This window comes from Symphalangus syndactylus, chromosome 12 (genome assembly GCF_028878055.3).
Source record: "Symphalangus syndactylus isolate Jambi chromosome 12, NHGRI_mSymSyn1-v2.1_pri, whole genome shotgun sequence".
Taxonomy (NCBI): Eukaryota; Metazoa; Chordata; class Mammalia; order Primates; family Hylobatidae; genus Symphalangus; species Symphalangus syndactylus.
In genome coordinates, this window is record NC_072441.2 from 96,571,676 (window position 1) to 96,643,764 (window position 72,089).

Genomic DNA, 72,089 nt, shown 5'->3' on the forward strand with positions numbered 1-72,089 from the left:
GAGATAGATATTCCACACACAAACAAAATCACATTAAATTAAAAGAGTTTACATTGAGTGTTCTGGGATCTGAAACTGCGTATCTGGTTCTACAACATTCATAGAGTTCCTGATTTTAACTGCTTGGGTAAATGGCTGCACATCATGGCCTCTCCTGCAAGCCATTAGCTTCCATGTAACACCTAGTGTGAGAAGTTACTAGAGGAGATTAGTCTGTTGGCTAGATCATTCTTCTCTGTAGTTTTCTCCCATTCATCCTAGACTGATCTGGTAGATCGTATAAATGACAAGTAATCACTTTCCAGTAGTTGAAGAGCAGTCTGCCTTCCTGGGGTGCTCTTTGCCTTGGTCCAAACACTTTCAGCTTTTTCAACCATTGCTTTGAGCTATGAGGAATAATCCAATCATGTTTGAGTTCTGTGATTGTGCATAGACACTATCTCCTTGGGCATAAGCCTGTCTGTAGAAATTTTCTTATCATAAAACTTTAGTCTATGTTCAAATAAAAAATATAGCCTTTTGCGGGATACCGAAAAAAATCCTTCTTCGTGGGCCTTTGGAAAGGAAATTCTGTCCTTGTAATTTCCCACGGTGATTCTAAGAGCATGGTCTTTTCCATAGCAATTATTGGCAATGAATAGTAAAAATGGTAAAAATATTTTCTTTTATATTTTAAGCCTGCTACAGTTTTAAAGAGTTTAAGTATAGGGCTTTATAGTGAAAGCAAATCATTAAATCCCCATGTTTATCTTCTGCATGCCGAATGAGGGTGTATCCCTAAATTCTTTCCCTGTTTGTCTTTCCCAATTTCCCCTTTGAAGGGCAAACCTTTAAGCTGAACAGACATTTTGAACTTCTACTTGCATAGCCTGGCATCAGAACTTATGGAAACATGTGAGGGAGCATATAAACTAAGACAAGGAACCTGGCTTACCTGATCACTGATGTTACCGAGGACAAGCAGTGGCTGGAGAAAGTTTGGTACATGTGACTAAGATTAGCCTCTGACGAATGTCTGATGGTGGTTGGAGTGTAAGGACTAATGGTTTTGAAAGTATTCATCACCATTGGTGATGAAATTTCACTGCAGTTTTGGTTACTTTCAATAAACCACGTAGACTCACTGTGGCTTCCCTTAATGTGATGTAGCTAACATTCAGCACAGTACATATCAGCAAGACCATGCATTAAGGGTAGTGTGTGTGTGTGTGTGTGTGTGTGTGTCTATGTGTGCATACATGACAGAGAGAAAAAGAGAGAAAGAGAGAGAGAGAGAGATGGAGAGAGAGAGAAAGGAAACTGGGAAAAAAACAGCAGTGGTATAATTTGTCTTCCACATACTCTGTCTACAGCAACCCTGCTGTTCTCTTAGGATAAGCCAGGCTTCAGCAATAGTACCAGTGCTGTTAATAGGGTCATTTCTACCATGATTTTGTGCTACTTTATACAAAGCAACCCCAGACTTGTTTTTAGTCCCTTTTATTGAGATGTATTCTGTTTATATAATGATACTCATTCATGAAAACCAATAGATACCATTTATTTAACCCAGAAGTTGTACTTCTTGGAATTTGTCTAAATAAATGATTGGAGAAGTGCAAAAAGATATATGGGAAAGGATATTCTTCGTAGTCTTTTTCATACCTTCTTTCCGCTGTGGAAATTACCTGTTTATCAATAGGTGTGTAGTTAAATAAATTTTGTTACATGCTTTTAACAGAATTCTTTGTGGCCATTAAAAATGATATAGCTCAATTTGCAGGCCTGGAATATGCTCATGTTTTCATGTAAAAAGAAAATAGGCTAAGTAACAGTGTATATAGTTCATTCTTATTTTTGACATCTATCCGTCTGTAACTAAATGGGTAGGAAGTATTCTGGAAAGGTAAATACCAAAATGCTGGCAATAATGATCTCTGTACAGTAGAATTATAGATGATTTCAACTTCATTTTTGATTATCTGGTTTTCAAATATTTTTATGTAATTAATAATCATTAAATTGCTTATATCATGAGGAAAAAGTAAAATTATTTTTCACAGAAATAAATAGACCAATAATTGTCTTTATTTCTAGTAATACCACTTCCTCAGTGAAACTATCTCCAAGTAACTGAAACAGATAAAAGAAATTCAACAATATGTAGTTCAAACATATAGCTTCTATGGATCCACTTTGGCTACAAGATACACTGATTTCTTCTTTTGTTTGGATATGATAGTATTATACAATTTTTTTTAAGTCGTAGAGCTGCTACTATTCAAAAATTTGGCTCACTCATGCTTAAAACCCTTGTGTTGCCTGAAAATATTTAATTATTTTCCCTATTGTTAACCATTGTTCCTAAGCTGGTACATCCTATTAGATAGAGAGCCTTACCTTGTCTTTTAGGCACTTTGGAATAAAAAGATCAACCTATGTTTAGCAGATAGCAAATGTAAAAAGCATTAATTGAGAACCCACTATAATCTGTTAAATTCTTTTGATTAATATCACTTACTTTTACAAAATAACCCAATGAGACAGAAATTATCCCCATTTTCAGAAGAATAAATATAGATTTGGGAAAGCTGGTTGACTGCTAGCATTATAGAGTTAGCCATTGGCAAAGCCAAGACTTAGACCTAGCTCTTTTGACTTTAGTTATCATTTATTTTCTCATTTCCATAATGCTTCAAGAGGAGTAATAAAGAACTTAATATATTTGGCAACTTCCTATCAGAAGCATATCCATGCTGTCTATAGAGATCATTCTTTCAGTCTGAGTTCTTAGTTGCAAACAATGAAACAGGCTTTAATCAGGAATAATTCTCAAATCATATTTTGTCTACAGGTGTATCCTCACAGCACTCATCAGAGGCACAAGCTTGAATTTTAGATACTGCATGGGTCATACTCACTAGGACCCCTGCTATGGTGACTTCTGAAAACTCAGTGACTACAGCAATCAAGACAGTGCAGTATTGGCGAAACAACAGACGAATAGATTGGAGGAACACAATGGAGGGCTCAGAAATTGACCCACAAAAATATGGTCAACTGATCTTTGACAAAGAAGTAAAGGCAATTCAATAGTCTTTTCAACAAATGGTTCTGAAACAACTAGACATCAACATAAAATAAATTTAGAAACAGATCTTTTACCTCTTACAAAAATTAACTCAAAATGCATCATATGCCTAAATGTAAAATACAAAACTATTAAACACCTAGAAGATAACATAGGAAAAAATCTAGGTGTGTTTTGGTTTGGAGATGGTTCTTTAGATATGACACCAAATGCACTGTATCCATGCAAAAAAAGTTGATACATTGGACTTCATTAAAATTAAATATTTTTGTTCTGTGAAAGACACTGTCTGGAGAATGAGAAATAAGCTACAGAGTGGGAGAAATATTTTCAGAAGATATATCTGAAAAAGGACTTGTTACCCCAAATATAGAAGGAACTCTTAAAGCTCAGAAATAAGAAAACAAACAACCTGATTAAACAACCAGGGCAAAAAATCTGAATAGACACCTAACCAAAGAAGATATACACATGACAAATAAGCATATGAAAAGATAGTCTACATTATACCTCATTAGGGAATTGCAAATTAAAATCACCACCACTCCACACCTATTAGAATGGATAACATCTAAAACACTGACAACACTAAATGCTGATGAGGACGTAGAGCAACATGAACTTTTATTCATTGTTGCTGGGGATGTAAAATGGCACAGCCACTTTGGAAGACAGTCTGGCAGTTTCTCATAAAGCTAAACATGGTCTTGTCATATGATTCATAAATTGTGTTCCTTGGTATTTACCCAAAAGAGTTATGTCCACAGAAAAACTTGTCTCCACACAAAAACCTACATACATACATTTATAGCAGCTTTGTTCATAATTGCCAAACTTTGGAAGCAACCAAGATGTTCTTCAATAGGTAAATACATAAACTGTGTTATATTCACACAACTGAATATTATTCAATGCCAAAAAGAAACAAGCCATGAAAAAACATGGAAGAACCTTAAAGGTATATTACTAAGTGAAAGAAGCAATCAGAATAGGCAAAACTATGGAGGCAGTAAAAAGATCAGTGGTTACTGGAGGCTTGGCGGGAGAGAGGGAGAAGGAGTAGGTGAGGTGCAGGTGATTTTTAGGGTAGTGAAACCATTCTGTATCAACACTAAGAGGGTAATACATGTCATTATACATTTGTCAAAACCCATAGAATCTACAGCCCAAAGAGTGAGCCCTAATGTAAACTAGGGGCTTTGAGTTACAATAATGAGTCACTGTCATTTAATCAGTTGTAACAAATGCACCACTCTGGTAAGGGATGCTGATAGTGAGTAAGGCTATGAGTGTATATGAGCTGAATGGGTATATGGGAAATCTCTATACTTTTGCTCAATTTTGCTGTGGACCTAAACTGCTCTTAAAGATAAAGTCTATTAGTTAAAAACCAAACAAGCAAACAAACTCCATGACTCTTGTCAACAACCATATAGCTTTCCCCAAAAATGAATTCCATGTGGAGTCTTCTTTCTCTTTGATCTCTTCCAATTCCAAGCTTGTAGAGGTAGTTTAATTGGTTCAGTCTACGTCATATGCCAAGGGTAAGTTGAAAATGGAGTTCTGGATTCTACGTTGACGAAAAGGGCTATCATATGAGAACTTCCATATACATCGGAAGCCAGACTGTCACTATTGTGGCAAATGTCCACTACAGACACTAATGTAGAAAGAGAAAAAAAAACTCTATATTAATATTTTTCAGTAACTAATTCCATTATAGGCACAAAAGCCTAATGATTAATTAACTTTTTTTTTCCATTGGAAGGGAATTAAGGTCTTCTCTATTTTGCTATTTGCTTTCTTTGATTTCTGTATGTTCACTTTTTCTGGGGGTAGGAGTGGGGATTCTTGCAGAAATGCCTTATGTCCACCTATAAATTTTTCCAACTGCTTTTTATACATTTACTTCTAGGAACTGTTTACTAAAAGAGTTAGCATTTTCCCCCATTAACACTCTAAGCAAAAAATAAGTAAAGTTTACCTATTTATTAAAATTCTTTCATGTCTGTTATACAAAGGCAATTGCCTTTAACAAGATTATTTTGGCTGGCTGTTTCTGAAAAAAACACAGATGCTGGAGAAATATTCAAAGACTTTGTTAAAAGTTAGGATTATTAACTAATTACATCAGTTGAAGGATGATTTCACCTTTGGCGTTTACAATAAACTCAGACATTAATGGACTTGGCAATTCTAATAGGAAATAAGGATAGAAAGATTAAGGAAATTTCTACAGCAGGAACAATATAAAAGACAAAAAGAAAGGAGAAGAAACAAGAACATAAAAAAGGGCAGGCTCTGAGAGAGTAGAGGTCAATGCAGTTGTGGCAACTGTCATCATCACTATAGACTCTGGTTGAGACCCAAAGTAAAAATAATCATGATCATAAAGAGAAGAGGAAGTCCTATAAATAGCAAAATTAAAAGAAATTCGAAAAGCCAAAAATCCCAAGTCATGCTATTAAAGGTGGGCAAAGGACTTGAATAGACATTTCTCAAAGGAAGATATACAAATTACCAATAGATATATAAGAAGGCAATCAATATTATTAACATTGGGGAAATTCAAATAAAAACCACAATGAGGTATCCTGTCACACCTGTTAGGATGTCTATGATCAAGAAAAAATAGATAACGAGTGCTGATGAGGATGTGAAGAAATTGGAACCCTTGTACACTGTTGGTTGAAATGTAAAATTGTGTAGCTGTTATGGAAAAAAATATAAGATTCCTCAAAAAATTAAAAATTTAAAGATTTAAATTAAAAATAGAAATACCACATGATTCAACAATCCCACATTTGGGTATGTATCCAAAAGAATTGAAATCAGGATTTTGAGGAGATACTTGGATTCTCATGTTCATTGAAGCATTATTTACAATAGGCAAGATAGAGAACAACCTAAATGTCCATTGATAGATGAATGAATAAAGAAAATGTAGCATTTACATACAATAGAATATCATCCAGACTTAAAAAAGAATGAAATCTTGACATAAGCAGCAATATAGATGATCTTAAAGAACACTGTGCTAAGTAAAATAAACCGGACACAAAAGGATGAATGTTGCATGACTCCACCAACAGGAAGTATCTAAAATGGCCAAACTCATGGAAACAGAGAGTAGAATGGTGGTTGCCAGGGTCTTAGCAGGAGAGGAAAAAAGAGTCATTGTTCAACAGGTATAAAGTTTCAGTTATGTTTTTGTTTGCTTAATTGAAGATCAGTTGGTTGTAAGTATTCAGGTTTATTTCTGGCTTCTCTATTCTGTTCCATTGGACTATGTGCCTATTTTTATACCAGTACCGTGCTGTTTTGGTGGCTATGGACTAGTCTGAAGTCGGGTAATGTGATGCCTCCAGATTTGTTCTTTTTGTTTAGTCTTGTTTTGGCTCTGTGGGCTCTTTTTTGGTTCCATATGAATTTTAGGATTGTTTTTTCTAGTTCTGTGAAAAATTATGGTGGTATTTTGATGGAAATTGCGTTGAATTTGTAGATTGCTTTTGGCAGTATGGTCATTTTCACAATATTGATTCTATACATTCATGAGCATGGGATGTGTTTCCATTTGTTTGTGTCATCTATGATTTCTTTCAGCAGTGTTTTGTAGTTTTCCTTGTAGAGGTCTTTCACCTCGGTTAGGTATGTTCTTAAGTATTTTATTCTATTTTTGCAGGTATTGTAAAAGGGGTTGAGTTTTTGATTTGATTCTTAGCTTGGTTGCTGTTGGTGTGTGGCAGAGCTACTGATTTGTGTACATTAATTTTGTATCCTGAAACTTGGCTGAATTCATTTATCAGTTCTAGGAGCTTTTTGGAGGAGTCTTTAGGGTTTTCTAAGTATACAATCATATCATCAGGACACTCTATTTAACAAATGGTGCTGGGATAATTGGCAAGCCACATGTAGGAGAAGGAAAGTGGATCCTCATCTCTCACCTTATACAAAATCAGCTCAAGATGGATCAAGGACTTAAATCTAAGACCTGAAACTATAAAAATTCTAGCAGATAACATCAGAAAAATCCTTTTAGACATTGGCTTAAGCAAAGACTTCATGGCACAGAACCCAAAAGCAAATGCAACAAAACAATGATAAATAGGTGGGACTTAATTAAACTAAAGAGCTTCTGCACAGCAAAAGAAACAGCAGAGTAAACAGACAACCCATGGAGTGGGAGAAAATCTCCACAATCTGTATATCTAACAAAAGACCAACATCTAGAATCTACAAAGAACTCAAACGAATTAGCAAGAAAAAAAAAATCCCATCAAAGAGTGGGCAAAGGACATGAATAGGCAGTTCTCAAAAGAAGATATACAAATGGCCAAGAAACATATGAAAAATGCTCAACATCACTAATAATCAGGGGACTGCAAATCAAAACAATGAGATACCACCTTACTCCTGCAAGAAAGGCCATAACCAAAAATCAAATAAGAATAGATGTTGGCATGGATGTAGTAAAAGGAGAACACTTCTACACTGCTGGTGGGAATGTAAACTAGTACATCCACTATGGAAAACAGTGTGGGGATTCCTTAAAGTACTAAAAGTAGAACTACCATTTGATCCAGCAATTCCATTACTGGGTGCCTACCCAGAGGAAAAGAAATCATTATACGAATATGGAACCAGCCCAAATGCTCATCAATCAACAAGTAGATATAGAAATTGTGATATGTATGTACAACGGAATACTACTCAGCCATAAAAAGGAATGAATTAATGGCATTTGCAGCAACCTGGATGGAACTGGAGACTATTATTCCAAGTGAACTAACCCAGGAATGGAAAACCAAACATCATATGTTCTCACCAAAAATGGGAGCTAAGCTATGAAGATGCAAAGGCATAAGAATGATACAATGGTCTTTGGGGGCTCAGGGGAAGGGTGGGAGCTGGGTGAGGAGTAAAAGATGGCAAATTGGGTGCAGTGTATACTGCTTGGGTGATGGGCTCACCAAAATCTCACAAATAACCACCAAAGAACTTACTAATGTAACCAAATACCTCCTGTTCCTCCAAAACTTACGGAAATAAAAAAGTTTTTAAAAAAGTATCAGGTATGTAACATGAGTAAGTTCTAGAGATCTGCCATAAAACATTGTGCCTAGATATAGTTAACAATACTGTATTTTGCACTTCAAAATTTAAGAGGGTAAGTCTCATGTTAAGTGTTCTTACCACAATAAAACAGACAAAAACAATTAAGGATCACACACACACACACAAATAATAAAGAGAAGGGAAAGGTGAGTTGTAAAAGCCTAAGCAGCTAAGGAGAATATAAAATTTTTCCAGGTATTAGAGAGAAGTTGGTATGAATAGAGCTTTACATCTATGGCTTATTATTAAAGATATTAAAATACCATATGATGAAATCTGGGTATTCAACACAATTCTTTAAAGGAAAATGCTGATTAACATTTCAAATTTTTAAAGTGTTTCTCAAGTAATGCCATTTACAGAATAGCAGGAAGCGGATTTCTCAGGTGGCACTGAGGGTTATAATTCATCTCACTTTAAGGTCTGTCCTGGCCAAATGCACTGAGGTGCAGAGAGGATCAGCAGAAAAGGAGCCACTGAGGAGGATGGAGTGAGGTCTCAGGTGCAAGCCTGAATTCACCACATGAATCCTTCACTTCACCCTTTTCCAGAATGAGCTCTGTCTTGCATAGATTGAAAAGCAAGCAAAGAAATGTATTAATCTTTCTCCCTGATATACAGCATATTTTATTTTTTTTTTGTAGTGGTCTTCTGACTTTCACTGAGCCTTGCTAAGGGATGTGCCAGAACAGAAGTTTGTCCTGTGACATTGCCCGTCACTCTAATTTGTTTTCCCTTCATAAAAAGACTACATGATTTCTAAGGTCTATTCTAGCCACTGTATCCTTTGATCTTTTTTCCTTGTGTTATTTGTCGTACTAGGGTAATATCAGTATAAAGTAGCTAGCTCCAAGTTAAACTGAGCAGAGCTTCTGCTTTTAGTTCTTGGAGGAAAGAAGACAATGACAAGACAATTAGTTTACATTTATTTATTCAATCAATAAATATTTCTTGAATTCCTACATTATAAGTGCTGAGGGTTCAGTAATACAACAGAGTCTCAATTCTCATGGACATTATATTCTGTAGGGGGAAAACCACAATACACAGTATATAAAAATGTCAAGTGGTGATGATAAGAGCTATAAATTACAATGAAGCAGGTTGCAAGAAACTATGGGAATGGGGAGGAGCTGCTATTTTATACAAAGCAATGAGAGCAGACTTCTGATAAGGCAATACTTGATTAATTTTCTTCCAGAATCAACTCTGAGGCTCTATTCAGATTCAATTCAATATTATATACCCTTTAAGGTAATGCTTGTACTTTAAGAATTCTTCTAGGTTCTGTGCAATAGATTACTGGCTGAGGCACTAAAACTAAGTAAGCCTCTGACATCAAGAATTTATTTTTCTATTCTGCTTTGTGCAATAGATTACTGGCTGAGGCACTAAAACTAAGTAAGCCTCTGACATCAAGAATTTATTTTTCTATTCTGCTTTACCAGAAAAAAAATTGGAACACTTTCAATAAAGGTTAAAACAAAAAATAATTTTAGTTAATCTGAAAATTAGGTAATGCATAGCACTCCATGCCCTCTTATTCTACCATAAAAAGGTTTTGTATGTGTGACTGATCTTTTCATTGGGAAGATGAAAATGTTTTCCAGCTTGATATCAATCATGTGCAGTGATGTGCATGCTTCTTCCTCCTGATATTTCAGATATAGGGAGGAGGCCAAGTATGAGAGAGCAGAGAATCATAGACCTGGCTGATTCCATAAAAATCAATCATTGTTATTCATAATAATAAAATGGGCCAGATGTGGTGGCTCATGCCTGTAATACCAGCACTTTGGGAGGCTGAGGTGGGTGGACCCCTTGAGCCCACAAAGATCCTGGTTAATCTGGTTTTACAGTACATGGTCCCCACTACCGTAGGTGACTTCTCCAGGAAAGACTCCTTAGGATGGCTTTTGGCTACTGACGTTGGACTTCAGTTTCTGGCTGGTGCATCTGTCTTTGGTAGACAGACTTAGTCTGGCCAATGTGCAGCTTAGGAAATCCATAAATGCTTTGAATTCTGTACCACAGAGGGTTTTGTTTCTGGTACACCTTATGGCACAAATGGCAGTCGTCTGAAAAAATACTCTTCTGCTTACTAGTTTTAGCTTCGTGAAAGAGTGGTTGGTTTGCTGTCACAGAGACTGGTGTCTTTTTTCTTCCCAACCTAACCTTCCTTGGAGAGTTGGTTACTTTGACTCAATTGCCTGTCCTGTTTAGATTCACCATTGATCTCTTATCAATGAGCAATGTAACCAAAACTATTTATAAGCAATTTCTGAGTAGTGGTCAACTTGCAACACTTCCTCTGTTGGGCTTGTGGGTTCCTGGCCCTGAGTAAGACATGCTATATAGTGCAGGGCAGTGGTTTTTAACCTTTTGATAATCACAGATATTTTTAGAAATTTTTTTGAGATTTTTGGTGACTGTGTATCTTTTATTAAAAAATAAAGGAGACTATAAATCCACCTGATGAGAAAGTACTGCATGCTAATACCACATACTTTCACTAAAAACAAATAAGTAAAGAAAGTAGCTAATAAATGATACAAGGGCATGAAATGTGAGAAGCTATTCTCACTTTCCCAGCTTGGCCACGAACTTGGTAACTTCCTGGGGGAATTTTTCATTGTTAATGTTTTGGTGTACTTCTTTAGGCTTTTTTCATCTCTATTTACTTTACATGGTTGATATCCATTGAACACAACATTTTAATAAATATGAATCAGGGTCTGACCCAGAGGTCAGCAAACATTTTCTGTAAAGGGCCAGATGGCAAATATTTTAAGCTTTGATGACCATGAAACAAATCCACTTTGCTGTTGCAGTGTACAAAGAACCATAGCCAATATGTAAGCAAATAGGCATTGCCGTGTTCTAATAAAACTTTATTTACAAAAACAGAAGGCAGATATAGTGTGTTGATTCTTGTGCTGTGCTATTAATATGAAGTTATTATACATAATATTTGTCAGGTATAGATATAGGTTGGTGCAAAAGTAATTGCAGTTTTTGCCGTTAGAATTAATTACCAGTGGCAAAAACTGCAATTACTTTTGCAACAACCTAGTAATACCTATCTAGCATATTTCATTTGAATTCACTAATTTAAACAAATGCAGTTACTCAAGTTATTAAATATAATTTTACAGATTTGACCATCATTACTTGAAGTCCATGGCAATAAAATACCTATTTGTTTTTCTATACAATTCTTGATTTTTTTGGGAGAAAACTGTTAATTCTCTTTGCATAGTGTCTCATGTAAAAATAAAAAGAAATTATGTAAAAGTTAGGTCATTCATTATTAGCAATTTCTGGAGTAAACAGCATCAGTTATTGTTTTAAGTGGTTATCGAGTAAGACCAGGGCTAGATGAGTTTTTTAAACCATGAGAAAAAGAAGAGGTACAATTACACATTCCCTGGTATTGGAAAATAAGCAGAAGCAGAATAGTAATCATGAATCAAAGTACCACAGAACCGAAATTTTTCCCCAGGCTTTGGAATTCCACTAAAAACCATATAATCCAACTGGATTTCTGTTTAGTATCAAGTTCTCTGTCTCCGCCTGTATTGAATTCAACATCAAAATATCTCCAACCTCTCTTGCTTAAGACTTAAACACTAGGGGAAGACCCTAGTGTTTAAACCTCACCTCCAAGACAAGACCCTTTTAGTACCACCCTCCCTAGGGTGAAATATGTGTCTAGTTGGTTAAAGTCTTCCATGAAAAATGGTTCTATAGTCAAAAATATTTGGGAAATGTTGGGTTAACCAAATTTTACTGTAGGACTTCTCAGAGGCTTTAACATAGTGATATGCTCTATGAATTAGTAATGCCCCATATTTCTCAAGTTTATTAGAAATGGACCTCTCTCCCCAGATGGCAGAACAAATGTTTGGTATGAAACACTTTGGGAAATGCTGGTAGATTCATCCCTCCCACTGTTCTTCCTTCAGAACTTAGCTTCACTGTGCATTTCCTTAGGTGCCTTCTCTGTTGTGCAGAGTGACAGTCTATCATCAATGTATTAACCAAAGTCCAATATTAATGCCTGAGAATGAGATGAGTCTATGCCTTATTCGCTCCAGAATCATCTGTGGCTCTTACAGAGTCAAATTTCATTTCAAATAATTGATCAAGCTACTATAACACTTATGTTGCAGTGGACTATATATATATATACATTCCATTGCATGAATGAATGAATGACGATATATAGTCCACTTCATGAGTGAATTAATGACTATATATGTATATAGTCCACTGCATGAATGAATGAATGACTTTGAGTGAATGACTTTAATGGAAGGATTTCAGATATTACATCATACTGCTAGTAGTGCTGCTTTAGGCCAGGATGGATCTTGGTGGCAACTTGAAAATCAAAGTATGAAATTCCACTTGTCTTCACAGCATCCACTGGCAGTGCCTACTAAACTCTGCTTAGAAACCTCTGGGAGTGTGCTCAGGCCACTGGCTCAATTTATGTTAGTTACTATTCTCTCTGTCTCTCTCTCTCCTCTCTTTCCCTTTTAATTAACCCATAGTTGAAGATAAAAATGTATCCACAAACTACCTAATTTCCTTAATTGCATTCTTGTCTGACAGACTCTTTGGTACCAGGTACATGGCAAAAGAGAAAGAGCGTGGTTCATATTAGACTTAAATCTGTATATTATCTTGCTACTGAGTATTTTGCAGATGTAGTATTACCAGTTTCCAACATTTTTCCATGAGGTTGATGAATGTTATCTCAATGTAAAGATGGGAGGACTGAATCACCAAAAGGCCCAAATAATTGGCTGACTCCTCAAAGCTAGTTTGTACTAGAACCTGTCCTGGTAGCCACGCCGTAGAGTTTCTTTTCCTCCCTTTTCAGTGGTATTTCTTTGTGATAGATCATCTACTTAATAAGGAAAGGAGACATAATAGAAGAGCTCTGAGGAAATAAGTAGCGTTCTACTCATTAGTGATTTGATGAGAGTCCCTTCCTAAATGTCAGAGGTACAGGATACTTTTCTCTTACAGAAACTCTTGTTCTAGATCTCAGGCAAGAAATAAGAAAACTGAAATATTTTATCTATCTTTCTAAAACTGAAGTTTTCTGTTAGAACACTCTTTTGCAATAAGTATGTATAGTTCCTGTTAAAAGCCAAAATTGTGTAAACATATATGTACCTAAGATCTTTACTTTTTATGCATTACTAGCATTGTTATAGTTGGGAAAACAGTTGTGATAAAAGCACTCTCCCAAAGAAAAAAAGAAAGGGACATTCTAAAGAGAATAGAAAACACTATGAAAAGGCAATTCATAAAAGATCATTAACTTTACTGTTTGATTATCAACAAGCAAAAGCAGTGAATAATGAGATATAACCAATAACCTATCACCTACAAGTTTGTAATGGGTAAAATAATTGGTAGAACCCAGTTTTGGTAAAACTTTGGGAAAATAGGTGCTTTCATGCCTTATTGATGGGAGTGTAAATTAGGTTCTATTTTGACTTTACTATCAGGCACAGTTTCATATATTGTACATCAATACTCATAAATTGACTTTCAAATTACAAATAGGGTTTTGTAGATCAGTGGACAAGCAAATGAGAACTATCTGATATGGCATCAGTCTTCCAGCCAGCTTAATTTTCATACATTTAACCTTTGTATATCTTTTAAAGAAAGCAGTAGGTACGAAAGTAAAAGACTGTCTTCAGGAAGCTTCCTGGAGGGAGCTTGTGCTAAAGAGATGTATAAGCAAGTATACGAAGTTCAATGAAATGTATATTCTTATTGCTGTGTAGTCCATGGTTGAATAAAAAGGGAAATAATTTAAGGACCCATCAAGAGGGTATTAGTGGTGTATCAAAATATTTGACAGTATAGGGCACTGTGGGCTTGGAGTCTGGTAGACCGGGGTTTGAATCTTTATCATCACCAAGCTTTGTGATTTTTAGTGAATTTCTTAAGCTCTTTAAGTTTCAATTTTCTCATCTATAAAATGTAGAGAATAATTCTACTTATTTCATTATATTGCTTTCAGGATTAAATAAATGGGTTAATGCCCTTTTGTACTTAGCACAAAGCTTCACACATTGCAAATGTACAATAAATCTCTAGTCATTGAATGCTGCGGAAAGATTGTGAAATGATATACATAGGCATATTTACCTAGATAGCTGTTTGGAAGAAGGTCCATCCATTATGGTTAAGTGGTTTTCTCTGGGTGGTGGACTTCGGGTGAATTGTACTTTCTGAAAAACATTTTTCTGGCAGGGCGCGGTGGCTCACGCCTGTAATCCCAGCACTTTGGGAGGCTGAGACGGGCGGATCACGAGGTCAGGAGATCGAGACTATCCTGGCTAACACGGTGAAACTCCGTCTCTGCTAAAAATACAAAAAAATTAGCCGGGTGTGTTGGTGGGCGCCTGTAGTCCCAGCTACTCGGGAGGCTGAGGCAGGAGAATGGCGTGAACCTGGGAAGCGGAACTTGCAGTGAGCTGAGATCGCGCCACTGTACTCCAGCCTGGGCGACAGAGTGAGACTCCGTCTCAAAACAAAAACAAAAACAAAAAACTTTTCTAAAGTGTCTGGATTTTCTTTACAGTAATCATACTGTTTTTCTAAGAGAAAATACAAGAACGCTATTTTAATTTAGGGAGAAAAGATGTACAATTCAAGAGATGTACTGTGGGCACGTTTCAAAGAAAATAATAATCAGAGTAATCTTGCTTTATTTTTATCCTTTGGAAACTTGAACCTCAGGTGCACCATCAGATTAATCATAATCTTATTGCTAAGACAGGTCGTGCTAGACCTCATCTGCTCGTTGTTTCAGGCACTGATCCAGATTACACTTCCCAGATGGAACTCCATTCTCTGTTCTCCCACTCTGTCCTTGCTTCCAGATGGACCAGATAACTGGTTCTCACCTGTCATGTGAAACCAAAGAATACATGTTACTTCTAGATAAGAGGAGGTGTGCCATGCTCTCATTCTTCATCCTGCAGCTGGAAGAAAAGGACTCCCAGGCTTTAGGAGACGGTATTATTCAGAGGTGGAAGCAGCCTAAATTCCTGTGTCACTTTCTGGAGGAGAGTGTTCAAGACAGACAACCGATTAGGAATATCTACATTGATTTTTTTGTTATTCTAATCTGAGTGATGCAATTATACATTAGCTTCATTAGTCTACAGGTGGCCTTTTTCTACTCAGTTAATTACTTTGTGTAATATGCCACCATTAACCTACCTACAACTTAGGCACTTGAACATTCCAAGTAATTTACGTTTAATGCTGCTTTTCTCTGAAATTCTCTAAGTATATATCTAGGAGCAGGATTTCTGGATCTTCATGGTATGCAAATGCTCAGCTTCACATGACAATGCCAAACTGCTTTTCAAAGTGTTATACCAATTTCCAAAGCCGCGAGTAATATATGCTGCTTCACATCCTTGCAAAGTACTAGTATCAGAGTTCTTAATTTTGACCATTTTGAATGGGAGGAAAATGGGGTCACACTGCGGTCTTGACTTTTGTTTGAATAATTACTAGTGAGCTTAAGGCAAGATACTTCTGAAGAAAAAGAAGAAGAGGGCTTGCCTTACCAAAAACTAAAGTTAAGTTTTAAGTAATTACTTAGGTAATGAAAGTAGAATGGTGTTAGTGAAGGATGGACAGATGGACCAGTGGAGCAGAATATAGACTCTGAAATGGATGCATATATATGTGGGGGCTTCATATATGAAAAGTAGTGTAGGTAAAGGTAGAATTATTCAAAAACCGGAGCTAGAAATGTTGGATGTATAAAGAAAAAAAGCCTTTGGATCCCTTTCTCATAGTCCATACAGAAATGAACACCAGAAAAATTGAAAATTTAAATGTCAAATGCAAGACTTTAAAATTTTTAGTAGAAAATGGAGGTAAATCTCTTTCTGACTTTGGAGAAAAGAAGAATTTATTAAGGCACAAAAAGCATTAACCATAAAATAAAATAGTGATAAACTATTTTAAAACTATATATTTTTGTTCATCAAATACATCATAAATGTAGTGAAAGACATACTATAAACTGAGAAAATATTGCAACACCTATGACAAATAATTAGTAAGATGAATATATAAAGATTCCTTACATACCAATAAGAAAAAGACAAATTGCCTAATAGAAAAATTGGAAAATTATGCAAACATGTTTTATAGAAGAAGAAATCTTTATATGGATTGCGTATTATGTATGATGAAATACAAAATAACTTTTCAGATGAATTAAGATATTCAGACCAGAAAGTCATAAGAAAGAGAAAACATTGAGTTTCTTTTACTTGTACCCCTCATGCTTCTGTCTTCTTCCCTCAACAATGAATGCTTTCCTTCAAAAATGGATTTTCCCATTCCACTGTGTGGTCACACATGCATAAGCAGTGTCAATATTCCAGAGCACTAGAGTTTGCAGGCATAAATGTTGATGTTTGCACATGCATATGCTTGCTTATACACTCCTGCATGTACACACCAGATATACTTGCATTTATTCTGTGTATATAAATTGAGCAGCTCCTTTATGCCAGGCATTGTACAGGATTCTGAAGAAACAGCAGTGAAAAAGATAAAGAATTCCTGGAAAAAGACAGACAAAAAAAATCAGCAAGTAAATTGTTGTTATGTTTGAAGGTGTTGGGAGTTCTGAATGAGAATAGAACAGCAAAAATAGATCAAATGATACCAGAATGGGCATGCGTACAAAGTTTTAAATTGGGTGATCAGGAAAAGCCACAATGAGCAGCATTTGAGCAAAGGATTAAAGGAGGTGAGGGTATCAGTCATGCTTACGTATGAGGGAAGAGAGTATCAGGCAGAGGAAACAGTAAATGCAAAGGCTTGGAGTCAGGAGCAAAATTGACATGTCTGAGAAACAAGGTGGCCACATGTTGTGTTGATGTAAGAGGGGTAGAGAACAGCAGGGGAGGATGTCAGAGAGTATGGGAGAGAAGAGCACAGGGCATAGGCACTTGTAAGCCCTTGCAAAGACTTTGAATTTAACTCCTAAGAATGGAGAGCCATCGAAGGATTTTGAAGAGAGAAATGACATTTTCTAAGGGTCACCTTGGTCGATGAGGTCAATTGAGGCAAAGATGGAAGCAGAAAGAACAATTAGGAGGCTATTGCATGACTCCGCTAATCCAAGTGAGAGGTGATGGTGGCTTGGCATAGGGTGGTTTGGGGGTAGTGAGAAGGTTTAGGTTCTATTTGAAGATAGACAGCCTGCAGTATTTGCTGATTGGGTGTAACATCTATGAGAAAGAGAAGAGTCAAAGATAAAAAAAATTCATTATGACAAGTATGCCTCAACTGATTGTTGTCAACCGATGTCCACCCATTAGCAAGTCATGCCCACTTTGCACTAGGTTTCTACTTTCTTGTCTGTTATCTAATTCTTCCCCAGATGAGATTCTAGTGCATGCTTTGACAAACTGAAAGTGAACAATTCATTCTGAGAGTTTAACAAATTCCATGTAAGTATGCTAAATAAAAATTCAGCCACTAGTCAAATTGTCGATTTGATTGAAAACATGAGAAAGCCTCAGGCACAATCTCCTGAGTTCACACCTTTATTTTTTACTTCTTTTTATTATTTATGTTATTTAAAAAAATTGACAGGTAAAATTGTATGTATTTATTGTATAAAAGACAATATTTTAAAGTATATATACATTGTGGAATGACTAAACCTAACTAATCAATATATGCATTACCTCACATAGCTATCATTTTTTGTGAGGAGAATACATTCGCTCTAGTATTTTTCAAGAATACAATATATTTTTAATTACAGTCATCATGTTGTATAATAGATATCTTGAAATTACTCCTTCTATCTAACTAAAATTTTGTATTCTTTGACCAACATCTCCCCAACCGCACCCTATGCTTCTCAACCACCCCAACCCCTGGTAACCACCATTCTACTTTGTATTTCTATGGAATCAACTTGTTTAGATTCCACATGTGCGTGGGATCCTGCAGTATCTGTCTTTCTGTGCCTGGCTTATTTCACTTAAAATAATGTCTCCAGGTTCATCCACGTTTTGGCAAATGACAAGATTTCTCCTCTTTTTTTTTGGCTGACTAGTACTCCATTGTGTATATGTACCACATTTTCTTTATCTATTTAGGTTGATTTGATATCTTGGCTATTATGAATAATGTTGCAATAAACATGGGAGTGCATATATCTCTTTGATACAGTGACTTCATTTCCTTTGGATATATACCCAGTAGTGTGATTGCTGGATCATATGGTAGTTCTATTTGTAATTTCTTGAGGAACCTCTACTGTTTTCCATACTGTCTATACTAATTTACATTCCTGCCAACAGTGTGCAAGAGTTCCCTTTTTTCCATATCCTTGACAACACTTGCTATTGTTTGTCTTTTCCATCACAGCCATCCTAACAGGTGTAGGGTGATACCTCATTATGTTTTTTTTTTGAATTTACATTTCCCTGATGATTAATGATGTTGGACATTTTTTCATATACCTGATTGCTATTTGCGTGTTTTATTTTGAGAAATGTCTATTCAAGTCTTTTGCCCATTTTTAAATTGTGTTGTTTTCTTGCTAATGAGTTGCTTGAGTTCTTTATATATTTTGCATATTAATTCCTTATCAGATGTATAGTTTGTAAATATTTTCTCCCATTTCATAAGTTGTCTTCTATCTCTGTTGATTATTTCCTTCGCTGTGCAGAAGCTTTTTAGTTAGATGTAATTCTATTTGTCTGTTTTTGCCTTTGTTTCCTTTATTTGCTTAGACCAATGTCATGAAGCATGGCTTTATGTTTTTAGATGGTCCTCTTACACTTAATGCACAATCATTGTCATTTTGGCGTTTTAAAAATAATAGATTTACTTAAAAACTAATTGTTGAGCAATTATTACATACCAGGCTTTCTGCAAGTGCCAGGGATCCAGAGATAACAAGGGAATCTCCTACTCTCAAAGAACCTGCCATCTAGTGGGAGACACAGGAATGTAATTGAGTAGGAGAACACAATGAGATTAGTTGCAGAATAGCCATGAGAACAGAACAAAGTTCTAAGAGAGCATAAAGGGGTGTCACAACTTAATTTTATCAAAAAAAAATTAGGAAAACTTATACAGAGAGGAGGAGTTTACAAGTAACTATGTAGGGAGCTGTCATGGGTATTCCAGTTAAAGGAAACATGTGAGGAGCATAAAAGAGGCTGGCCCATTGGGTTGGCTGCACATGTATGTGTTCGTTAAGGTTTGGGAGTGTGTGAGTGAATGGTGGAAGGTGAGTCTGAAAGGAAAGCAGTACTAGATCTTGAGCATTCTTATATATGACAAGGAAATATTTGAAATACATCGTGTAGGCACTGGAAGTTAGCAAAGAGGTTCTCAGTAGGGAAATGGCATGATTAGATTGAGGCTTTACAGTGATTACTCTGGCAAAGCTGCAGAGAACAGACTGAGAGGAGGCCCTGGTCTGGGAAACCAGTTAATCCACTGCAATTGGCCTAACATTTGAGTAGTGTGGGAAGAAAGGAGGAGACATCTCAAAGAACTACTTAGAAGGTATACTTAGTCCAGTTTGGTTGAGAAAGACACGTGGGTGGATAGCAATGAGTCTAAGATGATCCCTATATATCAGTATTTGGAAATTAGATGGAAGAGAACACATTGCTCCATGCTAAGGACTAATATGAGGAGAAGCAGTTTGAATAGAAGATGTGTCCAGTGTTCAAGGAGTGATTGTGTAGTAAGGTAGAGATCATTAAAGAGCCAGTTTGAAGTTTAGAATGAAGTCTGAGTGAAAAATCAAATGCAATTAGTGGGAAGTCTCTTAGAGGTTAACCTATACTTTTTATGAAAACGAAGGAATTTATTTTCATATTCCTAATAGCAATGGACCTTTAACTACACATATATTTAATAAATACATTTTATAGATACCTATATAAAATAAAGAACAACCACCATAAAGCAAACTCAGTGGCAGAAAAGTTCCAGTGCAGTCAGCGTATTTAAATTCTACTGGGAGCATTGCAAATTAAAATTATATTTTAGGGAGACTATATGGCAATATATAATAAGAGCTGTAAAGATGATCATAGCATTTTACCCAGTAATCCTACTCCTGGTTATTAAAGGGAAGTAATTCAGTGTATATTCATGAAATTGACCTTATAGTTCTTATCTTTATAATCAGTTATAAGAAAATGGTTTAATGTGTATGTGTATATATTTACTCGAAGTAGAAATATGAAGCCTAAAAAAAGGGAAGATATTTAAATTAGTGTTAAAACAGCATTTAAAATTACCACAATTATGAGAACACATGTATGCCAATACAGATTCACTGGAAAAATATTGAAAATGAAAACTGTCAGATGGTAAGATTATAATTTTATTTCTTTTTTAATTTGAAATAAGTTGGTACAGGGCAGCTTTTCAAAAGCTTTCATAAATGTGTATGTTAAGTTGTAATAAAGCAAACATATGCATGTAGACATGCTTCAACAGTTATTTGTTTCTTGGGTACCTGGGGAGATTGGGGTGAAGAAAGGGGGGTAATTTGCATAAAGGTGGAGGAGAAAAATGAGAAAAAAGAAAGCAAAGGATCGAGAAGCTCAGTGTGGCAGCAGCCTCTCTTCCCCTCCTGAGATAGTCAAAGGGTGGCACCAGGGACTCACGATCCATGGTTGTGGAATCCTCATGTCACACTGGATGTCACATGAGGTGGGATGGAACACACTGACCACCCCACCTCATTTCCTTTACAGTTGCCGTGCTGGGCCATGGCAGTGAACAGCCTTCAGGCATGTCTACAGCGGAAGATCTGAATTCAGGCTGGTGGCAGGAGACAACAAAACCACGTTTTCTTTTATGCATGCATTTGGTTTAATTGACACATTAACCACAGACAAAGAGGTAAAGGCCACAAGGTGTTAGGTTAGTATGAACAGGGAAAGGGACTTTTTTTTTTTTTTTAAGAAAAATAAAAGCATCAGTATTGCAAAGACTTTCCATGATCCTACACCCACCTCGAAAGTCCCCTCGCAGCACAGGAAGTGCACTGACCATTGGAGGCATAAAAGAGGTCCTCAAAGAGCCTGATCCTCACTCTCCCTGCACAGCTCAGCAGGACCTCAGCCATGAGACTTCTCATCCTGGCCCTCCTTGGCATCTGCTGTCTCGCTGCATACATTGTGGAAGGTAAGTGGAGAAGCTGTCTGTGAGATAAAGAACAGGGAGGCAAGGCAGGTGGGCACACATTTTGGGTTTGACTCAGGTTCTGACTGGAGTAAACTGCTTTCTCCAGGGGAGCCTTAAACCTCCCATGTGCAAAAAAGGAATGATAATTTTGACTGTAGGGGGCTTCATAAACTTCCAAAACAGGGAGAATTTGATTAGTATCTGGGCTCCTACTTTTCCTAATTGGGTAATTTCAGGTAAATTCCTTAACCACTCAGGGCCTATGCTTATTTATGTATAAACTGAATAGAAGAACAGACATGATCACCTGAGATTAAGATTAAATAAATATTATGGTTTATTTAATAACATCAGATTTCCTTACAAGCAGTAATTTTTTGATTAATGTTAGCTATGGATTAGAGGTGATGATTATAAATGCATTTGTAGGTTTTGCCCATTTAATATGTAGTTTGATAAATTATCAAAATCTTTGAGAGTTCAGTTACAATGTGGGGATGCACCAGAGGATGTATGCTCTGGAGCAAACCAATGTTTTCAATACAAAACTATGCCCCAAATGACTGGAAGTTCAAACCTTCATGTCCACAAAATCAATATTACCTTCAAGTACGTGGGGGACTCTGTTAGTAATGCCATGAATATTACTATTTATAAGAAATTTTCTGTATTTGTAAGAGAACATACAATAATAACTACTACCAAATAGATTAGCACCTTATACACTTCAGTAAAACTGCAAGACACATCCAGGTAAGATTCAGATATACCGAGCCCTTACCTGAGCATTCAGTAGGTATTTCTTAAGGATTACTTTTTCCTATGACTGGAGTGAATCTGTCGACTTATTTGTGTTCTAATTTGTAGACTTATTACTTAGACTATGATATTATAACTTAATAATGGGTCCCCAAGGGGTTCCATGAATAAAGGTGGCTAAGTCTGAAAGTCCTTGAAATTGTGTATAAAACAAAAAAAAAAATTGATGAATCCAAAAAGTGTGATTACTACATTAGGCCACATGTTGCTACCTTGCTGGCGTTTTGCTGAGACAATGGGCATACCATTTGAGGGAGACTCAGATCTAAGTAGGGGAAAGGAGCTCTGTTAGAGGCTGAGAAGAACTGCAGAACTGGTCTCAAATTCCCAAGTTTTCTAGTTGAAGGAGCTCTATAAGTCCCACTGCTGCTTAGCTTCTTACATACAAAAATGAGGCAAAACAGTCTCTGCTTTGACTCAATTTTGCAACCTGAGTGAAGATGATATTTTAAAAAATAACACAGACACACAAACATTGCTGACAATAAGGAAAAGGCTTTGTGGTTTCAAGTATAACAGGATTCCCTGAGTCTTGGGAGTCCATTTCAGATACTTCACAGAGAGAAATATTGTTTCTTAAATATGAGAGAAACAGAGAAAAAGCCCAGATTTTTCCTCTTTCATTGGCTACAGAAACAATTCACCATTAAAAATGAATTGGCAACGGTAGAGGGAAGCAATGTGCAGACTGGCATTGAGAGTGAAGAAAAGATGAAGAAAAGCACACCGTGAACACTCTTTGTTTAGTCCCATGCTTTAAAAAATGCCTTCTAATATTAGCAACACTACAGACCAATGTTGGCCATTGTCAGTGGTTACTTTAGACGCTTTTTAGCTGCCTATATCTCTGGGAAGCAAAGACCAGTGTCTACAGCTAAGGAGAAAAATCAGCACTTAGAAACTTGGATTAGATTTTACCCAACCCTTAACAGTATTAATTCTCCCAAGTTATTTTTCCTTTTGCAATGTAAGATGATTCTCTAAACTTAATAGTTTAATTCCTTTGGGCCAATACTATTGGGGATGAATATTTTAGGGCTGACTTCCTTTTATATATATCTTCTTTTACCATTTATTAATTTTTTGAAGGAGAGTTTTTATTATTTTTATGTACAGAAAACTCAACAGTGTACATTTAACCCAGTTTAGTGGCAAGTTCCTCTGCCTTTCCTATTTCCAGCTTGGCAATGTGAGCCACAGATTTTGGACTCAGGGCACTGCAGATCTCATCATATCCATCATTGTAATTGGTCCTGATAGCTTCACCAGCTTAGCCAAAGCTCCTTTGTCTTCCTGGTTAACCTGTGCGAAGGCCACAGGGGTGCTTCCTGTGGACTGGATGTCCCAGCCTCGCCTTCTTTCGAACCTTGATAATGCATTAAGAGACCCCCCATTTTAGGACACAGGACAGACAGAAAGATAACCAGCTTGATGGGGTCCACACCATGTGCAATCACTACCAGCTGAGCCTTCTTGTTTTCCAGCAAGGTGATGATGGGGTTAACCCCTGCCCAAAGAACAGGTGATTTCCTAGTGGGGACAACCCCTTTGCTAGCAGCTCTCTTCTCAGCCTGGGCCAACAGTCTCTGCTTCTTCTCTTGCTTTGTCTCTGGTCAGTACTTGTGGATCAGCTGAAGTGGCTGAGTAGCTGTTTGGGGGTCTAAGGCCTGGGTGAACTGGTTAATGGCAGACGGCACTTTCAGCTGCTTATAGAGGATAGCTCTTTGCAGCTGGAACCAGATATAGCGGGACCATTTCACAAAGCAGTGGAGGTCCCTTTTGGGCTGGATGTCCTGTCCAATGCCAGCCTAAGAAAACTCTTAGGCCTTTTCTCACACAGCCGTTTCATCACTTTCTTAGCCTCCTGCTTCCTCACGACGGCAGGGACTGGGCCACCTTCTTTCCTTTGGCCTTCTTTCTTTTCAGCATCTTGGGCAGCTGACAGAGAGAGACATTTGACCACTTAAAAAGGAGAACACCGTTATTTAGTCAGTCAAAAGCATGCTTCCTTCCCCCACTGAAGGTTGCCTCGCCTAGAGTACTCTTCACGCATTACTCTGTCGTCTCACTTACGGTACTGTAACATGCTGCACTGTTTGAAATGATCTTTTCTGTTTACCTCTCTGTTGTCTGGCTCCCTCATGAGAAGACATGCTCCATGAAAACAGGGATAATGTCTGTCTTAACAAAACATGTGGGACACAACAGGCACCATTGTATAAATGAATGAATGAGTGTCACTGGAGCATTTACTACCCATCCCAAATGTCTAAGTGAAAATATACACAGAGACGGGATAACATCTTGTTATTTTCTCTCAGCATGAAATTCCTGAAACAATTCTATTGATTGAGTTTTTAAATTAGTCAAATATTTACTAAGAATCTATGATGGGCAAGAGATTCGGCATGCCTATCAGTCATCTATTCCCCCCAAAAGCAAATGGCCTTATATTCTCACAACATTCTCAGAGTAATTTAACAGATGATTGTTCCTATGATCTTAATAATTGCTTTATTTTTAATTGTCTGTTTTTTTTTCCTCACCAGGGGTAGGGAGTGAAGTCTCAGATAAAAGGACCTGTGTGAGCCTCACTACCCAGCGATTGCCAGTTAGCAGAATCAAGACCTACACCATCACGGAAGGCTCCTTGAGAGCAGTAATGTGAGTTTGCCTCCTCAGAAGTTGGGCTGGGTGGATATCTAGAGGTACAGAAATGCAGCCTATAGAAATTCTGCCCTCCTCAGGAAAAGTAGGTCAACATGGAGGAACACCTCAACTTAACCGAAAGCCTCTTTATTTTTCCTTATCAACCATGCCTTTATGCAGCCCAACCGAATAGCGATTATTGCAAAAACTAGGTTGCCAAATAAAGAATAGAAGTTCTCCTCTATTTGCTTAGTGGAAGAGTCTGTTGAATACTGTGCACAGCTCTGAGGTCTGGGTTTAGAGACAGCTGGCCCATGGCAGGGTTTCTCTGCAAGCCTCACTGGAGTTGGGGGATCTTAGGGTTGAGTTAGGCAGAGTCCCATGCTTTATCAGTTGCCATATTTCAAGAAAATGAGTCAATGCACAACCTACATGGTCCCTTTCTTCTACCAGAATCTCATTTTTTGAAGTAATAACTCTTCCTAACACATAATTGCAAGCTTTACTCTAAAAAATGAAAATGTAAAAATCACTTTTTATTTAAAAAATAAGATGAATATTTTCAAATTTGAAAAGGAAGAGGGTATGTAATAATGGAACTAGATGACCTCAAATGTCTTTTGTGTTACAACATTTGGTGACATGGATGAGAAAAGGAGCCTGTGAATTATGGTGAACAAAGGGGCTGGATACTACTTCCAGATATTTCTCCTTTATGTTAAAATAGATGGCAGAAGAAGGGTGCTCATTTATGATCTCATGGCTCTGAAAGCCTATTTCTTGCAGTAATTTCTGCACAAGATCTCTTCATGTCTGCTCTGATCTTAACTCCTGACCCTGAGGCTTTGAGAATGTGGCCAACTTCGTCTGCCTTTTCCTTGCATTACAGTTTTGTTACCAAACGTGGCCTAAAAGTCTGTGCTGATCCACAAGCCCGGTGGGTGAAAGACGTGGTCAGGAGCATGGACAGGAAATCCAACACCAGAAATAACATGATCCAGACCAAGCCAACAGGAACCCAGCAATCGACCAATACAGCTGTGACCCTGACTGGATAGTAGCCTCTGGCACCCTGTCCCTCTCCAGCCAGCCAGCTCATTTCACTTTACATGCTCATGGACTGAGTTTATACTCATCTTTTATGGAAGCACTGCATGAATAAAATTATTCCTTTGTATTTTTACTTTTAAATGTCTTCTGTATTCACTTATATGTTCTAATTAATAAATTATTTATTATTAAGAATAGTTCCCTAGTCTATTCATTATATGTGGGGAAAGGTAGTATATCATTGGTGTTTGATTTCTGTCCTACTTGTACCTCTCTTTGATGGTAACCATAATGGAAGAGATTCTGGCTAGTGTTTATCAGAGGTGAAAGCTATATTGATCACTCTTAGAGTCCAGCTTGTAATGGTTCTTTACACATGAGTCACAAGTTACAGCTGTGACAATGGCAACAATTCGAGATCTATTTCAACTTGTCTCTACAATAGAATTCTATCTATAAAATAAAGGAGAAAATAATCCAGGCTTCACTGGGTTCCCATTCTGAGGGTCCACTACTCAAAAATTTGCTTCACTCAATTTTTTTCACCTCTTTGTGTTTTATTTTGGTTTCCTATTAAAGGAGTAAAATGACACAACTTGTCCCTTTTTTTGTCCCATTAGCAAAAATTAGAATTTTGGTATAAAGAAACTTTATTCAAGTAAAAATCAACACCTTCTGAATTGGACAATAATCTCACTACCTTATTAGGATTTCTGTATTTGCCATTACGCTAGTTATCATACATGTTATGCTTTACTGCAAATAAGCTTTTAATGCTCCAAATGCTGACCCATGCAACATTTCCTCATGTGATCACAATTTGCAGTAAACTTTTAATTAAGTGCTCATCTGGTAACTCAGCACCCCAGATTCATGCTCTCTTGTATGCTAATTAAATTGCTGATTTGTTTCATGCTTAGGGTTTTACTATCCAAGTAGCTGATGATGTATACATTCTCTTCTATCAGACTCTGAATAGGAAGACCTGACCTTGCCTTGATAGTTTTAAGTGAAACGTATTGGCTGTTGTTTAGTCCTGTGGGGACATTTAACAATATCATGAATTTTCAGAGGGTAGATGAAGGCAACTTGTTCAAATCTGCTCACTTCTATTCATACAACTGGTGAATCAGAGTGGAAACTACTAAAAAGTTGCCTCCTAGCAAACGATGTGGTCACCTATCCATGTTCATTGATATTTGTCTAAAATAAACTTCAGAGATGGTCTTAGAGAAAGCAATCCCTTAATAAGAACAGACATCCTGCTTTATGAGGGCTGAAAATAACAAAGTCACAAAAGATGAGTGGAATGGTTTGTCTCCCAAATGTCTCCCAGACCCTAAGGATTTATTTGGGACAATAATAATAGGATGTGTGGAAGGTTATGGGCAGTGCTTGACTTTTCATTTTATGGCTGTTCTATTTTTTAAATAATAAATAGTTGTTAAAATATATAACCATAGCTATTTTCTTGCTTTAGAAATATGAGCTCACTTAATCACATAACAGAGCTCAATTAAAGACAAAACAACGGAGGCATAAAAAGATTAGTTAACTTTCTTGGTCTGTGAGGGGTAGTGTTTAGATCTGAACTCATGCAAGATTCAGGGTGTTGACAACTGTGTCATGCTGTCTTTCTCACTTCAGAAGATAATTCCCTTCGGGCCAAACCATATGTAAAGAGATGATTCAGGGGTTATCCTTATTTAACCTACAGACTTCATTCATTCAATAAATGTTTACTGAGGGTTTATTATATGCCACAAACTGAAGACACAGCGGAGTGAACAGGACAAAGTCCCTGCTTTCTCAGAGCTTACATTCTGGGAAAATCTTTCTTGCTTCCCTTCCCCAGGAACTCACTCCACCAATACATTGTTATTGTATGCCTAATGCATTCCAGATGCTTGGCTGGGCACTGGAATGCAATGGTGAAACCTTCAGGTGTTTACCTTCTGGGAGTTTACACTGGGGAGACATACAAGTAAGCAAACGATTTCCATGCAGTGTAATATGTGGGATGATGGAGAAAGCAGAGGGTGTGAGCTTTGGACACACAGGAGCAAACCTATCCGGATCTTAGCATGAAGGGAGGGTAAGGATGAGCTTCCCTTTGAAAATATCCTCTATCTTGAGACCAGAAGGATGATTTAGAGTTATGACGAAGGTTTCAGTGCATTCTAGGCAAAGACAACAAGCAGCACAGGCAAAGGCCTGCAGGTAAGAGAAATTCTGATGAATTAAGGAAAGGCAAGTAGTTTAATATGACCGAGGGACAGTGCGGGGGTTAGGAAGTGGGTACAAAAGGTGATGTCAGGGAGGCAGAGCAGATACTATGAAGGGCCTTGTCTGCCAGACCAAAGAGCATGTACTTCATTTTAAAGGCTGTGGGAAATGACATCAGCTGCCAGGTGGAAGATGGAGCATAGAGAACAAGATAGGAGTCAGGAAGCCAGTTGGGAGGGGGCTCTGGACCTTGTGACTTCTGAACTTGGCCTGGCATGATGCAACACCTTTTACCTTTACTTCATGGGCCTTTACTGCTTAGCCAGGGAGCACATTAGTTATGCATGACTGTGTGACTCATGCTGCGGCTCAGCTGTGCATGCCAAACACCTTAGTCCAGTTCCTTTCACCAATTTCCTTGGCTGTAGAGAGCCAGGGCTTGGATAGGAGAAAATAGCATTCTTGGAAATCACCTTATTACTTTCATTATTCATTGGCTAAGCTAAGGTTGGATCTGTGAGAACACAATTGGAGCCAACCACCCAGAGGAAGAAGGAGGCCGGGTTGTATCAGTGGAGTTTCAGAGATTCATAGACTAAGCCTTTTCTAATGTATTCAATGTCCTGAATATTTGTTGAGCACCTGCAGAGCACATGGGAACAGGATCTAGCCTGCTGTCCTGAAGCTCATGACAGTCATCGAAGCCATTCCCATTTGGATGTTCCAAATGGCCCAGCTCAGGGCTTGACTTCCCTTGGAGACCTTTCTGATGTCACCAGTCTGGATGAGCCCCATCACCCCCATGTACCTGCTCAGCCCCTGGGCTCATCTCTATTACTGTTTATATCATCCTGAAATACCATTTTATTTGACTTTATTTTCTGTCTTACTTAGAAGTAGGTTAAGGACTATGAATTTGATGTCTATGTACTTGTGCCTGGGACATCATAGCCTTCCAATACATTTTTGTGATACGTACTACCTTATACATATCTCTCCACTAACAGTTATCATAAAAAGCTATAGGAATACAGTCTTCTGTGTATTTAAGTCCACCCTGGGGAAGTTAGGAAAAGCTTCGCCGAAGAGGCGCCTTTGAACCTGAGAAAGAGCTTGCCAGGAAAAGGCCAGGGTAGGCACTCCTGCCAGAAGGGCCAAATGAATGAAAGCACAGAGGCAGGGAAATTGAGGCATGTGTGGGGTAGCTGCTTGTTTCCAGGATGGGTGGGTTATAGAGCTCAGGTTTATAGAGGTTTATAGAGGAAAGGTAGCTTGAGGCCGGACTGAGAAGGCCTGAGTACTATGACAAAGGATAGGATCTTAGACAGAGGGACCCAGGTTGCAGCATGCTCAGATGAGGGATGGAGAATAACAATTTGGAGGAAAACGTCTGAGGGCAGTGGGGGCTGCTGGGCAATAATTGTCTCGGTGCAGGTTGGAGGAGATGTTTGCCTGAGTCAGGTTGTGGCAGTGGTAATAGAGGGGAGGACCCCAAGATAGTGCTGGACTGGCCTGGTTACCCACTGGGCAGTGGGTGTGAACCAGCTAGAGGCCTGGAACCAGCTCTGAGGGTTCCAGCATGGGTGACCAGTTCAGAAACAGCACAACTGCTTGGTAAGGCTAAAGTCTAACTTCTGGTGAGGCTACTAATAAATCCTGAAGGAAATAACAAAACACCAAGGAGAGGGAGGTGAGGAGAAGAAAAATCCTGGAAAAGTGAAAACCTGCTTATCAGCCTTAATACTCACGTTATTCCGATAAAAGCCCAAACTATATTTTTATTCCCTTCTTACAGACAATTCTTTTAAAAGACCGAGGTAAAAATAAGCCTGAATTTCTGTGAAACTCTTCATGCCCCTTGGGGAATAAAAAAGGTACATATAAATGGAATACAGTATCTGCCGGGTGAGTCACCAGAGCTATTTTAGAAGGGATTTGTCACATGGCAGTGGGAGGCAGAAAGGAGCAGAGATGAATCTGTAACGGGAGAAAAAGAGAAATGAGGTGAAAGAGGTTTAGAGTGGAGATCAGGGCACCCAAGCATGACTGAAAGGTGGAGTTTGATGAGGGAAGGTGAGGAAGAAGCCAAAGGGACTTTTTTTTTCTTTTTAGGGGAAGAAGTAGTAAAAATTTGAACAGACTGCTGAGGGTGGAAGAAGGCTAGAGGAATAACCTGGAGCTATTATTCTGGAGGCTAGGAAGGAAAATTAGAGGAATCTCAGCTAAGAGAAAGTTCCTCCTCATCGAAAGATATTTCAACCAAATACAAGTGATGTATGTTGACTTTCTGTCACACTGTGCTGCCTAGAGTAATTGTTAAGACTGGATTTATAATCTGCTTCTTTCCAAAGCTTGTGATTTCTCTCGTCAAGGTGGAACTGCTGAATGAAATATTTGAAAGAAGTTCCACTGTGTAGAATAAGGAAACAAAAGACTGCATGTCCAGACAGAGGTTATCTTACTTGGAGTCACCAGGTGTTGTATGAAGGAAGAGTGACTTCCCTTTCCCTGAAGACTGGATGGAAGGTTGAAGGCTGGGTAGGTGGGGAGGTAGATGAGAGAGTAGAATATTGGAGATGTAAACCCATCATAGGCAGTGGATGAAAAAGGGAGGGGCCATCATCTGATCTCTCTCTCTCTCTTGCTCACTCTGGGGAAGAAACTTGTGTGGTTGCTAGGAGCCTTAGCTCTGCCTGGATTGTACACTGGCTCCACCACATACCATACAGGTGGCTGTGGGGAAATTCCTTAATTTCTCAGTGCCTCAGGTCACCTCACTTATATAATTGGAATAATAATAATACTAGTGCCAACCTTGTGGGCTTATTGTGACGGTTATAGCACTTAAAATAGAGCCTGGCACATAGTACAGGCTCAGTAAATATCAGCTTTTGTTAACCTTAGTCAACGGAATAGGATGTGGTAAAATGGAGGGTGGATGGAAAAGGGAATAGATACATCAAGCATCTTCAAGAGTTCCTGATAGCTGACAATTTACTGGTTGAGATCTGTCTTCATCATTTAGGCAAGGCTTTTAAAAAGTATTTTCTATAATTGCATATAACACATAAATCATAGAGTGGTCTATGTAATACTTATTCCATGAGAGCCTCCATTAAAAAAAAGACTCTACAGTCAAATGTATTTAGGAAATGATCAAAACATCTCACTCCTCTTTGACACAGCATGTCAAAATCTCTAAGAAGTACTATGGAATATATACTCATTAGATACCACCTATTTCAGTGTTTCCTAAGGTTAATCTGAGCACAGAACCTCTCTCCATGTACTGTTTATTAATATCCCAGGATCACCTATTGAACGCATATTCTTAAAGCATTGTTAGAGACCAAAAATGTGCTTAGATCCACTATCCTGAAAGAATAATGCTACAATTCATTAACAGCATCAACACATTCAAACAGAGGAATTTGCTTAGGTCCCCTCACTTCTGGTGTCTCTGTAAGTTGCTAGAGACTGGAGTCCCATTTTTGGAAATGTCTGTTGTGTTGGAGCTTGTATGTGTGCTTGCGTGTGTGAATATGAGGTGCTCACAGACCCTTTGGACCCTGTAGATTGTTAATTTACCAGTGCCACCTAAAGTGTCTACCTACTAGCACTCATTGAGTACTGTATTAGTCCGTTCTCATGCTGCTAATAAAGACATACCCGAGAATGGGTAATTTATAAAGGAATGAGGTTTAATTGACTCACAGTTCAGCATGGCTGGGGAGGCCTCAGGAAATTTACAATCATGGCAGAAGGGGAAGCAAACATGTCCTTCTTCACATGGCTGCAGCAAGGAGAAGTGCCGAACAAAAGGGGGAAAAGCCCTTTATAAAATCATCAGATCTCGTGAGAACTCACTCACTATCACAAGAACAGCATGAGAGTAAACTCCCCCACGATTAAATTACCTCCCACTGGGTCTTTCCTCTGACATGTGGAGATTATGGGAATTACAATTCAAGATGAGATTTGGGTGGGAACACAGCCAAACCATACCAAGTACCTACTCTGAATAAGACACTGTACTAAGTATTCTTGGGGCCAAACCAGAATACTTGATGGATCCTAACTTCCCTCTTCCATTGGCTTTGCTTAGGCTCTTCTTTACACCTGGAAAGCAACACTCTGCCTCCTCTTTCTTCCTTCTGCCATCATCAGCATCCATCTCAGATGCTACCTTCTCCAAGAAACCTTCCGTGTCCTTTGAACCAGATCTAATTTTATGGCTTTTCCAAACCTCGAGGACTTTCTTTTGGCATTCATTTTATTCTTCCCTGAATTGTAGATATTTGTAAACTTCTCATCCCTCAAAAAAAGATCAGGAGTTCTTGGAAGCAGGAACTATGTCTTATTAATCTCTATATTTCCTTTAGCATCTACAAGAGGGCTTTCCTACGGTCTGTGCTCAACACACAGTTGCTGAATTAGAAGTAGTAAAAGGAACATAAGATCCAGTCCCTGCAACTTATGTATTACATTGTAGTTGTAGAGGTAACACCTATGCGTGAGGATATGATGACAGTGAAAGTCAGAGGTCACTGATAACTGCCTAGTAAATGGGGCAGACTGAGGATGACAGTACATTTCTTTCATAATATCAACTCCAATTGATTGGTAGTGGCTGTGGACTTTCTGTGTTGACTCAGACCTTGACGTTACTTCCTGGCTCGGCAGGGAGTGCTATGATCAGTTATTGATGTCTGCATTGTGCTGTAAGCTGGCTTGTGTAAGCTGCCCTTAGACCATTCAGTGACGCTGGTATGGTCCATAGCATATGGGGCTCAGAGAAAGCCTGTAGGCTGACTGAATTGGTCAGTGAAGGTTTGTGTCATGGACAAAGAGATTTTGACTGGGCCATGGAGGGTGAGTTAATTTAAAAGCCAAAGCAAATGGGAGAGGTAATGTAGGCAAAAACGTGTGAAGGTGGAAGAGACCAAGATATTTTTGTTAATTATTTGATCAATTTGCTGTTTCTATTAGACTGTAAACTCCATGAAAGCAAGGCTCACTTTTGCTCAATTCATGGCTGTATGCTGACACCGGGCATAATGAAAACACTCAGCAAATATGCACCTAGTGGGCAGGGAGTATGACCAGGAGAGTTAAGATGACAACTAGGTCCAAACAAGAATGGAGGAGCGGCAACAGATGAATGAAAAGGTGACTTAGGAACGGGCCCTTGAGGCTGAAGAATTAACTTTCTCTTGTAGGGATTTTGAAGAGTTAAAATTTTTTAGGAGAAAACTTGAGTTTCATTGAGATGTAAGTAGTATTTGAGTAATTTATCTCATAGCTGAATTAATCTAGTTCATTTAGAATCATTTTCTGTGGTTGGCCTCATCACTGAATCACATACCTGTGCCCACCCCAGTAGGAAATGCAAATCGTGACAAATCATGGACATCCAGACAATTGCTGGAGCTGCTCAGCTGAGGCTGAGCATCCTGGGTGCCTCAGGGGATCCATGTTACAGACAAGCAGGCCTTTTGCCAGTGGGCTGCAGGCCCAAGACACATAGTCATGAGCAGAGAAACCCAGAGCAAACGGTCTTCCTTATCCTTAATGACACCACCAGGGCAGCTTATACTTTCGGAAGAAGGTTCGTTTTGTACCTCAGGGCACCTTTAAGAAAGAGCTGTACTGTCAGGCCTTGAAACATGTCCACATTAAATGAATTGAGAGGGAAAAGTGGTTATTTATAAATCCACACCATTAACTTTAACCTGGGCTGAATTAATACAGGCCCCAGTGTATATTTTTTATTACAAACAGAATAGGCAAACTGGTTATTAGTGTAGTGTAATGATTGTTTTCATCATTTTTGTAATTACTTTTCTCCCTTCACTGGAATTCCCTAACTTATTCATTCATTACATCATTCAGATGTTGTGGCATGTTTGTAAGAAGTTGTCTTGGGTCTTGAGGAATGAGAATTATTTGAATATTTCAGTTGACAACAGCAGAGGAATCTAATGGCTAGATGGGCTACACCTCATTGGGATCAGCAATCCTTTGATATGTGTCAATGGAACTGTGCTCTGTATGCTTGAATTAGAACTTACATTTACATAACTGAATGTGAATATACTAAAAAGTTTACATTCCATCTACCAGATTTGTAACATTTAGTAAAAAAGGCATTGGAAAGGAACATTAAATTAACAAGTGAGTTGCTTACTGCAGTTGAGATTTTGTTTCTTGATCTGGGTGCTGCTTATATAGGCCTGTTCAGTTCATGAAAATTCACGTATTCGTTAACTTATATATGTGTACTTTTTTGATTTATATGTTATATGTCAATAAAAAAGTTGAAAGGAGTTCATTGTTTAGTTTCCTCTCTTAATCATGATGGATCATGTTTAAGACTGGAATTCATTGAGAACACAGGAGAGTTAAATCTGACAAAATTGAGAGAGCTGAATTCTAAAGGTGGAAGATTTAGGGTGGCTAGAAATGGAGGAAGATGGCCAATTTCTAGTCACATTCATTTTGAAAAATTAATTTTGTGAAGTTTATATAATATTAATCATGATCACCTGTGTGATTCCAAGAATAAAAAGCATTATAGGAAAAGATGAAAGATTAAGTGCTTGGAAGTTTTTTTCCTTCTAATCAATGAAGTGTTTCTCCATCTATCTTGTCAAATGCTAAGAAGCAATGTCAACAAGGATAGAAACGTTGCATGACAATGAAAAGATCCCAGTACACTCTGCTGAAACAACATCAAAGGCTCCTCTTTACAAATGTCCTTTTAAAAACATTTTTACTTGTATTAATTCACTAAAACTTCATAGCCAAAGGCAGGCGGGATGAGGTAGGAAGAAGGGCGGGAATGGTTGCAAAGTTTACAGACCACAGAGCCATGTAAACTCAGCCAGAATTCTTTCTTTTGTGTGTTTCAAATGTTCTGTACTGAGTTTTCTAATTTTTATAATTAGAAAAGATGTAAACAAAACACACCCACAAACACTTATTGAGTGTCCATTCTATGTAAAACAGATCCCTGGCTACACTGAACAGTAGAGACAATCGATAAACCTTTTCTAATTGATTTGTGATCTCTTTCTCCAGCCAAATTCTTAGCTTTCTCTGAAATTCGATGGGGTAGGTTTTCCTAACCACAAGCAAAACTACAGTGACTCTTGCACTGTGTTTTCTCTCAAGACACCAGTAAATATTCTGTGTTTAAAGTTCTGATGACCTGAAATATAGTCACAGAAGTCAAAATGTCATGATGAGGAGACAAATCACCCTCGGTTAGCACAGCCAAATCCAGAGCCCGTGAAGAGACTGGGAGTTATCCACAAGGATAAGTTCGAGGTGAATGATTTCTAACTCCAGCTCCTATCAAATAGATGTGATTCAGTGTTTTATGTGCAAATGTAGTGTTTCCCTTATGCTCTTGTTGAAGAAGGATGCATGAGTGATGTCCAGGCTTGGACTCTGTGCCCTGCTACCATTGCCGACAACCTTCACAGCAGACTCTGACTAAAGACACTTTCTAACAGTGTCTTGCAGGAGGAACCACAGAGATTCTGTATAAATTTTCTGCAAATAACTTAAAGTTGTAAAGACAGCTGCAGATTAAGAAAAGAAAGGCTTCTCTCTCCTTGGTGACGGCTTTGGATTGGTATACAACAGCAAGCCTGAAATATGGAATCAGTTTTGCCCCCAACGGCCATAATTACGTCATGATGTATTTGTTTTTTAAGCATCATGTTAGGTTTGTGCTGAGCTCCTGCCTGGGGTTGAGATGGTTGGCTGTAGGATACTTATTCTTGCTTCCAATAGAAACCATAGTGATGACTTTAGTGATGGATGCCTCAGCTCCATCCTCTTGTTCCTCACCTTCTGGAACTCAGGAGAAGAGACTAGGGAGGATATGCTTGCTTGTCTTTCTGGGTAATTGGTATGATTCTTGGAGCAGCATTATCTTTTGTACAGCACCATCTCTGTATATCCAGAACTTGGGAAAAGGATAGGCACATCATAGGAGTTAGTAACAGTTTTCCCAGTGTGTTTTAGAGAGGTGGATTATGCTGTCAATTGCTCTGAGAACCACCTTTCCTTGTTCCTTTCATTCTCTCTGGCACTGATATGCTTAGAGAGTCCTGGGGTCACAACTGGGTTCATAAGTACCTGTGTATCTTGGAAAGATTTCTAAAATATAAAAGAAGATATAGAAGAAAGGAAACTGTAAAAACAGAGTCTTTTGACATTGAGATGGGCATTAGTGTAAATAAATATTTTACTCTTTTCTTGATTACATTTTGTGGGTACAGCTTTTGAGCACAGACACAATTTAAAAAGGCGTAGCTATCCACTGATTACACAAATGAATCACATGGATTGCTATGAAGAGGTGTAACAGATTATGCTCTGGAGGAAGAAAGAGATTGTGATGAATTGGTATCATACATCTTAAATATTCCTACACTTCTAATCTTAATGTTAAATTGGATTTATGTAAGTGCTTGGAATTTTTAATTTTTCTGAAATGTGTTTATTTCAGGTTATAGGAAAAGTATTTATTTCAGGTTATAGATTTATTTCAGGGTTGGCTTCTCTACAGGATGGAACAAGTGTGGGGAAGCCAGCATTGCAACTGCACTTCCTATTTTAGTACTACACAGATCTTGCTGATGTAAAAAAAAATCAAGGGATTCAAAATCATTAAGACCATTTTCTAGGATTTCAGAGGAAGAGAATAAACAAAATTTTGTTCAATGGGATTTGGTTTGACTGCTTTTCTTGGCATGCTCTCTTGGTGTAGTCAGTGTAGGACTTGGTGTAGTGAGTGTGGCTCCATGGCATTGGTGTCAGACATCATGGCCTTAAATTCCAGCTTGGAAAATCATTGGCAGAGTGACCTTTAATAAACTGCTAAATCTCCCTGAGCATCATTGTCTTTCTCTGTAAATAAGATGGCCTAACTTACATGGTGCTTGTAGGAATCAAATGGGATATAGTGATGAGCAAATAGACAAGAGGCAAGACCCTGTCTTCATGGAACTTCTTTGTAGATGGGGTGGTCATGGGGAACTACACACAAGTGCACAACACACACACAACACACACACACACACACACACATCAATCAAAGTGTGCCAGGAGGTGATGAATACTACAAAGAAAAAAAAAAGCAAGGTAATAGGATAGGGATGATGTGGGGGTAAAGGGAGGAAGGAGCAGTGCTCTACTTTAAATAGAATGTGGTCAGGGATGTCTTCTCTGATAATACGCAGGAAACCTGAATGAAGTGAGAGAGTGGCCAAGAAGATAACTCAGGGAAGAATATTGGTTGTAGAGGGGAGGAGTATGCAAAGGTCCTGAGGCAGGAATATGATTGATGTGCTGAAGAGCAGCAAGAAGACCCATGTGACTAGGACTGGTGACAGAGAGGAGAGTCATATAAGGGGACTCAGCGAGCTCGTGGAGCATTGCAGGGCTTTGTTGGCCGTGGAAGGACTCTGGGTTTATCTGGGGGAACCACTGGATCTGTTTGAGCAAAGCCATGATGCAATTTGTTTTTCTGCTAGCCATATAAAGAGTAAATTCTAAGGAGTCAAGGCTAAAAACAGAGATTCCAGTTAGACTATTAAAATAATCCAGGCAAGAGATGATAGTGGCTGGGATGTTTAGCAGAAGAGATGGTGTAAAAATGATCTCATTTGGGACTTTTTCGGTCTGTATTTTCAACAACATTGTTGTGCTATAATTTATATACCATAAAATGTATCCACATTAAATGTACAACTAATGTTTTCAGCACAGTTACAGAGCTGTGTGATTGTCACCACAAGCCAGTTTCAGAACATTTCCATCACTCCCAAAAGGTCCCTCATTCCCATTTGCGTTTAATTTTTTCTCCCATTCCCAGTCCCAGGCAGCTACTAATCTCCTTTCTGTCCCTATAAATTTGCTTTTCTTTGACATTTCATATAAATGGAATTGATATATGTAGTCTTTTGAATCTTGCCTATTTTCACTTAGCATTCTATTTTTGAGACCCATCTATGTTGTACCATGTAGCAGTAGTCTATTTCTTTGTTTCTGAATAGTATTCCATTACATGAATATACCACATTTTGTTCATCTATTTACCAGTAAATGGGCATTTGGAAAGTCCTACTTTATGGCTAATATGAATAATGCTGCTGTGAATATTCATGTACAAGTATTTGTGAAGACATATGTTTTCATTCTTCTTGGGTAGATACCTAGCAGTGGAATTGCTGGGTCTTACTGTAAGTCTGTGTTCAACTTGTTAAGAAAGTGAAAAACTGTTTTCCAAAGTGACCGTATCATTTTACTTGACCTTTAAACAACGTGTAAAGTTTTAGGTTTCTCTACATCCTTACCAAAACCAGTGAAAAAGAGCCTGTAGAAAGGATAGTGGATGGCTGATCCACTGTAAATGTAGAAAAAGTAGAGGAATTTATCAGGAGAGCTTCATGTGGGTTGGAAGGTTTGGTGGCTGGAGCATGAGGGGGCTTGCTTTTGATGGATCTTACTGTTTCCAGGGTCATCAGTTGAGAGTGGAAAGGAGGAAAGAAACGCATTGTTAGCTTGGAAAGAAAGAAGAAAGCAAGAAATTGACATCTAGAAGATGGCAGAGCTAAGAACTAGGGAAATGTGGTTAGACTGAAGGAGGGAGAGGAGCAAGGGCATTTTCGGTGTATGCAAGGGAGTTAGTAATGCTAAGCTGGGAAAGGAGGTGAGTGAGGATGTTAGGGAGTGACAGTCAGTGCAAAGGTGGTAAAGTCAAAATATTTGGGGACTTAGTGGGGCTGAAGAATTGTTGGGATTAAGATACAAGAAGGAAGGAGGTACAAAGATAGGGAGTGCTGGCCAGGAACCAAGGTAATGCATGAGATGCCATGCATTGGTGATGACAATGTATGGTCATGAGAGATTCCAGTTAGACTATTAAAATAATCCATGCAAGAGACGATAGTGGCTGGGATGGTTAGCAGAAGAGATGGTGTAAACATGATCATATTTGGGACTGAAATAGGATCTGAAATAGGGTGGAAAGAAGAGATCAGACCAATATTTAAAAACAAATAGTCTGCATGGATAGTGAAATCAGAAACAATTATACTAGAAGTAACGATGGAGAGACGAGAACCACATGCTAAAATATTCAAATAATGAAGGCCAGGATGTTTGGATTCTGGTGAGGGCTGCAACAGAAGAATCTGGTTTCTGATAGTATTACCTCAAGATCTTATCTTCAAAGTCTCTGTGTAGGGAAGGTCAGGGCAAAGGAGAAATACCGGTTTGGAAACAGCAATAAAATGCAAGGAGGATGCTTAATCTGTTTTCAGACTCGCTGTATATGAAGTATGGGAAGCAAAAACTCTGCCAGGTGCCCGGTACAAAGCAGCTCCCCTTCACAGTCAGCAGTAGAGGTTCTCGAGGTCTGGATCTCTTGCTTTTTAAATTAATTCTTTGGCTTAACTAAAATCTGTTGTGGCTTTGCATTTGCATTGCTTTAAATCTACTTTAAAGCATATTAATGTTTTGGTTTGTTTTAAATGGCACTAAATATGTCCTGGGACATGAAACACACAGAAACATTCTTACACATATACGCACACCCACACACTCACATGCACAGGTCTTCAAGAATATTCACCAAGCAACTAAAAAAAAAATATCATTTTTCCTCAGAGTTACACGTTTTGGTGGTGAGACGGCTGGTTCAAGTTAGTTCTCTTTCTGTGGCTGTGAACTTATATTTTCTTTATGTAAAGCTATTAGCTATAAAGTTATAACTATCAGAGGAATAAAAACTGGTACATGAATTCTCCATTTCCTTTTTTTATAGTATTATACTTGAAGGTCTGGGATACATGTGCAAAATGTGCATGTTTGTTACGTGGGTATACATGTGCCATGGTGGTTTGCTGAACCCATCCACCTGTCATCTACATTAGGTATTTCTCCTAATGCTATCCCTACCCTAGGTCCCCACTCCCCAACAGGCCCCTGTGTGTGATGTTCCCCTCCCTGTGTCCATGTGGTCTCATTGTTCAACTCCCAGTTATGAGTGACCACATGCAGTGTTTGGTTTTCTGTTCCTATGTTAGTTTGCTGAGAATGATGGTTTCTAGCTTCATCCATGTCCCTGCAAAGGACATGAACTCACCCTTTTTTATGGCTGCATAGTATTCCATGGTATATATGTGCCACATTTTCTTTATCCAGTCTATCATTGATGGACATTTGGGTTGGTTCCAAGTCTTTGCTATTGTGAATAATGCTGCAATAAACATACATGTGCATGTATCTTTATAGTAGAATGATTTATAATCCTTTGGGTATATATCCAGTAATGGGATTGCTGGGTCAAATGGTATTTTTAGTTCTAGATCCTTGAGGAATTGCCACACTGTCTTCCACAATGGTTGAATTAGTTTACAGTCCCACCAACAGTGTAAAAGCATTCCTAATTCTCCGCATCCTCTCCAGCATTTGTTGTTTCCTGATTTTGTTGTTGTTGTTGTTGTTGTCTGAGATGGAGTCTTGCTGTGTCACCCAGGATGGAGTGCAGTGGTGCAATCTTGGCTCACTGCAACCTCCACCTCCCGGGTTTAAGCCATTCTCCTGCCTCAGCCTGCCAAATAGCTGGGATTACTGGCGCCTACCACCACACCTGGCTAATTTTTTGTATTTTCAGTAGAGACAGGGTTTCGCCATGTTGAGCAGGCTGGTCTCAAACTCCTGACCTTGTGATCTGCCTGCCTTGGCCTCCCAAAGTGCTGGGGTTACAGGTGTAAGCCACCGCGCCTGGCCTGTTACCTAACTTTTTAATGATTGCCATTCTAACTGGCATGAGATGGTATTTCATTGTGGTTTTGATTTGCATTTCTCTAACGACCAGTGATGATTAGCTTTTTTTCATGTTTTTGGCTGCATAAATGTCTTCTTTTGAGAAGTGTCTGTTCATATCCTTTGCCCACTTTTTGATGGAGTTGTTTTTTTCTTGTAAATTTGTTTAAGTTCCTTGTAGATTCTAAATGTTAGACCTTTGTCAGACGGATAGATTTGCAAACATTTTCTCCCATTCTGTAGGTTGCCTGTTCACTCTGATGAGTTTTCCTAACACCATTTATTAAATAGGGAATCCTTTCCCCATTGCTTGTCTTTGTCAATATTCTTAAAGATCAGATGGTTGTAGATGTGTGGCATTATTTCTGAGGCCTCTGTTCTGTTCCACTGGTCTATATATCTGTTTTGGTACCAGTACCATGCTGTTTTGGTTACTGTAACCTTGTGGTATAGTTTGAAGTCAGTTAGCATGATGCCTCCAGCTTTGTTCTTTTTGCTTAGGATTGGTTCCATATGAAGTTTAAAGTAGTTTTTTCTGATTCTGTGAAGAAAGTCAATGCTAGCTTGATGGGGATAGCATTGAATCTATAAATTACCTCAGGCAGTATGGCCATTTTCATGATATTGATTTTTCCTATCCACGAGCATGGAATGTTTTTCCATTTGTTTATGTCCTCTCTTATTTCCTTGAGCAGTGGTTTGTAGTTCTTCTTGAAGAGGTCCTTCACATCCCTTGTAAGTTGTATTCCTGGGTATTTTATTCTCTTTGCAGTAATTGTGAATGGGAGTTCACTCATGATTTGGCCCTCTGTTTGTCTATTATTGGTGTATAGGAATGCTTGTGATTTTTGCACATTGACTTTGTATCCTGAGACTGCTGAAATTGCTTATCAGCTTAAGGAGATTTTGGGCTGAGATGATGGAGTTTTCTAAATATACAATCATGTCATCTGCAAACAGAGACAATTTGAATTCTCGATTTTCTGACGTTATATTCCCTAGTGTCCCAGATATCATCAGCTTTTAATTATAATATTGTCCTAGCAGTGTTAATGCTGGGACTGCCAGGCATTAATGCCACACCTGAACCTCTTGCTAAGCCCCTTTCCCCGGGTATTTCTGTAACTTCTCCAGTGACCTTTTACACCTGCCCTTGAAAGTCCTGCTTGTATCTCCCTGTGGCCTCTGTTGCTGTAGGAGCCAGCTGGCCTCATTGCTAGTGGAACCTCTATTCCTCCATATTCTGTGAGGTATGTGCCAAGCTGAGTGCTGGTTTTCTCCTGCTTGAATCCATCACATGGTGTAGACCCTTGGCAATTGACATGGACTCCTGATGCTCTTTGGATATAAGAAAGAGAATGTGCACTCCTTCTAGTTGTTAGGAATTGGGAGGGTCCCACAAGAGAATTGCTTGAGTCCTGACATGTTAAAGAGAGGATCATTTTTCAGTAAATTCCATAGTCCCTTTTCTCCTAGCCTCGTGCGTCTGTATCAGGGCAGCTGAGTTAAGGCAATTTCCAAACACCTTTGTCATAAAGAATGTAGAAACTGTGACTCCTCTCCCACTTTGAGACCCTGTTGCTGAGTCTATTAGTCATAACGGAGTTCTTTTTAAAAATGTCAGATTCTGTCCCATGGCCCTACAATCTCTCACTGCAACCTGACTTCAGTGACAACCTCTTCCACCCAGTCCCTAAAGCAAAGGGAGTCCTTTAGCAATTTCTGCATATATCTCAGGGCCAATTGTGGATCCTGTGTAAGTTTTTTCTTCTTTCTCTCAATTTTTCTGAATCCACCCCACCCTCAGCCTCACTGGCACTGTTGTGGATCAGGGGATGGAAGTAGATGTTTAGTGGGAGGGATGTTGCCACCTCCACCATAAAGGAACACCTGCTGACATCTCATTATGCCTCTGTTCCATCAGATCAGACAATAGAATCTCATCTAGTCACAAGCTGAGGCAAAAATTCATATTATGAGCATAGGGACCTTCACAAAGAATGGGTAGAACCTAGACCTAGGCACATTCCATTTCCTATTACTTTTGACTCAACTGGGTTAGACCCAAGTTACTCAGTCTGATGTAAACCACAGATTCCTTTCAGTCTTAGTTCTCATTGATCATGCTTCCAGTCGGTTCTGCGTATCCCAGTAGGCCATAGTTATTAAAGAGCATACGGTTTTCAAGCATTTTTTTCTCACCAGTACTTACAAATTTATCCCCCTCAAAACGTAAAGGGTAAAATTGTGATAATAGTAAACCTAGAGAATGCACAATAGTAAAAAAAAAAATCAATGATCTTATAATCCACAGATTTCATGGAGTTGTTACTATTTCTATTTTGCTTTCCCCTCATGCCTCTGTGATTTCTTAAAAATTGAATTCGGATCATATGTAATTTCATACTTTCCTCTAAAAATATTAAGTGTTATAAAACCAGAGATTAAAGATTCTATTATTGATTAATTTGATTGAAGAAATAAAAAGACAAAATAAAATTGTATTATAGCTAATATAAAACGTCTCCATTACTGATTTTTCTTTGAAGCAATCCTGGAAGCTTCTTTCAGAGGCTGACCCTTTCCTCATCTACAACTTCATCTACCACCACAAGAAAAAGAAAAAACAATGAAATAAAAAAATGTGAGGTGACATTTTCAATTTCTGTCCTGCCTCAATGTAATGGAAACCCTTTGCCTTCACTTGCAGTGAGTAAGTGGCCAGTTGCTATGATTGGTAGGTTCCATTGTGACCCTGAGATGCTGGGAAAGGGACAAATCATAAATGCTACTCAATAATTCTGATTTTAGTGAGATTTTTATCTCCACCCAGGAGATGCCTGCAAAATGATTCATTGGTGCTTTGAACAGGGTTGGCCAACTCTTATTTCAAGAGAATTGAGAAAAGGGGATTTATGATGACACAGTCTGCCTGTTTTCCAGGCTGATGTTTGCAATTTATTTTTGAGAGCAGGTCAGTTCTGCTGCTATTTCATTCTCCTGGCAGGCCTTTGCCTTCCACATGGCAGGGTCCCTTCATGTAGGAAATTGGCTAACAAACTTGAGATTGGCAAGAAAGACAGGCACATAAATTCAATGTAATAAAGAATGCATTAAGGCAAACTTTCTTCAAAAACAAAAAATACGCACTTATTTTTGACAATGTATGATTATATACCCAACGACAATGGGTTATGTGAATAAAGGGCTCATACGTGCTGATTTCTGGAATGCGTGCTGTCCCACTATCCTTTTTCATTTTACCCGCTCTAACACCTCCTCTTTCATGCTTAGATTGGGAACAGAAATGTAAAAATTAAGCATGACAGGAAAAATTGTTCATCTGTTTCAGGAGGAGCTGAGGCAAATGGTAAGTTAACAATCTGACAGGTAAAGCTGCTGCTCTTCTGAAATTTACTGTCCAATTTTGCAGCTCAAATTGTATTACAACTTTTTGTATCCAGTGCACTTTTACAAAAGGAAAGTATTCAGGCTGATCTTGCTCTGTGACTTGAAGCCTACTGCCCCGCCCTCTCTTGCAAGGCAAACTATGCAGGTAAGTCCCATGCATAGCAGTACTGATAATGGACCATGGAGCTAAGGGCCTCTCCTATTCCTTCCGCAAGCCAGTAGCACACACAGCTGGTGAATTTGCCATTTTTTGAGATCGTCAGAGAGTCATATATAGCAAATATATATTTCAGTCGACAAGCAAAAGTGTGCAATAAACAACTTTCTTTGTTTTCCAAATCTCTACTTACTGTTATTTTCATAGCCTATTTCATTAAGATTGAAAGCCCATTTCATTAAGATTGAACAATGTAGTATCACTCAATTTGGAGTCTCCTCTTCCTCCTGCCATTCTAGCCCTAGACATGAGTCTAAGCCTCAGGCGATGTGAGTAAATCTGACACTTTCTGACAAGATCTCATCCCGACCTTGGTGCACACAGGTACCCACTGTTCCACACGGGTCGTCACTGGGACATCCCTAAGTCATGTCCACATGACTCCTCTACTTCTGAACTATGGAGTTATCCTGCTGCTTTTGCACTCCATTAGGGGTTCCAGAATTTCTGGTAGGGGCCTAAAGCTCTAGCAGAAATTACTATCCATCTGCATAGTATGCGGTCCTGTCCAGAAGAGCAATCCTCTTGCTCATCTCATTATCCAAGACCTAGTTCATGCCTCACATACTCCACGAGTCCTCTCCTTTTAACTCAGAAGCCCATTTTTCTCTCTTTTCCCTTTAAGATCCTGTAGCACTGGGCCAGGCTCAAGCCTGCAATCCTAGCACTTTGGGAGGCCGATGTGGGGGTGGATTGCCTGAGGTCAGGAGTTCGAGACCAGCCTGGCCAACATGGTGAAACCCCGTCTCTACTAAAAATACAAAAATTAGCCGGGCCTGGTGGCAGGAGACTATAATCCCAGCTACTGGAGAGGCTGAGGCAAGAGAATTGCTTGAACCCGGGAGGCAGAGGTTGCAGTGAACCGAGATTGTGCCACTTCACTCCAGCCTGGACAAAAGAGCAAAACTCTGTCTCAATAAATAAATAAATAAAAAATAAAAATAAAAATAAAAAGATCCTGTAGCACTCATCTAGCACTTGTTATGAAGGAACTGTCTCGTTGTTGAGCTTTCCATGAATGCTTGCAGGACATTTTAGGGATGGGCTTCATCACCTTTGCAGTCTAATGAGCATCCTTATGCCTTCCTCATATAAATTAGTACTCCATCTTGAAGCTGAAAAGTCCACATGCTCATGTAGAGAGGCAAAGAAAGGAACCACAGGTAATGGGAGAAGAATGAAGGTTCATGTTATAGGTTATACAGATCATGCATCAACAAGTAAAAAAACATGCCACACATATATTTTATCTTCTGCACTACATTAATAAGCTCAAAGGCAACGTCTCTGTATTAACCATCTTTTATTTCAGCCCAATGACTCATTTGATGGATGATAGTTGTGCTGTATGCTGACCCAATTACAAGTGCAATGAAATCACAAGGAGAAAATTAAAAAATAAAAATTCTCACCAGAACATTTATTCTCAAGATAAATCGGGAAACAGTATCTATGAATATGATTAATGGATAAGCCCAAAGATGATTCCTCTATCATCCCTTTATTGGTAACTCACAGCAAGTTTGGTTCAATTCAGTTCAAGTTTGTTGACTTTCTACATATTGCTGCTGTGTGAGTCTCTGGTGATACAGAGAAGAGACAGACATGATTGTGGGGTTATAGTGCTTGGAATTTCTTAGCAGGTGGGCATGCCACATAGATATAAATATGCATACAGATATTCAAGAAACTATTATTTTATTAAATAAAATACTCATTTTTGAGGACAGTGCCACAAGAGGTATTTTAATTGGAGAAAAAAAACATATATATAAGGTATGGTGCTTTCAGGTGGGCTGGAAGTGGGCTGCAACTTCTCAAGCCAGGAAGCTCATCTAAAAACAAAACAGATGCTCTTTAGGGGTAGTTAACTAAGGAGCAGTTTTATGCTAAGGAGCAATTTTATGCTATATACAGACCTTTATTAAAAAACCAAAGGTTCGCTCTTATTTGGGCAGGTCTTAAATTGGGTACACATATATGTGCATAATTATTTAAACCCAGACATTTTCAAAAGAAAAAGGGGGCACTATTAATAATTATGCTGTGACGAAAGAAGGCATAAACCTGAAAGTGTGGCTTTCCAAGTCTTGCAGAACTGACTGTCAGAGTTAATGCAAATAATATAAGGGCTAACTAAAACAATGACACCTCTGAAACAAACCTCTCCTGAATGGAATATCACAGCTGCCGTAGAAGTAGTCATTTCCCATTTGTGGTAAGAATGAAGCAGTCTCCCCAGAATAATTCCACAAACATATTTGCTTCCTCCAGAATTCACTGTTTGCAAATTCCCTGACCTGGGGGTTTACTGTTCCCAGATCTGAAGTTATCACAATATTTACTTGGTCTTGGGCTGATAGGAAAAAAACTTTAGAAAGATGATGAATATTAGATACCAAGGAAACAGTATTATTTGAGTGTGTTTCTTTGCATGAGGCGTTGAATTTGTGAGTGATGCTGAGGTTTGAATGTATATTTATGTAACTTCACTGTAGGCTATTTTAATAGCATTATATGTCATTCCTTTTATAAAATTGTATATAATACTTCTTGTAGATCATTTTAAAAATACAAAAAAAACAGAAGAAAATAGAATCATATATAAACCCTAGAGAGAGAATATTTTGCTATCTTTCCATTGGTGTATTTCATGTATTTGAGATTATACTGTACATGGAGTTTTTTCTTCCCTTTCCATCTACTATTATACTATTTTAATGCAATTATTATGCAATATTCAATAATGATATCTAACGTTTATGGATGCTAATATATATAATGCAATTTAAAGCATGTTACAGTCCTACAAGGTAGTCATGTTTGTGAACCCATTTTGCAGATGAAGAAACTGGGCAGTTTGGTGAGGGAATTTGTTCAAGGTTTCACTACACTTAAAACAGATCTTGGGATTGAACCAAGTCTAAATGATACCAGAGTTCAGGGCCTTAACCAACAGGCTGTGCTGTATCAGTTAAGTTTAAGTTTTGGTTCTGAAAATAGAAGCCATTCTAAGTTTTTTTCACTATAAAGGAATTTGACATAGGGAATAAGGCTTATACAACCTTTATACATGCCTCCCATTGGAAGGAAACAATGGTCAGGATGGCTCTAGATCTAGAAACACAAATATTGCAGTGCTATCACTACTTCTGAGCTTAGCTGCTTGCAGCACCTGGGAGCTGCTGACAAAGCCCCACATCAGTCATTTGCTGATACCCAGACACATGCCTAGATCTTCTACTAGAACCAATGGCCCACCTTTTTCTTCTGCTTTGCAAACTTCACAAAGTGCCACCCCAGTGATAGTCAAACAGGCACTTGAGAAACGTGATTTCCATGCTTTCAGCCCCTGTCGCACAAGGGGAAAGCTTAGAAGGACAGAAAGGATACTAAACATCCACAGATAATATCAGGCTCACAGGTTATGAGACAAACCATAATTTACCTGATTTTTTCTATCATTGTGCATTTAGGTTGTTTCCTAGCTTGTGGCTACACATTCCACTGGCTCATATGCCCACCTGCATATATATTTTAGCCACACACCCAATTTCAGTTCTCCCAGGGAGAACTGAATATGCAGGTGGGCATATGACCCAGGCAGAACTGAAATTGGAGTGTGTGGTTAAGATAATCCCAGGTGAGCTCACAAATGTTCTGCTCTTCCACTCCTGGCTCCCTGCTGGTGCTTACTGCCCAAACAGCCGCTTGAGGGCAGCACTTCCCCACTACCGCAGATGCTGGCACCTGGCATGGTGATGCTAGCTTGTCTCCCTAGGCTAGGTCTCCTTATCTTCCCAAAGCTGCAGACCCTCAGGTTGCCAAGGCACATCTTCATCCGTCTGTGCTGAACCCAACCAAGGTTCTTCACCAAGTGAAGAATGCTCTGCACTAAGTCTTCTAACTTCTTCCCTGAGTACTAAACAGAGTTTTCCGGCCTCTATGTCTCATTTATGGAAACAGCTTCTTTAGTGTCTGAGGGTGATTCTTTCTCCCTTGTGGCTAGACTGATCTATGGGCCTGGTCGGAGGCAGCAGTCTCATTGTCTGCTATCTACTAATCTCTATCACTTGATGCCCAACCTCTGAGAAACTCTTTCCTTGATGAAAATCAACTCATTGGAAAAAAAACTCCAGTTAACTGCCAGCTCTGACACTTCACAACACATGCATTTATTGTTTGAACCCTTAGGTTCAGAAACTTTCTGTATATCTACTGCTACAGTGAAAATTTTGGCCATCACTCTTTATTCACATTCTCTCCTTAGAGAAGGCTGTGATACATACTGGCAAATTTCTTCCCCAAAGATCACACCAATTTATGCTTCCACCATCCAGTGACAGTGCCTGTATTTGTACCCTAGTCACTGCACTCTCCACTGAATGGTATTTTATCCATCTATTGAGACATTTTATTTATGTGTGCGTGCATGCATATATATATTTATATGTGTGTGCATGTGTATGTATATAAGGGTGTGTATTGCCCTCAGGATGTTCTGTTCACCATATTAAAATACATCATGCCCCAATTCTCTCTGCTATATCCTTGAGACCCAAAACACTGAGCCCTCCAAAAATGTGAGAATGGCAACAGCCCCAACATATCTGTTTAGTCCTTCGTAACTGTGATCATTGCAGCTGTTGATTGATTGCAAGGTATTCTTTCAGAGGTTGAAGGGGTATATCGCTAAGGAGTGGGTTTAACTGCAAGTGACCAAAAAGCCAAAATAATAGTGGCTTAAACTAGATAGATTTTTTTTTCTCTGTCATCTAGGGACAAAATCAATAGTTAACAAGGCCAAGGCTGGTATGAAATCCCTGGAACCCAGGTTCTTTTCATTTTTAATTCTCAAGTTTGTATCCACTTTCCATCCAGCAAGAAGAATAAAAGGGAAGAAAAAGATGTGCTTCTTACTTCAAAATACATTTTCTAGAAGCTGCATGCATAACCCCAAGTATATAGGTAAGTTCAGCTACAAGAAAGTATGGGAATTTCAGTCTTTATTCTATGTAAAAATAAGAGGAGTTAAGTAAAGAACAGATATAAAGAGACAAATAGAAGTCTGTCAACTGGAGGTATATAAGATATGATGTCTGCTGTTAACTTACCCACAATTTACTTATTTCCTGGAAAGCCTGTGTTCCTCTTTTACATGGTAAACAAAATATTATGGATAATGGCCTATTTCTTTCTTTCTTTTAATTATAGTCTGATTTTCCTTTGACATAGATTATAGTTTCAGAGATGCTTCACATTCATTTTGGACTTCAAGTGGCTGAAGTTTCTCATACTTTACTTTCTTTCCTAGCCAGCCTCTCTGTCTGGCCATTAATTAATCTGAGAATAAACACTCAAATGCAGCTGGTAAGTTGTGAGCCGGAAGGTTTGTTTCATATCTTTTCCTTGACAAAAGAAATATGAAACTGTACTAAAACATGAGGAAGCAAAGAAATTGAGAAAGAGGAAATGAAGACAATGAATATAACCTCCATTATTGAAATTAAAAAACCTAGTTTGGCCATTCCAGGGAACTTTAATGGAGATATACATCAGTGGGCTCAGGGCAGTTTACAGAGGCAGGATTTCACCATGGTACTGTATGTACCTTGTACATCTCATAAAATGCATAACAGCAAAAAATTAAGGTAATATAATTTAATAAGTTACTGGTGAAATGAGTAAAGATGGTGATATAAGCTTTATAGACTAGCAACCTTAAATAAATAATAGATATATCTTGGGCAATGAATCCCAGAAGTGTTTCTTATCACTCATAAACGCTTGGCAAATGGTCTTTCTGCTGTCCAATTGGTTGGGAAAAATTTCCCTATTTAATTTTACATCCATCTTTATTTCCAGCTTTCTCATCTTTTGCCTGAACCATGCATATGTACAGTGTGCCTTACTCAAGAAGCATTTTCTAAATGAAGCAATTTGTGTATAGTTGATACCCAATTCAGATACATACATTGATTGAGGGCTTTTGTCTGAGGATTGTATTACTAGAATGTGCTTTTAAAAAAATCTATATACCACATCTACTAGGATGGCTATAATAAAACAAAACCAGAAAACAACAAGTATTGGTGGGGATGTGGAAAAACTAGAATTCTCATACATTGCTGGTGGGAGTGTAAAAAGATGCAGTCCTTATAGAAAATATTATAGTTTGGTGGTTCCTCAAAGAGCTAACCATAGAATTATAGTTTGACCAAGAAATTCTACTCTGAAAAAGAATTGAAAACAAGAACTCAAACATATACTTGTATGTCAATATTCATTGCAGCATTATTCACAATAGTCAGAGGTGGAAACAACCTAAAGATCCGGCAACAGATGAATCAATAAACAAATGTGGTACATATGTACAATCAAGTATTAGTCAACCATGAAAACAATGAAGTTTCGATATATACTACAATATGGATGAAACCTAAATACATTATATGCAATGAAATAAGCCAGACACAATAGGACAAATATTGTATAATTCTACTTATATGAAATATCCAGAATAGGCAAATTTATAAAAAGAACATAGATTAGAGATTACCAGTGGCCTAGGGAGGGGTAATAGGGAGTTATAATTTAATAGGTACAGAGTTTCTGTTAGGTGTGATTAAATAGCTGTGGAGAAAGATTGTAATGATGATTGCATAACATGATGAATGTAATTAATGCCACTAAATTATTCATCTAAAATGGTTAAAATTACGAATTTTATTATATGTGTTTTACCTTAATAAAAAAACAATTACTTTAATCTTTCACATTTAAATGGGGCTATGGTTTGAGTTGGTCCCCTTCAAATCTCACGTTGAAATTTCATCCCCAAGGTGCTGGTGTTGGCAAGTGGGTCCTAGTGGGAGGTGTTTGGGTCATGAGGAAAATCCCTCATGAATGGCTTGGTGCTGTTCTCATGGTAGGGAGTGATTCTCCCTCTGGCCAGAATGGATTAGTTCTCATGGGAATGTTCCCACAGGAGTGGGTTTTTATAAAGCCAGGATGCACCCTCGAGTTTTACCTGTTTGCAGATGTCTGCTTCCCCTTTGACCTTCTCCATCATGTTATGAGGCAGCTCTAAAGCTCTTTCCAGAAGCCAAGCAGATGCTGCCACCATGCTTCTTGTACAGCCTATAGAACCATGAGTTAATAAACTTCTTTTCCCTATAAATTACTCAAGCTCCTGTATTCTGCTAAAGAAACACTAAATGGACTAAGACAAATAGTATTCCATTTATGGTTTACAAAGGTTTGCCATATCTGAGTTAATTCTCTTATCCCCACAAAGTGGGCAGAATATCTAGTATTCCCTGAATCCACTTGACCCCTACTTGCCCTGACCTTGCTTTAATGATGATAAAGCTGAAGTTTAGAGAACTTAGTGAGTTGCAGAGCCAACATTGGTGCCCAAGTCCTAAGACTCCCTGCTCAGAGTTCAAGTGCTGATCCTCTTAGGAATTCAAGTCTTGGAAATCGTTCTGAGGTCATTGATCTGCAGGTGCCCTTACGTAAGCTGTCACTATAGACATTTAGCCTCTGGTTAAGATTGGCCTCCACCTCACCTCCACCTTGGGCATCTGAATATCTGACTGAATGATTGTTTGGGGTGTCAAAACAGGCCTGGAAAGAGATTTAACTTCAGAGTTCAAGGTGCTCTATTCATTAACATGAAGATGCACAAGGAAAAGATACCGAAATATTAAGTATCTAGAGTGGATCCAGTGACTCCCAATACTGGGGCGCAACGTGAATCAGTATGGGAAACTAGGACTTAAGACATCCTGGGAATTGTTGTTCAGGGCCTAAGACTTTAAGAATCATTGGAAGCCAATTCTACCTATTTAATCCTCACAACAATGGGGGTAGGGAGAGGAGCAGGAACTGTTTTCCACATTTTATAGCTTAGGGAAGGTTAGTGCTTGTCTAAGGTCATACAATCAGAGGGTACCAAGATGAAAATAGAGCTCAGGTGTCTGGACTTCTAGATCAGGGCTCTTTCCATTAGGTTGCAGCTGACTGCTTCTAGGAGACCAAGTCCAGTGCCCAGTAAATGCCATGTAGAAGGCGGCTGTTACTATTCTAAGTTTCAGGCAGGGGATGGGGACAGCCAGGAGTGGAGTGTGGGGATGCCATCCCGGATATGGAGTCATTTTTCATGACTTATGCCACTCTAACTGGCATAAACAAGACATAGCTGAAGATTAAATGTCCTGAACATTATTAGTCCATTAGATTTCTTGACATCTTTTCCCGTAATGCTGTCTTGTTTACATTCTCAATCAGGTTCTGCTTATCAAGTTTCTAAAATGTTCATGAGGAGTTGTCCTCTTCCTTACCAATCTCCAAGGAGCAAATACTCTCTTGTATACTTGGGAAGAAAAAAATATTTCTTTTTAATTGAAAGCTCAAGTTGCCAAGAAGAAATTGCTTTACCACCTCTACCCTTGCTTTGCGGTGCCAACTTGTCCCAGTCTGCCCAGAACTTTCCGGGCTGAAAGTTTGTGTCCTCCCCTTAATCTAGGGAAAACTGGGGTGGTTGATCACCCTACCATGGACCTAATTTTCTTCACTAGTTCCCCTCCCTGAATCCATACCCTTTCTGTTCCTATATTTAAGACTAGCTTTTGAGAACTGGATCCTGCTGGGGCTGGGAGATTGATCACAGCAAATAGGAAACTTAGGAGTTAGTACTGGGCTGAGGGTGATGTGGCTTTTTTGGCTTTCCCAGCCTAGGTATGTTGTGTTGATTATAAGCAGTTCCTTCTTCCTGCCTCTGCAGGTGATGAACCCAACCCTATAAAATGCTTTGTCCTCACTAAAAAGACATTCTGTGGCTCAATTCCATCTAACAAAGGCAGATGGATTGGTGAACTGGGCTTGATGGTCTTTGCTCTGTAAGACAAGGAGAATCCACATGAAGGTGAACTGTAGATATTTTAGGGCCTGAGCTTCCCGGGGTGAGACTTGAAAGGCTCTCAGGGAAACAAGAGAGTGGCTGTGGCTGGTCAGAAGCAAAAGGAGCAGATGTTGGCGCCATTCACTCTCGCCAGCAGGAAACTGGGACTAGCCCATGGCCCCAGGGAAAATTCTTAATATTTTCACTGTAGAACATTCTAGTAAAGCCAGGCGGGAAGCAATTACTGACAAGGTCAGTCTATGAAGTGAGGTAATTGAGAAGATTTAGCACAAACCAGTATGTCCTTCATTTCTCTTGGCAAAGTAGATTTGATGATTTTGGCTGGCTTTACCCGGCTGGCGATTGTCGCAGCAGGTTGGGTGAGGCGCTGTGCTAGCAGAGAGGTCAAAGCACTGACTCACAGGCCTCCTTCTCAAGTGTCCCTATTTCCTTAGGAAGAAGAGTTCGCTGTCCATGGTTAGATCAGGCTGCCTCTCTGACCTGTCACAGAGTATTTGTTGTGCTGGATTTGTCGTTTCAAGGCATGACTATTTAACAGATCCTGAGAGGAGGACAACCTAGTAGCATTTCAGCTTTCACTGTCTCGCCCGGGGTTTTAATGACAGAGATGAATTCACTGCATGTGTGCACGGGGCTTATGTAAGCTGCGAGCAGTAGCGCAGAGTGGAGAATGGGAAGACATACGGGGGCGGCACCGCAGTGCAGATCAGAGCTTGGAGAGCTGGGCTGAGTTCGCAGCACATGGAGGTGCAGCGACTGCAGGCTGCAATGCAGAGCCAGTCAGAGAGCCTGCAGCAGGGGCGGAGGGGGCAGCTTAGGAGCTTCTAGGGGTGGCGCTGGGGCATAAAGCCCTAATTTGGCCCTGTTCAGAAGGGAAGGCTGGGAATGGTGGGGAATATTGCCCTACTGGGGCTTGTTTGTGACAATGGGTGGGGTATGAAGTGTGGAAGATTGCTGAGGACACAGAGGGGAGAGGGAAAGGCAAGACGCCCTGGAGCTGCAGTGGAGGGGTGCGGTATTAAAGCAGCAGGCCCCTGTAACTGATTAGCTGAACAATTTCACTTATGGGTTTCTCCTTTTCTGTCTGCTCAGTCTACTCCTTCCTCCCCACCTTCACCCCTGCTCCCCCGCCGCCCTCCAAATTCTTTCTTCTTTATAATCCCAGCCAGACTCCTCCCCATCTTGGACTTTCCTAAACCATGGCCTACAGCTGCCCACCCCAGCACCCAGTAAATAACACATTTCCTTGATGTCTCAGTGGGGTGATGGGCAGATATCTCTGCTGGAGTCATCATGTTTGAGGATGCTCAGGATCTCAGCTGAGTGGCCACCTCCATGTAACACCAGTCTGCCCCAATCCCACAATCTTTATTTGAGCTTATTCTGCGTAAGGAACTGGGCTAAGTCCTTCAGGAATGTTGCTGCCCTCTAGGGCTTGCAGGATAACGGTAAGAAATAGGACAAGAGCTCAGATAAATAAAGCATCCAGCCGAACATGGTACCTGAATACCTCGAGAAAGATGCAAAGTGCTGTGTGTGTGTGTGTGTGTGTGTATGTGTGTGTTTTCTATAGGTTCAAATACCTAACATCTCTTTTTTTCCAGTTGATTTACTGCTTTGCAGGAACAGCAAATGGATTATTTTTTTTCTTATCTCTAAATCCGACGGGGTTTTCAATAGGGCAAAGGCTGGAGGTAAATCTCAGTTTCTGTTACTCTCTTTTTGATCTAGCAGAGAAAGCTTGCCTTTAAAATCAGACAGACCTGGGTGTAAATCTTGGCACTGCCACTAACATGCTTTGTGATGTGGGGCAAGTAACCCCACTTGCCATCTGTTTTTGCATCTGTAAAAGAGGGATTAAATAAAAAGTGGTTAAGGAGCACAGGCTCTGGGGTTAAACTGTCTGGGCTTGAATCCAGAATCCACCAAATACTGTGTGATCTTGGGTAAGTTGCTTAACTTCCTGGTGCATCAGTTTCTTCATCTGAAATATGGGAATAATAATAGCACCTATCTCATAAGGTTACTGTAATAATGCAATATGTCAATACATGCAGAGAGCTTAAATAGTGGCTGGTATAGAGTAAGTGTCTTCTAATAATGATGGAATCAATATCAGTTATATCACAAGGATGCTGTGAGATATAAATTAGACAACATACGTAAAAATATCTGGAAAATACATATGAATATCTCTTAATATCTTCTTCCTTTATTTATCATGAGTTGGAAACCACAGAAAAGCCTTCTGTTCTAACACTCTGTAGCACATAATTTAGTCTAATATGAACAGATTTTTTCTTTTTTGCCACTTTTCTTTAAAAAAATGGAAACAAGTTGATATAGTGAGTGATTACTAATATGATATAATAACTGTTAACATTAAATCAAAAAGTTATGCTAAAGTACAATTTTCAAAAAGGTAAAATCATGACTCACATGCAAATGTAACATGAATAAATGTCAAAAATTTTACTTAACCCATTAATTAATTAGGGAATGAGTAAGATGCTAAAATGAGTTCAAGGAGAATTTGAAGAATACACACACACACACACAGACACACACACACACAATCAGGAGTGCTGAAATAAATTTGCTAAAAAGATAAATGACGAGTTAATGGGTGCAGCACACCAACATGGCACATGTATACATATGTAACAAACCTGCATGTTTTGCACGTGTACCCTAGAACTTAAAGTATAATAATAAAAAAAAACAAAAACAAACAACTAAAAAAGATGGAAAACTGATTAATAGCCTACAATGCAATAAAGTCAAATGTTTGGCATTAACTTGTTTTACAGGATGAAAATCAATCACATTTCTACCAATCTACTTGCATTTCTCTAGATAAGAATAATTTACTCTCAGTTTTCTAAAACTTAAGTTCTATTCCTTCAGGGTTGTAAAATTAACTAGTGAATGAAAACAGTGAAAGGTGCACACCCTGTGGAATCAGATGACCCCTGAGAGTCTGCTAGCCAATGCTTATCCCCTCACTGAAAGGGACCCCAGAGCCTCATAATTCAAGGCAAATCAAAGAGAAAATACCTTTGGAGTTAGATAGGGGAGTTTAATTTGTGAAAAGTATACTTGTCAGTTGATTCTATAACATAAGGAGAATCTGCATTCGTGTTGTTACCTTGTCACATACCTTGGAGTCCTAGGTTCAAGACCACCATCCCTAAGATGTGAGATATCTGTAGAGGCCACTGAAGTGATGGCTGGTGCCAGAGGCTGCTTTTTGCTGACTGACATCTCAGAGAGACTCCATGGCCTGATAACTCCTCTTCCAATGGCATTGCAGGCTTGAGAGAGAAATCATGCCACAAGCCTCCAGGGCCTGCAATAGGAAACCCAAGAGAGGTGGGGAGATCTAGACCCCAGGCAGTAGGTTGATAGATGCTAAGCTCCTGGGCCACAGTTCAGGGTAGCTCTCTCTTCAGACTTCTTTCTGGGGCTCCCAGGAGTGCCCATCACAAGTCCCTGAGCCATATTCATATTAACATGTTCATAAAGTAGCAGAAAATCTCTCTGACTTTTTAAATCACTTTGGGTATAATCATGGGCTAGAATGAGCATGATTAGGACTCCCTGGAAAGTTTTCTCCAAGAACTCAGGCTGAGTATGCCCTTACTTTCCAGAAGAGAGTCAGCTATGTTCCCCAAAGCATGGCCTGAGAGCCACCTAAGTGTCAATCACTTTGAATGTTACCTCCAAACTTATGTGGATGGGGACACTTAAATAATCAGGGGGCCAAATGCTCTCTTTTCTCCTTTTTTTGGAGCTGAGACCAGCAAGTTTCTCAGTCACCAATGGGAGGAGGAAGGGTGAGGGAGAGATGGCAGACACAGAGGCTCTTGGTTTGAGATACTGGGTGATATGGTAAATTGACCACAGTACTCCTCTATTCTTTTTGAGTTTGGGGGAACCAGGGAGAAGCGAGGGCAAACACAGTGGAGTAAATCAAGTATGATTTATTCATGGACTGGCAAGGAGCTCTCTCTTCCTTGCTTGGGCCACATAATTAAGTCTAATTAATGGAAAGTGATTGTAGAAGGAGTTCAGAGCCTATTGCCAGTTGTCATTACCCAAAGATAGCAATCAAAATGTAGATGAGCTATCTCTATCTTACCCCAGGGGGGAAACATGGCTTATTGATAATGAAGGGGAAATTGCAAATTGATGCTGCTTGTGACTTCCCTATCCACAGTGGCTGCCAGGGTGATGATGGGGAATGGAGGACCAGCAGACCCACTTTGTGTTCTGAAATGATGCCACCCTGTGTCCACTGTCTGCTTTCTGCCAGGACAGCCTAAGTGCTGCACTAATGCTCTCTTCTCACACTGCTGGGAGAGAGGCAGGAGGCCAAGGAGTCTTGTTTCTTCCTCCCTTCATCCCAACCTCAACAAAGATGAGCAGCTAAGTAGCTTTCCCCAAAGTACACCAGAAAATTGGGATTTTTAACCAGAAAGGGCACTTTGGAGCATTGCAGTTTGGCAGCATTAGACATCCATTCTCATTCTGACCTTCAGTCTAAATAATTAGAGCCTTCTCATCTAACTAAACAAAGAAGATCTGGGGCAGCATGGGACAGAATTAGAAATAATCACCGGGAGATCCGAGCCCAGCCTGAGGGGGACAGCCCAGTGCCATAGCCCAAATGGCAGAAAACAAATCAGATGGAGGCAGACATCTTCCCAATCTGCATTTGTTTTTATTATTTTTGAAAAACAGAAAAATGACTCCCAACAAACTCCTCTAAGAACAAATCAGCCTGGGATGAAATTTCCAGTGCACCTCCTTCCCTGACAGGATCATAAATTAACCCTGGGCTGCAGCAGTTGCTGGGGCATCACTCTGACCGCTTCCAGCCTGTCCCGGGAGAGCCCCCTATGGCCCCTCCCTCCCCGCCTATGTCAGTGCCGCTAAATTTAGCTCTTCCAGCATGTGCACAGTTTATATTTAGTGCCTAAAAGTCAGAGTTCAATGTACAATTCATCAAGTCATCAATCATCCCTCTATCCAAGGGACACATTATAGAAAAATCCTTTCAAAAGACTTGCTTGCTCTCCACAAGGGGTAGAAGCCATTCTAAGAAGGAATTCACTGGGCCAGAGGGGTTTTCTCCTCACTCTGGTGTGTGAGGAGTGCCTGAGAGTGCCAAGCCTGGAGTGGGGGTGAGTGGATCGAGGAAGAAGAGAGGGAGGGGGAGGACTCAGAGAGTGGACAGCAAGCCCCGCTACACTCAGTCTGTCCCTGCTGAAATTCTGGCTGTGGGTCTTAAGGCCCCTGCTTAGATGTCTGTTCTTGTTGGGAGCTTGCCTTGAGACCCTGCAAACAAATTAGGAGGCACCCGCTGCACACAGTGTTTTCTCTGCTACTCTCAACAGCAGCAAACAAATCACCCAGGATGTTGCTGAAATGCAGGTTCCCGTTTGGTATGTTCAGGGTAAGATCCTGCACTTCTAACAAGCTCCTATGAAATTCCTCGGCTGCAGGCAAGGTCCACAGTTGAGAGGGCCCTGCTGTAATCGCCTGGAAACGGAAATGTGCTATCTTCTGTCACAGACCGTAAACTCCCTGAGGGCATTGACCTCACATGCCCCCGATACATAGTCAGTGCTCAATAAATATTTTTAATGTATGAAAACAGTGATCTGTTTCCTCAGGAAGGTCTTCTAAAGCCATCTCCTATTTTGATTCACTAGCAACAGGAGCAGCTAAAACGTATAGGACTTTATCATTGACAAGGCATTTTGAGGTTTACTTTAATACTTATAGTCACCTCATGAAATATTATTGTTTTTATCTTAAAGTAATGTTTTAATAGAAAAAAACCTGAGAGAAATTAAACGATTTAGCAAAAATCACACAGCTTCAAAGCACAGAGTCAAGAATCAAATTTTGGTCTTCTGGTTCAAAAGTCCAGTCATGGAGCCCAGTGGCACTGTGGATGTGCCCTTGGCCAGGGATGGGAGAATGTGCCTCCTCCAGAGCATGGCCCAAGAGTGAGGCAGTTTTGACTCTTCTTTGGGGTCCTCCAGAGACTCTGGAAAGGAGCTTAGGCCTGATGCAATGTCCATGGAGGGGGGCCAGAGCTGTTGTTCATCTCGAGGAGTAAAAGTCTTGGGTAGGGCAGTGGAGGGGCTACGCTGAGGCAGAGCTGATGCCAGGCTGACCAGCTGCAGCAAGCTCAGATGTTCCCTCAGGGGATGAGCGTGTATGTTCATGGGTGAAGGAGGATGTTAGGTGAGGAGAAAGCTAGCAGGTCTTCATTTATACCACACCCCACAACTACCACCATGATTGCAGGGCAATGGAACTGTACCCAAGTGAGGGAGAGATCCCAGTACATGGGCAAGAAGGCTTGTGTTCATGGAATTCAGTTCAGGCCCTGAGCTGCTCATGCTGTCTCACCCAGAGATCTCCCTTTCAACAGAATCAACAATGAGTATCACAACTGGGGGTGTGGCATCAAAGCACAACTGGGGCTGGTGTGGAGAGGCTGGGTTTTCCTGCTTCTAAAGGGCAACCCAAGAGACAGGTGGTTGACTGAATCCATGCAGGGTTCAGGATAATAGTGAACTGACAACAGAGAGTGGGGAAAGAAAATGTACTATACAATTAAGGAGGGGTTTTAGTTGAGGCTATTGAAATAGGGAGAATGTTCATTAATAAGCATTGTCTCAAAGAAAAGAGAGGAAAACCCAGGGTTTTATAAAGGCAGATAAATAAAAGCATCATAAGGAAGGGTCTCATCTTGGAATATTCAGGATATCGCAGGGCAGGGTGATATTTTGCAGGTAGCTGTTTTGGAAACACAAAAGGGTAGAGGTTTCAGAGAATATAAAGAGGGGAAGATTCTGAACCTTTGCTATTTTCCAGGACCACAGAGATCAGATGAGTTTCAACACTGTCAGAATATAAGGCAGTCATTGTTAGGTGTTGGGTGGGCATGGCTGTGGGACAGGTGCAGCCCAGGAGTGTATCAGGAAATTAGTAATCAGGAGGCCTCTGTGGACCAGTGTTTCCTGGAAGCAGTAGGATGGTGGAGCTGGCATGAGCCCACTCTCAAGAACTGATTGTTAAATATACAACAATATTGTGACAAAGATTATTTTCTTGGCCAAACTTTAGTCAGCCTTCTGAAGCTTCTTCTAGGCCTATTTGTGTATTTCCCTTGTAAAACCAGTCTTGGCAAAGAGCCCTGCTAAGTTAGTTTAGCAACAATCTACCACCCTACATATCTGATCAAATTCCTCATTCTTCACCATCCCCGAGGTAATGTCAGATCACTGTAGCCTATCTTCAGTATACATGTTGTTAGGTAGACTTAGCCAGAATCCCCCTTACCCCTGATGTTTCCTCTCAATAATTTTTCATTTAATAGCTCTGACCTTGATCCCATTCTCCCAGCCTGTATTCCGAGTTAAGCCTCATCACCCCTCTTCACTGTAAGGCCCTGTTGCAGTGGTCCCTACCACCTATAGTGAAGATCTTGAATAAAATCATTCTCGCTGTGATTTAAAAAGTATCATTGAACACATTTTTCTTTAGCAATTGTGAAGCAGCTGTTAAACCACTGGTAGTTTGAAATTGGATGGTGAGAGTATTTATACCACGAAAATTGGCAAACACTATAAATCAGGTTTCCTCCATTGTCCACACACCCAGAGAGCTGGTCACACCTTTACCAGTATACCACTGCCCAGAAATCCCTGTGGAGGCGGCAAAATTTGAAATCAACTGGAAAGTTGGGGAAAAAAAAGTATCTTGTATTTCTCCTCCACAAGCCAGTGTCAGAAAACAGAGGGTTAAGACTTGCAATTCTTAAACTCCAAAACTAAGTACCATGAACTGAAATAGAAATAAATTAAAAGTTGCTATAAGTAAGGACAGATAGATATAGTCTGAACAAGGATTTTTATTTTCTTTTTGAAATAGGACAGAAGAATTGCCCCCAGAAAATTTGTGACACATAGATACAGTACCCATGCGTCATTCTATCATACAGGGAATTCTGTTTAACATATGTTTTCTGAGTATCAACAATCTGGTGATTATGAGATTTATAGTGCCTTCTGAATTTTCAAATAAAAAATAGGCTTCTTATTGTTTGACTCTTGTATATTTTGTGGTATTATTATTTTTTAAAAGTGTGTATAATAACATCTACTTTTTAAAAAAAAAACCAAATCTTGGTTAACCCGTATGTTGAATTATTCAAGCAACTCAAGAATGGATAAAAAGATAGCTTAGTACAGGCCTGAAGAAAAATCCATGTTATGTTATATCAGAGTAGGATACTCAGTTCTTCTAGTGCATATCCTCCTTTAAGGTGATTCTATAATTCAACCTCTAGCCTTATCATCTTTTTACCCTGAAAAATTCTTTGCATCATAGTTCTGTCTTCAAAGATGCATTTAATTGTCCCCCCCACCTTTTTTTTGAGACAGAGTCTCACTCTGTCATCCAGGCTGGAGTGCAGTGGCACAATCTTGGCTCACTGCAACCTCTTCCTCCCAGGCTTACGTGATTCTCCTGCCTCAGACTCCTGAGTAGCTGGCATTGCAGGCATGTGCTATCACACTCAGCTAATTTTTTTGTATTTTTTTTTTACAGACTGTGTTTCACTATGTTGCCTAGGCTGGTTTCAAACTCCTGAGCTCAAGGAATCCACCCGCTCTGGCCTCCCAAAGTGCTGGGATTACAGGTGTGAGCCACTGCACCCAGCCCAGTTCTCCAGTTTTTTCATATGAACTGTTGAATTGAGGGTGATCAGAGAGAAGAGTAGAATTATATTTGGGCAAACCTATTTCTGCTACTGACACAAAAATGAAAAGAAACCCCTCAAAGCATATATCAAATTCAGAATTTTGCTTTGCAGAATAAATAGAAGTTAGCTAGACAAGGGAGGAGAAAGGGATTCCAGTAAAAGAAATAGCATTTGGTTATGTCATTGTACTATAAGGCATTCACTGTTATCTTAATTGAAATATGAATACGTTTGAGATGGGACAAAGATGGAGTAAAATGAGGAGGAAGAAGAGCAGTTAGGCAGTAGTCACATCATTCAGAGCCTTCTGGGTTAATCTTACTTGTGAGCTTGAGCTTTACTCTGAAAGCGCTGGGGAGCTCTCCAAGAACTGGAATCAGGGCAATGGGAGTGATATGTTTTCAGATTGTTGGAGGATGACCCAGGAAGCTGTGTATTAAGGAGGGATGATAGAAGGTGCTGAGGACCTGAACTGAGATTGGCAGAGGGTCAGGGATTCTAAAGAGATCCTAAGGAGGAAGTGTCTGCAGGTCTTGGTGACATGACTGATTGGTTGACTGGTCATGGGGATTGAGAGAGAATAAGGCATAAAAAGATTCAAAGTTTTCTGCATCTAAAGACTGAATGGGTAGCATAACATTTGCCAAGACCGGGACTACAAGAGGATTTTTGAGTAGATGCATTCAACCTGTATCTGGTGAAGAGCATCCTTGGGCAAAACTGCCAACTTCTTATAATTCTTTATTCTTTTTATTAACTTGTTATATTTCAATAGTAACATGGCTTAAGCTGTCTGTCTTCATGATGGCTAATTATGGGCATATGCTAACTAAGGGTATAAAGCGAATACTCTATGACTAAGAATGAATCAGTGTAAGTCTGTATAATAGTGAAAGCCTCCATTGTAGCTAGCCTTGTCCAGCTGAGTGATGAACTGACTAAGTCATCAGCACACTCACCTGATTTTCACTGACTGCTGTATAATCTTTTTGAGAATCACTTAGGCATTCTTAAGCTTCTATTTGTAATTAAATAACTTTAAATAATTATTTTATTGATTAACCTTTTAAAATAGCAATGCGAACAACGGCATTAGTGTTTTTAATAAAATGAACTCACTGGAACTCTTTTCTGAGCTCCAAAACATTGATATTCCTTAATATAGTGGAGCACTGATATTAAATTAGATTATGTGCTCCACAGCCATAATATGGAATATTATTTTTTAGAAAGAAAATCCATCAAGAATTGAATTCTGTTTTAATGTAATAGTATTTGTTTCCTAAGAATTTGATATTGATTTAAAAATGCATTAACTTAGTCAATGAAAGTTAAAGTTTTGAAAGTGGAACTTTCTAATCTGCTGAGTCTGCACATCATCATTGGCTTTTATCCCCACTACCTGCAAGCTTATCTGCCTCAGTCCTTTCCTCCTTTTCTGCCTCATTAGAATGCACACCCCACCTCCTGTCTGAAGCTGTCCTTTTCAACTGAGCCTCCAAGTTCTTATCTCCTTCTGCTTCCTCTGAGGCCATTCAATATCTCTCTCTACTGTATTTTCAATCTCTCTTTCTAGTAACTACCCTTAACATGAAAGTATGCTCACATCTGTTCCATCTTATGGAAAAAATCCCTGGCAGGTCTAAGCCACATTCATCTACTGTCCTGTCCTTCTGTTCACAGCCACATTTCTCAAAATAGTAGTTCATCCTCATTGTCCTCACTTTATCATCTCTAATTAACTCATCAGCCAATAAGATTTTCATTCCCACTAATGCTCTGAAACTACCCTTATTATCTGGGCAGCCATTGGAGGGTTATAAACAAAGAGGTGACATGATGTGGCTTATGTTTTGTCAGGGCTACCCTGAAAGGTGCGAGTAGGAAAGCATGGAGACCTACTAGATTGTTATTAAAATAGTGCTTATAAGATACAATCATGTCTTGGACTAAGATGGTAGCAATGAACATAATGAGAAGTGGTCAGATATGGTGGGTGTTTTGAAGGTAGACTTGACAGAACAGATGAAGTAGAGATTGAGTGTGAGACAAAGGGACGAGACAAAGGTGATTCCAAGGTTTTTAACTGAACAAAGAAAAATGTGAAAATATCAGTCAATGCTATTCTGTGGTGTTGGGCTGTCATACAGATTATCTTAATGCTCCACTGCAGACGGTAAGGACTTTGGATTTTACTCTGAGTGACATAAGAAGTATAGAGATTTTTGAGAAGTAGAGTGACATGATTTGACTTACATTTAAAAACATTACTTTGGTTTCTGATTAGAGAATAGGCTGTAAGTGAACAAAGATGGAAGAAAGGTGATTAGTGAGGCAGCTTTGCAATAATGCAGGAAAAAGATGATGGCGGCTGAAGCCAAGGTGGTAGCAGTCCAAGTAGTGAGATATGGTCATATTCTGGTGGTAATTTCAGAGAACTGACATAGTATGTTGTTATGGGGGTTAACAGGAGAAGAGGAATCAAGGATTACTTTAAGGTTTTGGCCTGAGGAACTAAAAGTTATAGGACAGGATGGAAAGTTAAAGAGTTTATTTTTTTGGAATGATAAACTTGAAATGCTTATTAAAAATCCAAGTGGAGATATTGACTAGCAATTGTATTTACAAGGCTTGTGTTCAGAGGAGGGATTAAGCTAGACATATGAATTAGGGAATCGTCATCATAGACAGAATATTTAAATCTACAAGACTGGGGGAAGATCACCAAGGGAGTGAGTATAGACGCTGAATATCTAAAGAGCCTGTGATCCTGGTCCTGTACACATTTAGATGGCAGGCATGTAAGTAGGAACTGACAAAGAAGATTGAGGAGGAGCAGCAAATGAAGTAGGTAGAAGGCCAAGAAAGAACGATATTCCAGAAAAAAAGTTCTTCAAGAAGGAAACCATGATCCTCAGAGTCAAATGCTGCAGAGTCGAGTGCAATGGCCTATGGTAATTAAGCCCTGGATTTGACTATGTGTGTATGTGTCGTAGGTGGTGGGGAGAGGGTATGAAGACTTTTTCAAGAGCAGTTTTAAAGGTGTACTGGGAGGGAAAGTTTGATTGGAATGGGTTCAAGAGAGAATGGAAAGAACAGAAGGGAAGACACCAAGTATAGACAACTTCCGATGATTGTTAAGAAACAGGGCAATAGTTGGAAGCAAAAGTGGGTTTGAGAGATGAGTTTTAAAAGGAGATAAACAACAGTATGTTTGTATGCAGACAGGAGAATTCTTTATGTAGTAAAGAGATGAAAGATTGGAGGGAGCCAAATCCTTGAGAAGGTAAAAGGGAATGGAATTCAGAGCACAAACATCGGGGTTGACTTCAGCTAGGAGCACAGAGTTCATGCATCATAACAAGAGTTAAGACAGTGCATATAGGTAGACTGGTGGATGGGAGCACATGGATGTTCTGTTATCAGCTGCGAATATAAGATGAGGACTTGTAGATTTGAAGTGGGAGGAAAAGGTGTGAAATTCTTATCTAGAAGTGATGGAGATTGAATGAATTAGAGATATATAATAGGATGAGAGGGTACCACAAAAGGACTCAGGGAGGTTAGCGGCTGTGCATTGAAAGTGACAGCAGTTAGCCTGGCTGTGTGTTTTCTCTAGCTGGGGTGGAAGTTCAGAGAGGAAAGGGTGCACCAACATTTCTCTTCTTTTCCTTATTTTTTCTTGCAGCACACAAAGCTCTTGAAGCTCTTGGCTGTTTGCTCCAAGCTTTGAGTTCAATCCTGGATGAGAGCTGGGGGTTGAAGACAGACAGCACTTTCTTTGGAATGTCTGCTCTTCCTGCCAGTCAGCATTCATCTGGCAGGCTGGCCTTTGACTGCACTGGTATTTTAAGCATTCAAATGTGTTCTAAGCCAGTCTGGCAGACATTCTATGCAAGTCAAGCCCCTGCCCTTTATACCAGAAGGAACTTAGGGACACTGGAAATCCTCAGTCAGCAGAGTCTGGTTTGAACTGCAATGAAATCCATTTACCCAGGAACACTAATAGACGCAATTCAGAGATAAACAGATTTGGAGCTTTCATTTAAGAAAAAAAGAATGTCAAGGAAGGAAGCATCTGGGAAAGGAGTAAAGTTTGGCTATGACAAACAAAATAGGCTTCAGATACAATGGTCTCCCCCTACCCCAAAATAAAGCACATAAAGTAGATGAGATAGGAGATCAACCTATAACCTGTCACCTATATATGTACTGATGTCCTCATCTCTGTGAGCTGGGAATTATAACAGAAATTACATTATTGGGTAGTTTTATATTAATACCTGAAAGGTACTTGGAACATTATTTGACAGAGTAAAGCTCAGTAAATACTAGAAAGCATAATAGTACTGATAAATAATTGTCATTATTTTATTAATATGCCTTGGCTAGTGCTGAGCTGCTTCTTGTTTCTGTGTCTTTTTTTAGGCTATGAAGAAAACCTTATTTAAATAAACAACAAAAATTAATAGATTGATTAATGTGGTTCCTGTACAAGGATGACATCCACATCTATGAAGCACATCACAAATGTGATGTGGAGATAACATCAAGTAGTAAGAAGGTTCATGGTTTTGAGCCAAAGACCCCCTCAGCTAGCCCAGGCATTTAGCCAAACTGCTTAACCTTCAAGAACCTTACTTCTTTGATGTGTGAAATGGAGAAAATGATACTAATTTTTGAGATTTTTATCAGAGTTAAATAAATCAATATATATAGAATGTACCTTGAACAGTGTCAGGTACATAGTACATATTCAACAATGTTAGGTATAATTATTAATAATTCTGGTGAATCCTCAGTGGGAAAAATCCTTCCTGTTCTTCTCCAGGTGCGGAAATCCTCTCCACCTTTTCAGGACCAGCCTCTGAAAGAATCCTGTCCAGAGTCTCCTGGTTTCTTCCTCTGGGCTTCTGTTACACTTTGTTTATGCTTCTGTTGCATCATTTTCCCCCTCAGTTAATTTTGAAAGTCTTTTTCCTTGTATGTTTGTCTCTTGAGCTAGAGTTAATATTTTGTTTGTTTGTTTTTTTAATACATCTATAGACTTATTACAACTCAGTAGAGAGGCTAGGATGCAGTAAGAACCCAATAAATATTTATAGAATTAATTGAGAGTCCTCTCTAATCTTCAAAGCAGGGAAACTGACCTACATTTAGAAGAAACTCCTTCCCCCTCTTTCTTCAAATTTTCCCTATCAGAATTTTGGGAACAATATAGAGTAGTGACTGAACATATGGTCTCTGAAGTCAGTAGATCTCTTCTGAAATTCCATTTCAGCAATTGGCATAGCACTGCAAGGAAGGAGGGGATGTACAAAATGCAACCAGAGCATAGTAGAAGACTAGCATTTACTAGTCTCACTTGATCTTGGAGCACAAGTATGTCATACCTGGCTCCAATCAAGAAAAGATCACCATCTAGGCATGACAAAGGAAACAAACTGTTCCTAGGTTGTCTTGGTTACTTCCTGCACCAGCTGATCAAAGTAATTAGAGCAGGTAAGAGTTCGGTAAAGACAGGCAAAAAATGGATCCTACTTCCTTGCCAGGGATAAGATAGCATGTTACGAAAATATCACTTAAAACTCTGAGGACAGGCATGAGTCATCAGATCTCCAGTTACTGAAAGCATCTCAGACTTGGTGTAGGAAAGTGGCCGTGAAAGGGAAGGTCGGCCAGAGGAGGTCCTCTTAGTCACTTAAGCTGCTGCTGGGCTCTTCTCTGCCACCAGCTGGGCTCATTTTATCAGCATCCAAGAAGAAAGGAACTGAAGTTGTAACACATGTGTCAGTGCAGTGTAATGGAAAGAAAAGTTGATTCAAATCCTGGGTTTATCACTTACTAGTTATGTGGCTTCTTCAAGTTACTTAATCTCTGTGAATATCATTTTACCAAGGACAGTTGAGAGAATTAGAGATGAAGTAATATACCTGCTATGTACTCGCTAACTGGTAACCTCATCATTACTGTGCACCTGATTCTTTCAAATTAGAGATACATAATCAAATCTAACTCAGCATAAACAAAATCAATTTCAGTTGAAAGATTCTGGTTATTCCTAGTTTGAGGTGTGGCCCTCCTGAGACTCTTTGTGCCTAGATCAAAATCTCATGAGACCATAAAGTTGGTTTCTTTCTATTCTGATCTACTTGCTGTACCCGAAATCTCAGCTTAGAATATTACTGAGATTGTTTTTAGGGGTGTGAGCTGAGGCGCGGGAAGATAGCAATACCCACTTGCTACTTCTGTGGAGAAAATTGCTCAAGGGCACATGTCCCAATGATGGTGGATTAGTGATGTCATCTTCCTTCATGAAGGACAATGCTATTAATATTGCAATGATTCACACTGTAACTCCAGGCCTCCAGGCATTTGACGGAGGGAAAGAGTAGGAATAAATGTAAAAGAATACGGAAAGTGGTAGAGAAGGACTAAGACTTAGATGGATTATTTTTGTTGTTTTATTTTATTTTATTTTTTTTGAGACAGTCTCTTTCTGTCGCCAGGCTGGAGTGTAGTGGTGCAATCTCGGCTCACTGCAACCTCAGCCTCTGCCTCCCGGGTTCAAGGGATTCTCCTGCCTCAGCCTCCAGAGTAGCTGGGACTACAGGCACACGCCACCATGCCCAGCTAATTTTGTATTTTTTAATAGAGACGGGCTTTCACCATGTTGGCCAGGATGGTCTCGATCTCTAGACCTCATGATCCGCCCGCCTTGGCCTCCCAAAATGCTGGGATTACAGGCGTGAGCCACCGTGCCCAGCCTAGATGGAATATTTTAAATGGGCAGTGGCACCATCTCTAGCTTTGAGAGAAGAGAAACATGGAGGTCACTGGTGGGCTTAATTAAGGATAGGAGAGAGAGGAAAATTAGAGAGGGAGTTAGAAAAGGAAGAAGAAAAAGAAGTAAAGGGATCAATAAAGGAGGGACACATTAAAAGAGAAAAAAAAAAGTGGCTTGAGGAGGAGGCAAGAAAAGAGTGACATTATTTAGAATTGAAACTCAAGATTTGGGGATGACCAATGAAAGACAATTTAATTTGTAAAATATATTCAGAGGTCAAAGGGGTCCCAGAAAAAAGGTGTTAGGAACATCTAACTCAGTGGTGAGATGTTTTGGTGAATTTGATGAAATTCATGGAGAAAAACATGCATGTAAATTACAACTTCTCTGTACAATTTTATGGAGTTTATACATTTCCTGAAGCCTATCTGTGGATCCCCTCTTAAGAGATCATGTTTTATGTGTTTTTATACATCGTTCTGAGACAGCGATAAATGTAGTTTCCTCAGGAAGATCTGAAAGTCAAAACAAAGAGCTTACTAATATTTTCTTGGTGTCTTCTCCATGGCATGATTATCACTTTCCAAATCTAGCTGTGATCATATTTAAATATTTAGTCAATTTAGGCATATATATTTTTTAATTTCAGGTTTTGTTTGTCTAAGGGCTCTGGGCCCAACAAAAGAATATAGTGACTTTGAAGAACAAAATTTACCTTTGGAGTGTTAGACTTTTTCAGGCTGGAAGACAGAGGTCCACTGGCATCTCTTCAAGTGGCAAGGCTTGTTTTACGTATACACAATAAATTGAGGAGAATAGAAGTTTCATTGCATAGTGTCATGAAGGAAAGGAAAGATGGTTGTTAGGAACTGGGCTATCTAGGTTAGTGTAGGTTGAATACCCTGGTTTTCTAGTCCGCCCAGCAGCAGGAGTCTGTTGATTTCCCCTCTCATGCTTCTCTGTGGTGGTGCCTTTGATATCGTCTGTCGTTCCCCCTTCTGCCACCTTCTTTCTCTTTAACAGATTCTGCCCGCTCAGCCTTTTGCCTTGCTGTTTTCTCCCTCCAAGTATTTTGTTTTCTTTTCCCCATTTTTAAGTGCTGACCTCTTTGAATGTATTCCAGATTGCCCATGAGAGCCACTGGTGGATCCTTATTCACCGTCACTTATGATGGAGACTTTCATGGTCATTCCACAGCAGCGGCTCCTGGGGCCTGTGTCCAGCTTCAGCCAGTCTCTGTGACCAGTGTCACCATCATGTAGTCAGTATCCTTCACAGCATAACAGTTTCTTCTCCAGTGTAATAGCTGTTGCACTTTGTAGGTTTACAAAGCTCTTTTCTCATATCCTGTGCATCGTCTGATCCTCACAATAATCTTACAAGGATTATTATCATGCCCACTTTGCACGAAAGGAAATGGAGAGTCAATGGAGTTGCGGGGAAGACTCCAGGTCACTCAGTTATCAAATGGGAGAGCAAACTCAAATCCAGGTCTTCTGATCCCAAAGTCTTCATGGATACCAGTAAAGAGAAGAGAAGTTGGGGGCAAGGCAGGAGAGATGTGAAATCTGATATGGAGATAAAATGAGTATTTCAGAGGATGCAAACATTGGTGTGCATGTGTGTGTGTGCTACCATTTTGGTTGGAACCAGCTCTGGGGGGTGCACTAGGGAAAGAGAAAGGGTAACAGAGAGGCATATCCAGCAAGTTATCCAGGCACTGGGCACAGGTGCCAAGGCACGTGTTCTTTCACCTGCCTGTTCTTGATCTAGAGATCAGCAACATCAGAGGAAAAGGATAATGGCCTCAGCAGTATATGCAGAAGGACCTGCAAAGGGTCCTCTGAGCTGCAAAGCTTCCCTTCTCCCTGGTGCCATTTAGGAATGTGCTGTACATTAAGAGTCACTTCTGGCCTGGCCTGGTAGTAAGTGAGATCTCTTGACTTCCTCAATGCCTTTTGGAGGGCTTGAATGCTGTGTGTCCCTTTTCCTAACTTCTTTATTTTCAGCTGTGGGCTCATTAGCATAATGCCTCTGACTGACTCAGGCACTGATGGTGAAACACTCTTAAGTTGCCTTCCACTCTTCAGTCAAAAAAGGGGCAGCATGGGACTTCTGTATGGTGATTACTCGCACGATCTGATGTATTAGTGGTTCTCAAAGCTTAATAGGTATAAGAGTCATTCAGGGAGTTTGTTAAATTATAGGTTTTCAGTCCTGTCTGTCAGACATTCTGAATCAGAAGCTTTAAATGGGGCTCGGGAAGATATGCATTTCAATAAAGTATCTCAGGATATATTTATGCAAATGATTTTTGGATTATGCAAGAGAAACATTGTAATTTGGATGAGTCTTGGTTTATTTTCACTAAGTAGAATAATAAGATTTACTTCATCATACTGCAAACAAATCCCTTGAGTGCAGAAACCACGTATGTGTCTTCTACCTTAATTCTTAGCACATTGCCTGGCATAGGGTAGGTTAAATTCGGTTACCCACAACTCTCAGTACCTCTTTGTTAGTCTGAGCTGGGAGACTGCAGAAGACTTGGTTCTCAGTCTCTGGGGCTGAAGAAGAAATTGGGGTACACCGCACGGGGAGCTGTGGCATGTGCTGAGGAAGCAATGTTAGTTTTCAGAACATAAAATTCTGCCTATGCTGTTACATTTTTATATGAACCTTTAACGCCTTTTCTCTAGAAGCAATTTAAGTCTTAAAGTTTTGTGTCTTCTACAATGCCTTACTTTGAGTAGGCTCTCAAATAAGGATTCCCCAACTTTTACTTCACTTTCCGATGTTCTTAGCAATTCTATCTAGTAAATTCTCATTCTTTATGGTTTATACCACACCTCAGTGTTTTCTATATCAGATGTGGGGTGAAAAGTTGAACATTCTGGCAAAAGCATTAGCTAAGTTCATGATGTGCTCTGAGCAGACTCAACG

The 72,089-nt window shown here is 39.3% G+C and overlaps 1 protein-coding gene across 1 annotated transcript; it reads left to right on the forward strand.

The window, feature by feature from the left end:
• The first annotated feature begins 21,272 nt into the window (after positions 1 to 21,272).
• LOC134734013 (lymphotactin-like) lies at positions 21,273 to 26,140 on the forward strand. Its single transcript, XM_063625136.1, has 3 exons — positions 21,273 to 21,430; positions 24,799 to 24,913; positions 25,788 to 26,140. The coding sequence occupies exons 1-3, from the start codon at positions 21,370 to 21,372 to the stop codon at positions 25,954 to 25,956; spliced, it is 345 nt and encodes a 114-aa protein (XP_063481206.1). The 5' UTR covers positions 21,273 to 21,369; the 3' UTR covers positions 25,957 to 26,140.
• The last annotated feature ends 45,949 nt before the right edge of the window (positions 26,141 to 72,089 follow it).

Bases quoted from the DNA above. Each gene is read 5' to 3' on its own strand.
- LOC134734013 (XM_063625136.1), top strand. From the start codon at position 21,370: ATGAGACTTCTCATCCTGGCCCTCCTTGGCATCTGCTGTCTCGCTGCA. The intron at 21,431-24,798 runs GTAAGTGGAGAA...TTTCCTCACCAG, and splicing joins CGCTGCATACATTGTGGAAG to GGGTAGGGAGTGAAGTCTCA. The intron at 24,914-25,787 runs GTGAGTTTGCCT...CTTGCATTACAG, and splicing joins GGCTCCTTGAGAGCAGTAAT to TTTTGTTACCAAACGTGGCC.